At 34.1% G+C, this 66,127-nt stretch overlaps 5 protein-coding genes across 8 annotated transcripts; 2 read left to right on the forward strand and 3 right to left on the reverse strand.

Moving 5' to 3' along the window:
- Positions 1 to 8,115: 8,115 nt before the first annotated feature.
- On the reverse strand, positions 8,116 to 10,050 carry LOC110710731. Its single transcript, XM_021889070.1, has one exon. The coding sequence runs from the start codon at positions 9,233 to 9,235 to the stop codon at positions 8,621 to 8,623; it is 615 nt and encodes a 204-aa protein (XP_021744762.1). The 5' UTR covers positions 9,236 to 10,050; the 3' UTR covers positions 8,116 to 8,620.
- A 4,875-nt stretch (positions 10,051 to 14,925) lies between these two features.
- Positions 14,926 to 26,930, reverse strand: LOC110710873 (protein FAR1-RELATED SEQUENCE 5-like). Of its 3 annotated transcripts, XM_021889217.1 has the most exons (5): positions 26,655 to 26,930; positions 18,920 to 19,058; positions 17,457 to 18,074; positions 16,821 to 17,134; positions 15,644 to 16,379 (listed from the first exon to the last, which is right to left on the reverse strand). In XM_021889217.1, the coding sequence occupies exons 3-5, from the start codon at positions 17,496 to 17,498 to the stop codon at positions 16,223 to 16,225; spliced, it is 513 nt and encodes a 170-aa protein (XP_021744909.1). In that variant the 5' UTR covers positions 17,499 to 18,074; positions 18,920 to 19,058; positions 26,655 to 26,930; the 3' UTR covers positions 15,644 to 16,222. The 3 variants fall into 3 exon arrangements, with proteins under 3 accessions (XP_021744907.1, XP_021744906.1, XP_021744909.1); XM_021889215.1 differs by lacking the exon at positions 17,457 to 18,074 and having other exon boundaries at positions 14,926 to 16,379; XM_021889214.1 differs by lacking the exons at positions 18,920 to 19,058; positions 26,655 to 26,930 and having other exon boundaries at positions 14,926 to 16,379; positions 17,457 to 18,163.
- On the reverse strand, positions 23,381 to 26,655 carry LOC110710872 (pentatricopeptide repeat-containing protein At1g77360, mitochondrial-like). The gene is made up of 2 exons (XM_021889213.1): positions 24,097 to 26,655; positions 23,381 to 23,983 (listed from the first exon to the last, which is right to left on the reverse strand). The coding sequence occupies exon 1, from the start codon at positions 26,422 to 26,424 to the stop codon at positions 24,940 to 24,942; it is 1,485 nt and encodes a 494-aa protein (XP_021744905.1). The 5' UTR covers positions 26,425 to 26,655; the 3' UTR covers positions 23,381 to 23,983; positions 24,097 to 24,939.
- A 12,594-nt stretch (positions 26,931 to 39,524) lies between the features above and the next one.
- On the forward strand, positions 39,525 to 44,770 carry LOC110710770 (probable anion transporter 3, chloroplastic). Of its 2 annotated transcripts, XM_021889110.1 has the most exons (8): positions 39,525 to 40,230; positions 42,027 to 42,253; positions 42,660 to 43,017; positions 43,113 to 43,157; positions 43,249 to 43,395; positions 43,517 to 43,654; positions 44,013 to 44,046; positions 44,213 to 44,768. In XM_021889110.1, the coding sequence occupies exons 1-8, from the start codon at positions 39,808 to 39,810 to the stop codon at positions 44,380 to 44,382; spliced, it is 1,542 nt and encodes a 513-aa protein (XP_021744802.1). In that variant the 5' UTR covers positions 39,525 to 39,807; the 3' UTR covers positions 44,383 to 44,768. The 2 variants fall into 2 exon arrangements, with proteins under 2 accessions (XP_021744802.1, XP_021744803.1); XM_021889111.1 differs by lacking the exon at positions 43,517 to 43,654 and having other exon boundaries at positions 44,213 to 44,770.
- A 3,030-nt stretch (positions 44,771 to 47,800) lies between these two features.
- Positions 47,801 to 53,291, forward strand: LOC110710754. The gene is made up of 5 exons (XM_021889090.1): positions 47,801 to 48,278; positions 50,299 to 50,376; positions 50,936 to 51,017; positions 52,129 to 52,277; positions 52,921 to 53,291. Exons 1-5 carry the CDS (start codon positions 47,997 to 47,999, stop codon positions 53,128 to 53,130), a joined length of 801 nt encoding a protein of 266 aa, XP_021744782.1. The 5' UTR covers positions 47,801 to 47,996; the 3' UTR covers positions 53,131 to 53,291.
- The last annotated feature ends 12,836 nt before the right edge of the window (positions 53,292 to 66,127 follow it).

Here is a 66,127-nt window from a genome sequence, read left to right on the forward strand (position 1 = left end):
TTTCACAAAAAAGTAAACATATAAGTACCTTTTAGACAAATTTTCCTATAAACTCGGTGAAAGTTGAATTTTTGCAGAAACAATTTGTCTGATGCTTGATCTAATTGGTGAAGACAAGGAATCAATTCAAAATATATACTTCATCTATCACTCATGTCAGCACATTGTTAGAATGTATGAAGAAAATTCTTTCTGGATTGACAGCCAACAGTTAAGACTTAAGGCTATATAAAGTGCTAAAAAATGCGGGGAGCAAGTTCTGCTCAATGGCTCTTCAATCAGGAAAAAGATGGTTTTGTCTAATGATCTATCAGCTATGGATGGTTTAGAATCAAGTGATCTAGAGTCTAATGTTAACTACTTCAGGTGAAGAAGTTCAATACGAAATATTACTTTTGTAATAGATTTAATGTTTCTAAGTCTAGTTAGTTGGTAACATCAAGTGTTATAGAAGATTAGGGTCTAAGGTTGCTTAATTAGTAGGGATGTTGATGTTGATCCGATGGGCAGGTTCAACATTGTCCAAGACAATTATAATCATTTTCTATCTGTTCTTTAGGTTGAGATATAACTATTGGTTTTGGGGGCACTTAACTTGTTTTTATTTTATTATTTTATTAGTATATTATATTTTATATTGTAAGCCTGAATTATGAAGGCAGCTAGAATAAGTAGATTAGCTGACAGAGAAAACTGAAAAGCTAGTCGAGCATGGCCACTTCTGAAGTCAGGTTAGGATATATGAACGAGGAGGTTATCTTAAAAATTGGTGAGAAGACTATCTTAAAATCCTAATTGGAAAACTTATGGTTAAAGCATTACTGAAAAGATATGCTCGAAACCTTGCATGAAGATAAAATTTATTAGTTGTGTGGATTATGCCTAAATATGCAATATAAATCAGGGTAAGAGGATGTGAGGAAGCTTCAACAAGATAGAACTTAGCCTTGGCCGGATCCCTCCCCTGATAAATACCCCCTAGAGGATTCATTGTACATCAAATTATAAAGAAATAAAGATCATTCAGCTTTATGCTTTCTAAGCTTACGCATTATTGTGTGTGGTTCTTGTTGTCTTTTATTCTGTGTGAATTGTCTGAGAAGGGGAGGCTAGCTTACCTCAAGGTCAGTCGGTGAGGCTTGAGCAAACCATAGTTAGTCATATTTGGTTATATTACATCCATCCACCACCCTCTTAATCAAATTTCGCACAGAGCCTATTAGACAAACCACAATAACGGTAAGCCCTTCTTCCATTCCAGCCACATCTTAACCCATTACACTTCCATTAATGTCCCAGAGCTTCACAAACCCCAAATCTCCATAGATTTACCACCGTCCCAAAAAGTCCGATATTCCCTAGACCTTCATACTACTGACCCAAAACAAGCTTTGTTAAACTTTTTGAACTTTTTTATTCCTAAACCCCAAAATCGTGGCCTACACCTTAATTCAACAACAGAAGCTCTACCCTTTGTGAGTTAATTGTGGTTATAAACTACTACGCTTATGATGTAAACGCTTACTTCCATCACTACCCCCATACACGAAACCCTGGCATACAATAACAACCCCCACGCCTCCAACACACATAACCCTACAACAAGACCCCCCCCCCCCACACCCCAACACTCACACACACACACACATATAGAACCCTACAACAACAACAACAACAACAACAACAACAAAATGGAAAGTATTACTAAGATCATTTTCAAGTGGCAGATGTTTCGATCAACCAAACTTCATGAAAATAGAAAAAAAGAACTCTAGCTAATACTTCATCTGTCCCACGCAAGATAACTATTTTGACTTTTCACACAATTCACATAGCCTACGTAGACTATATTTGGTAATATATCTTTAACAGTTTAATTATAAAATAATCAAATTGAATCATGCTAGGTAAGTCTCAATTATATTTTGAAACTATATAAAAAAATCTATTTTCTTATTATAATTAAAAATTATAATGGTTTAAGTATTGCATTGGTATTTGGTAAGCATGCATTTATAAATAAGTAAATCATTTAATGTGGAATGGAGGAAGTACAATGATGGTAATAATCATAATAAATAAATTGAAGACATGATTAAAAAATTACAACAGCTCTAGGAAACAAATAACCTTTCCTTATTTAAGAATATGTTTCATGAAAGTCCTTAGCCACACTAGTTCCACTTGCCACTGATCGCTGCCTCTCTCCCGCCACACTGCCACCACTCTCCCCCGGCAAAACTCTTCCCTGCCCAGAAAACTTTCCCAGCCCCTTAAAACCCTATAAACCACTTATCTCTCCACGTAAAACCGTCGTCCGCCCATCCCCCCGTCCTAGAAAACCTAGATGCTAAGGTTAGGTTTTCGAGGGCGAGGGTATAGTGTAATTAGGTATTCTAAGCGGAATTGCATGAATCATATTCATAAGCACCTAAACAGGATCTACAACTATAACACATAATGAACACATAATTGTACCTTTGAAGTGTGATTCCACGAGAGATCAAGAAAGAACAATGAGGAGATCTAGAACCACAAACGTGATTCCTCTACTTGCTCCAAGGGCACAAATTGAACCTCCACTAATGATAGTTAGTCGGGCACGAACACTTAGAGCCACCTACTACAGAGAGGAAAGGAAATGATAAAGCCACGAACCACCACCACCACGGTCGAGCAACCACCTTGCGCCGGCGTCCGTGACGTACGGAGAGGGAGAAAGGAGGAGAGAGGCGTGAGAGAGTGGGGTTGGGAGTTGGTTGCTTACTTCACAATTCACTACTTAGGTTAATTGTGACATCTATGCTTAACCTAGGCAATGCCTATATTTATATATAATATATATAATTAGAGTCCATATGAAGCCCAATCTCCTAACCTTATCCAAACTTCTCTAGCCTTACTACTTATGTTGTTTGTCATTCCCTCATGAGCCCCATTATTAATGGGCCTCACACTTGTTCAATCCAATACCCTTGTGTATGACACTATGACCTCATAGGATCCATGCTATTGGGCTTTGGGACTATTTGACTAGGCCAAATATCATTTATCATATCTAGAAACAGACAATGACAACCCAAAAGAATGAACTTATTATCACCATAATAGTGATCCTTGATATAACTAGTAATTGCACTTGACGAAGACATAAATCCTTCAGGAGGATGGGCGGACAACATTTTTACGGCGAGAAATAAGTGGTTTCTGTGGTTTTATGGGGCTGGGTGAAGTTTTTCGAGGGAGGGGAGAGTTTTACGCTGATGGCGAGGGACGGGGAAAGTTGCCAAACAGCGGCGAGTGGTGGCCTGCGTTTGGTGCGGACAAATGGTAGGGTGGCTTGGTAGTGGCTGAAAAAGGTGTGAAGTGAAGGAGATAGGTTATTATGTGGTGGTGCGACTGTCGGTTTGTTTCTCTTTGTTTATTAAACAAACAACTAACATACTAAATTTGAGGTATTATCATTTCATTTTCTTTCTTTCCCTTTTTAAATTCCATTATGTTTACCCTGTGCGAACCAAACTTAGTAATTAATAATTAGTAACTAGTAATTATTACTTTATAATACTAATAAAAAATAAATAAGAACGCATAATAATGTCTTATAAGGTCATTTTGCATAGTTACAGCCAATATCTAACAGCTGAATTTACCAAACATATTTACATACAACAAATAGTCAAACAGCAACTACAAACAGCAATACTAACAGTCAGTCAAACAAGCTAAATTAAATAGCCAACATCTAACAGCCAATTTCCAGACAAGCTAAGGTTTAAAAGGAATAAGAAGAAGTGACAATTAAAATGCACCCATAAATAGTTTTTGTATTAAGTCGGGGAATAAAGTTGGGCATAGACCAGGTTGGCCCGCGAATGGCACGGGAACGACATACTAGTGACTTAGCACAGCACGAGGAATGAGGGGTGAGCCGTGAACAAAATTCTAAAAAATTGGCACGAGCCCACTAGTGGCACGATACTTTGGTCCACCAGCACGACCCACGACATGGTCAGGCAAGAGCTATAATAATTTCCTAAAGAAAAGGAAAAAAAAAGGAAGGGGGAATGGCAAGATTAGAGCTATAACTACATGGGTATTGTCGTAACTAGGGTCTTCCCCTTTTCTTTCTCTCTCCTCCTTCTGTCACCTTAAACTCCGTTTTTCCATGCTTTCTTAACTCTTCTCTCTTTATCTCTCCTCCCTCCTCAGCTCTTTCATAGCTTTCATGGTTGACGATAAGGTACTCTTCTTCTCTTTAATTTCTCTCCTACTCTTACTCCTCCTTCCTCACAGTTTAGCTAGATTCTCTCTATATGTTGTACATCTATGAATTCAACCTTCAATTTCTCCCTGTTTAATGCTTCATTTTAGATCGAATTTTGAGTTTTTCATAGGGATTTGCTGCCAAAATTAAGGGTTGGCCCACGGCCCACCAAGCATGTGGGTCATTTCGTACCATGGGCTAGAGTGTGCAATTTGACGCCTCGACACGACACGACCTGACATCACCCAAGCCCGACATGACCCACTCGTCCTCTAGCCTGAGATGGCACAACACAAATTCCAGCTTTAGGGGATATGAAGTAAACATTAAATACATATATAGTGAATTAGTAATAAGGTTATTTTTTTAAATAGTAAAAACAATGGAGAAAAAGAAGTAGTCGGATTAATGTCATTTGTGGTTTGTGTTATTATATACTAACTAGTTTGAGGCCCGGATGATGCCCCGGATTATGTTTATATATAAAATGAAAAATTACCTTGAATGTAAATAATATCTTGGAACTATTATCTTAAGATAAAATAATAAAATAAAAACGGCATAATTAGTTGGGGATAGAAAGAGAGATCAGATGGAGTAGTATCTGTTTACAATAAGAATGCTTAAAAACTTTTAGATTTCTTAATGAAAAGTTACAGCTCATGAATGTTAATTAAGTAATAAAGTGACATTAAATATGGAATATAAACAATAAATTTAATAGAGTAACTATGAATTTTATTCAGGAAAATTTGTAAATAATAATCCCAACTTTGCTTTATTTTCTTTTAATAATCCCAACTTTTGATTATTCTACAATAATCCCAACTTTGGGGGTTGTTTACTTTCTTCAATACCAAACCGGTCAACAAAAATCAATGACCTATTATACCTAACTGGTCTGAATTTTTTTTTTTACAAAACAAAACAAAACAAAAAACACAAAACACCATGTAACTTCCCCTAACCTCCAACCACTGCCCAGCCGCCTAGCATGCCACTGCTCTCGTCGGCACGCTGTGCCTCCCCCACCCCTAGCGTCACCGTACCACCCTAAATTTCCCCTACAAACCGTCGAGACCTTTTCCCCTTCAGTTTGGTAATCTCCTTAGAGTAAACCTAGATCTCGATGCCTTCATCTGTGATAAAAGCCGTAGCAGAAGAAGAATGAGCGTCGGGCGGAAAGGATCTGTAACGGAAGGTTCGCTAATTGGGGGCCAAATTGTGGTGGGTGTTGCTTAGCGTCTACGGTGTTAAGCATTCTCCGACGAGTTTTCTAAGGAAGGTGACGAGGTTTTAGGGGAAATTTGAGGGTGGTGGTTCAAGGAGGAAAGGGGGATTGGTAACGGGAAGAAGGGTGGATGGCCGGCGCGCGGGAGGAGGTTTGTGGGTTTTCCAGTGCGAAGGGGTCGGGGTTAGGGTGGATGGAGTTTCGATGGGTGGTGGGGTAGAGGTGCTCAGGGAAGGGGTGAGGCAGGTTTTCTAATTTTTTTTAAAAAAAAATTCAAATATATATTTTTAGCTAATTAACTCTTGACAAGTGGCATTTATTTAAATAAAGGAAATTAACCTTTTCAATAGGTAATTGGTAATTGGGATTGAAGAAAGCAAACAACCCCCAAAGTTTGGATTATTTTAGAATAATCGAAAGTTGGGATTATTAAAAGAAAATGGAACAAAGTTGGGATTATTATTTACAATTTGTCCTTTTATTCATGGTGTATAACATTATTTTTTTACACTAGCAAATGTATTTATAAAATCAAAGTTTACACCAACTTTTGACATTAAAAACAAAATTAAACTTGAATTGATCGGACCTATCGCAGATAAGGGACTCCTTACAGACCAAGGATCAAAAACATACTACACACCATAAAGAGAGCAACGGAGAGAACAGAAATTGTTTGACCACGGCTAGTTTTTCCTTACCTAGCGGGATTAACTCATCACCAAGTAAGGTCTTCAAACGGGTCACTTAAACTAGTGACCTTCCAATCAATAGTTTTCCTTGTTGGCAAGAAAGCTTTGACAACGTCGAGGCTCGAGAAACCCTTTAAATAAAGTTTGGGCGCCTGCGTCAGATCAAATAACAAATTTCAAGAGTAATGATCACAAGAATTACAACCGAAGGAAAAAAAACCAAACCAATACCACTTCAACAAAATACACACTTCACCTTAGCCAAGGCCAACTTCTTGTTCAAACCCCCAACGGCTACACCTGTAACCTCTCTTATCACTATAACCACACCACAATCCTTTACAAAGGATCTTAACTCCCTCTGCACACAACCATCCAAAATACTATAGCCAAAACAAATTAATAGCCCTAAAAACAACCAAAGGAGGCTAAAAAATACCATAAAACAAACTAAGACAAGTAAACTCTAATAATTACCAAGAAAAAACATACTTAGAAAAGAGAACAAACCAGAGGAGAGCACCGCCAAAACCGAAAACCCCGAGACCACGAACACAAGAAACCTCGAAAAGCTAGCCCTAACTTCACTATTTCCGTCATGAACTTCTCTTGATAGCGGCGTTAGGCCTAGCCCTCTAGCGCAAGGACCTACGAAACCCTAACCCTAACTTTACCGATTCCGTCACAGTCAAAATTACCGATGACCGATGATGGCGGCGTTAGGCCTAGTCCTTAGGCCTTGTTTCTCCGGCGGAGAGATCCTTTGAACAAACACTAACCTTCCCTCGCAAAGGTGGGAAACGGCGCCGGAGACGATCTGAAACCTCCCTCGAAACCTTCTATAACTAGGATAGGCTCACACAAACACCTCAAAAGGGATTAAAAATCCTCAATAAAGAAGGTAATGATAACTTTAGGTATTCCGAGTGTGAGAAAGATGAAAAGACTGGAAGGAAAAATAGAAAGGAAAGGAGAAGAGAAGCAGAAAAATAAGAAAGAAGATGAGGAGGCTCGCCAGAGTTCCGGCGCCGCCGAAGTACGGCCGCGACGTCGGAACTCCGGCGAGCTCCTAGGGTTTAAAAGGGAGAACTTGAAACATGAGGAGAGGGAAGAGAGGATTTAAGGGAGGAGAGAGAAACCGTTTTTGAATCCTCTTTCTCTAATCTTTCAACGTGATTCATAGAATAAAAGTGGTAATGAAAAGTTGAAAATTCCTTAAGTTTTGATAATATTATAGATAAAGTACTCGTATATAAGTATAGATATTTTGAATATAATTTAATTTTTTAATAGCCAACAAAAAAAAAGTTAACATCATCTTGTTATTTCAGAGGCCAGTCGAACGAGTCCAATTCCTTCCACTTTATTCTAGCTTTATGTTCCAGTTTTAGCAGTGTGTCGTAGTCTTTTATCAAGTAGTGGGAATAGATTAGCATACAATTTGGCTCACTTTCAATCTTGAGAGGTCGGTCAAACAATGGAGAATAATGTAATCCCTACTTGCATTTTGAATGTTGCTTTAAATAATTTATTAATATAAACCCTTTGATGATTTTCCTTAAAAGAAATGTTGAATCAACTTGTTAGTTGTTATTTTTAGAGGACTTGGTAATAAATAAATAAATAAATAAAAGAACACAAATTTTGAATTTAAAATACCTTACAAAAAATATGGGGCCATTTTGTATGTAATAATGGTGATGTGTCAATAAAAGTTACCCGTTTATTAAAAAAGAAAGGTAGCCGCACTAAGGATAAAAGCATGCAAAAATATTGATTCAAAAAATTAAAAGGAGAAATTAAAAGGATTGAAAGTACTCGCACGCAACTTTGTCATGATTTATTTGAAACCTTTTATTTAACCATTCGAGTTCTCAAACTAAACACATTAAAAAACTTTAACTTAAAAATATATATCAATTTGATATGTGTACCACTATTACTTTGCTACAATTGAATATTCTTATTAACAAAGAAAGCTAATTGTGGAACTAAATGAAGTGTTTAACTAGCGAACACAAACTCCATAAATAGAATTCAAATTGTCAAGCGGTAAATATGGCTTGGTTTTCTTCTTACATATTGAACTTTTTATCACTTTATTAAAAATGAAAAATGTAAAATTTAAAGGCAAAGACAATCTACTTTCAATCTTTCACTGTTCCTCTCCTAATAACTCCTAGAAATGTAAAAATAAGTAATAAATAAATAAAATTGAGGAGCATTTTCAAATATTAAAAGAAAAAAAAAAGTGCTAAGCTATTAAGCAACGTAACATATATTCTAAAATGGAACAAATTAAGAAAAGAAATGTATACACAAAAGTATACCCATTAATTAATTTATATCAACCTACTTTAAAATTTTTGTATTTTTTGTTTACAAATTTTCAAAGAATAAACTAAGAAAAAAAAAAAAAATACACCTGTTTTATTTTGATTTAGAGTTACAATGAGAATCCGCAGTATAACTCCCATCACCCTGAAATTTGAGCTCACAACTCAAACGCAACCAGAATTTGACCGATTTAATCGGTCCAACCCTCCATCTTGTTCTTGTATATCCCATTAAATCAAATGAAATTCTATTTTGCTTCAACGATCGATCTACTATAGCCGAGAGTTGTGGATCCAATGGTATTGAATACGATTTAACATCATAGTTAAAAATCGCGCTATCATTCTTGTCTACGTTGAATGGTAGATTTTTCAACCTAGCAATTTGTATACCATGGAAGTTGAGGTAGTACGTAAAATCCGAAAAGCTAGCGTGTGCTCCAGTATTATCATTTTCGGCCTGAAAAACTATGTTCATCTCGGTGTTAAGGACACCGGCTTGACTATACTCGAATTTATCTAGGTGTGCATACGTAACTTTAACAAAGGGTATACTTGGATGTAGGGCAAGGTACCCTACGAACACAACAATGCCCAAAATAATAACAATGACCGTGCAAAAGGTGCAGATTATGGCTGCACACCATATCAACGGGTGGGTGCGGCGTTGGTTGTGGTGGTGGATGTGGCCGTGGCCGTGATAAGGCATTGATGACAAAGAATGGCGGTTGAGAAATGAATGGTGGGAAATTTGGTAACGTTCGGCATTAAGCCAACGTTTATAAGAAAAGAAGAGATGTTAGGCGACGTCGCGATTTAGTTATGTAGGGATGGTTGTGTGATGATGTTAGTAATGTTTTGGGAAGGAGGAAGAAGGTTGAGGTATGAGAGGTTCCTGCTCTTAATTGGCAGGGAAGGTTTAGGTATCTTCTTTTCCTCAAGGTAAAGTTTGTGTAATTAATTAAGGGTAGGTTGGAATGTTAGACTACTTTAGAATATTATATTTTGGATCTTAGGAATCTTTATTATGGTATGTTTTTATTTGTTAAAATGATTTTAAATAATAATCGTACGTTAAAGAATATGGGTTTAGGAGGGAAAAAATTGTTCTTTATTTGTTGTTGTTGATGAACATATTTTTTTTTTTGAAGTGTTTGAGTACTGAAGACAAGAAAATACCATGCTTGCTCTAGAAAATATCAGTGTGTGGTCCTTTTTTAATTTTTATGTTTATAAAATCTTTTAATGTGAAAAGATCTATTTTTGGTTTTGCAAGTACTTCATTGGATTTTCTAGATAAAGTAAATACATGTACAAAGGTAAGGAAAATGATTCTTTCCAATAAGAAATATGTAATCCCTCCGTTTTTAAATATTTGCTCCACTTTTCATTTACGACCGTTTTTAAATACTTACTCTATTTCCTTTTTTGGAAAGTTCTTATAATATTTAATTAATTTCTCTCACTTAGTGGGTCCAACATGTATTCTCTCTCCTCCAATTCTCTCCACTACTTTTGTCTTTTAAATTTTTTAATTCTTCCACCAACCCCACTACCTCCATATTCTATTATTTTCTATAATTTTTCCTAAAACTCCGCGCATAGAGAAATAGAGCAAGTATTTTAAAAAGGGGGAGTATAAAATAAAAATTATACATAAATAAATTTAAATAGCCAAGGAAAATAATAATTCAAAGTACGTAGTATCATATCAAAACAGCAATATTCCCTCAAAAAAATATCAAAACAGCAATAAATGATCTTGTTATTACAACTTTCGCCATAATATATATCAGCCTTGATCAGTAAAATAATTTAAATTGAAAAAATAATATCAATGAATTCTATTATATTAGCCTAAATAGAACTGTAAGTCATTATATATATATATATATATATATATATATATATATAGAAATGAGATTATATGAGACCACATCCCTTATGTGAGAACCCTATTATATGTGAGGAATAATTATAACCGTTGGATCAATTACATCCAAAGGCCACAATTAAATCCCGGTCAAACAAAACTCCTGCGTTTTTTCTCTCTCCTCCTTCCTCTTTCACGCGCTATTTTCTCTCTCCTCACAATTTCTCTATTTTCTACTCTCTTTCTCTCTGCTATTCTCTCTGATTTTTCATCACTACTCCTTCAATCTTCATCAATCTTTGTCAAGGTGAGTTTATTGTTTATATTTTCGTGTTTTTCAATTAATTTTAGGTCACATTCAGTTACATTTGTTGATTTTCGTTTTGATTTTCGCTGATTTCAGCTCACATTATTTATCAATTTGTGTCGATAATGTTTTACTTTGTTTTTTCATTGATTTTAGCTTTATTTTCGTTTTTTTGAGTAGTTATCAAGTTGATTTTGCTTATTTTCGTTATTGTCCAGTTTTTTTGGAAACCTAAAAATCACTGATAATTTGTGCTATTATGTTGATTTTAGCTTGATTTTAGGTATTTTAATTATTTTGTGTATTTTAATTTGATTTTGGTTTACTTTAGTTCTCAATTATGTTTTATTTTCTGGTTTTATCTTATTTTTTGTTTGATTATAGCTTTATTTGAGTATTTATTAGTTGATTTTAGTTTTAATTTTGCTTCATATGAGTAATTATCTTACATTTTCTTTGTTTTTTTTGGAAACCTAGAAGTAATTGCTATGGATTCTGCAAATGTTTCTCAAGAAAATACAAGTATGTGTTTCTGCTCATTTTATTTTTATTATTTGAGTTATTATTATTTTTGTTGTTGTTGTAGATTAGTTGATGAGTTGTATTACTTGTATGGGAGTTCTTGTAGATTAGTTGATAACTTGTTCATTTTATGTTTTGTTGTTCATTTATGAAATATTAGCTTTTTAATTGACATTACAAGCAATAAAAAGTTGTAGATTATGTTGGGAAGTAATTTTCAATACATCTAAAACTGTCACAGGTTAATACTTGTATGTGAAAGCAAATAGGAAAAAAAAAACAGTTTAAGATGGGAGTATAGGGCTCTCATCTCTTTTGTTTGTCTTAGAAATTCTCACAATCAAAATTCCTTGTGCAATGTTATTACTATCGTCACCACAAAGCTACCAACTTCGTCGTGTACTTAGTTCGGATTTTCACATCAGAAGCCAAGAAGCTGATAGTTTGAAGGCGTTTTACTGTTCGACTTTTCACATCAGAAGCCTAGAAGTTATTTCATTATGTTGCACATCAGGTCGTAAAGTAGATATCAGTGAGAAAGAATTTGAGTTTAAAAACAAGTTCTCTAACTTCTTCACAACTTTGAAAGTAGTTGATAACTTGTTCATTTTATGTTTTGTTGTTCATTTTAGCACTAAGTATTTGCTCATTTGACAAATCAGCATTTAACTATTTGCTCATTTGAGAAATGAGCAATTAACTATTTGCTCATTTAAGAAATGAGCATTTAAGTTTTTGTTGATTTTGTTAAATTAGTAGCTAAGTATTTGCTAATTTGACATCAAGGATACCTATTTTGTTGAGCAGGACATCTGTTGAGACAGATTTTGCTGTTAATGTTGGTGAGCGAGATGCAGCAGGGGCAGGACAGTTAAGAGTTATTGGTGGTGACCAAGATGCAGCAGGGGCAGCACAGTTAAGAGTTGGTGGTGACCAAGATGCAGCAAGGGCATTACAGTTAGGAGTTGTTGGTGGTGACGAAGATGCAGCAGGGCCAGCACAATTAGGAGTTGTTGGTCGTTCTACACAGCCACAATATAAAGGAATGAGTTTCAAGACAGGATCTTCTAATGAAAAAGGAAAAATGGTTTTAAAGGACACATTAAAGAAAGAAAAATAAATGATTAATGTAGTGGAGATGAAATCCAGCAATGAATTGCAAAGTGGGATCCTAGTTTGAAGAAAAATAATGTAAGACTTTCAGATTAGTCTCATTAATAATAAGATGTTTTGGCCTATTTGCTTACTTGTTCATTTCATAAATGAACAAAGAAATGTTTGCTCATTCACAAATGAGCAACTAATTCTTTGCTCATTTAAGAAATGAGCAATTAACTTTTTGATTATTTGCTAAATGAGCAAAAAATTACTTGCTCATTTATCAAATGAGCAAAGAAATGTTTGCTAATTTGACAAATGAGCAAAGAAATGTTTGCTAATTTGACAAATGAGCAAGGATTTACTTGTTCATTTCATAAATGAACAAAGAAATGTTTGCTCATTTCACAAATGAGCAACTAATTCTTTGCTCATTTAAGAAATGAGCAATTAACTTTTTGATTATTTGCTAAATGAGAAGCTAGAAATTACTTGCTCATTTATCAAATGAGCAAAGAAATGTTTGCTCATTTGAAAAATGAGCAAAGAAATGTTTGCTCATTTGAAAAATGAGCAAGGATTTACTTGTTCATTTCATAAATGAGCAAGGATTCCTATCAAATGTTTACTTTAATTTTGAGGTCTATGGTCCATTAATCTAGCAATACCGTAGGCCATTGCCTTACAAGTTACAATTGCAACTTGTGGTGTTACTTTTACATGTTTGCTCATGTTATTGAAATCTCCTAAATTGTATAGGGTTTGATTATGTTATTTGTTTTGCAGCTGATAATCTTGGCTAAACTTCGTGAAAAGTACACCCTGGGAATAATTACAAGTGAAGTGAACACTATTCAATCTGTTAAAGAAATTGCTCAGAAGAAGAAAAAGCAAAGTAAAGTTTTTGTTGCTGACAAAGATGAAAATGCTGAAAAAGAAGAGCCCGAAGAAGAAAAAGTTCAAGGAAGAAAGAGCAAAAGATTGAAGAAAGCTGAATGTTAGGGAATTAAATAGTTAGTAGTGATGATTTGTCTTTTTTGGTTTAGGGAATTGGGTAAATTAAGATTTTATCTACTTTTAAGTAGTCTTTGAATTATGTAAAACTGATTTATAAACAGATTTTACCAACAGAAGCCTACCCTTTTTTACTATAGTGATGATTATATTTGAATTAAAATTCAATCTTTTATTTGTTTTTACTTCACATACATTGTTATATACAGCCAGTGTTCATTTGAAATATTCGTTCATTTGTTAAATGAGCAAACAGATGTTTGCTCATTAAATGATAGATCAATGAATTCTTGCTCATCATATAACTAATATATAAAGCTAAACTTTTAGCCAGGTGACGAGACAGCGACACTTGGCGTTCCAACTTTTTTCCAAGTGTCGTGCCACGTAGGATAGAGTTATATAAAATTCAATTTGTAGGATAAAAAAATAAGTTTAGAATTTTATTTTCAGTCAACTTTGGATATAATTTTAGGATAAAAATGTTAATTTAGAGTTTTATTTTTGATAAAATATCAATATTTCATATGTACAAATTGAATTATAATTTTATTCAAAAAATAATTAAATTATAACTCTCATAAATTATCATATAAATTTATTTTTTGTATCATAATATTTTTTTAGAGCGAAGGAATTAGTTTAAAATGTACCACATCCATAGGTTATAATATATTCTAATCAATTAAAATAATATACTTCACAATCTAATATAATTTTATTATTGTGTGTAGACCTGTTAATCAGGTCGGGTCACGAGTCATTTCAGACAGGGTCAAGAAATGTTTTTCACCATTATTATTATTATTATTATTATTATTATTATTATTATTATTATTATTATTATTATTATTATTATTAGTCATTACATGTCTACAAGTTTAAATCGTTACAAAAATACGTCAATTCCTAACTAATTTTGTATCAATGATATATTTTAAAATTTGACATATAGATTAAAATATATCTTAAAATTTAATAAACAACCCGGGCATCGCACGAGCACAAAACTAGTTTGATAAATGTTCAAAGAATTTCTTGCTCATTTGATAAATGAGTAAAGAAATGTTTGCTCATTTCACAAATGAGCAACTATTTTTGCTCATTTAAGAAATGAGCTTTTACCTTTTTAATTATTTGCTAAATGAGCAAGAAATTACTTGCTCATTTGATGATTGAGAAAAGATATGTTTTCTCATTTGACCCGAAGAGGGCTGATTTTGGACTGGGAGATGAAACAGGAGTGCAATTGTTCCAAGTTCATATAATAGCTAATTTGCTCACTTGCCAAATGAGCAAATAATTATTTGCTCATTTGACAAAATGAGTAGTTAACTATTTTCTCATTTGATAAATGAGCAAGGAATTATTGCTCATTTGAGAAATGAACAAATATTTAGTCACTCATTTGAATATGTTCTATTTTCAATTCAACAATATTGCAAAGCATTAAACTATGATTAGTACAAAATTAATAATATATTATTAAATATAAAAATTCAACAAAATCTTATATGTATATAAAAGTACCATTACACTTTTTTTGGACAATTTCTAATATCATGATGACTCAATTCACCACAACCTCTACATAATCTCTTCTTTTTTTGGTTTTGTTCTACAACCTTTTCTTTTTCTCCCTTAAGCCTTTTTGCACTTCTACCTCTTGTTTCATGACACATCAATCTCAGTCGCTTTCTTTTTTGAAGTCTCTTCATTTGATACATGAACTCCAGTCCCTTTATTCTTTGAAACTTTAGGAGGTTTGACAATTATTTCAGTTGGCACACTAGCTCAAATCAATAGCTCAATGTCTTGCTCTTTGTTTTTTGCACTTCCGGCTATTGTTTCATTATTTCTTACAATCCTCTTTGCTTCCAAATCCTTTCTTATTCCTTGAAGATTTATCACAAGGTCTTGAATATCTTCATCTTTGCCTTCTGCCAAACTTACACAAGTGTGTATCTCTGACCATAAATCATTTAACAATTTTTTCTTGTCTATTATATTAGCACATTGCTCCAACAGGTTTCCTCCCAAGTCAAAAATTGGTTTCTTTAATGCCATAGTAGTCCACCTGTGTAGCATATACTGCTCGAGAATGGTTTCAAACCTTTTTGCTTTCCAAACCCAAATCATATGTCTACATGGAATTCCTTGCCTATAAAATAGCTTACAAGAACATGTGGTGTCATAGTTAGTTGGATTAAACACAACATCAAATGTTCTAGTCCGATTTCCTTCACTTACTGTTGCAACTTCCAATTCATTTTCTTTCTTCAATTCATCAACACCACAAGAAAAACAAGCAATTTCAACTTCGTATTGAAATTCATAAAAGACAGAGTTAGTATATAAATGTGAGGCATGCTTTTCTATCCCTAGTGGTGTTTTGCACTCAGGATATTTGTGCTTTGAATCATTATCATTCTGACCTTGAGTGTGTCTCTGGGCATCAATTACAGCTTCATATCTCAAGTAAAACTCAACAAGTGACACATGAGGATTGATAAAGGAGCTAAAAAAGTTGTTTTCACTTTCGGATCTTGATGTTGTACGCATTATTCCTCCAAGGAACATATCTCTGAAATAGGCCGGAATCCACTTGTCTCTTATCTTGTACATATAACCTAACCACTCATGTTGTTCCAAGTGGTATTCAATCATCACCTTGTTCCACCTTTCTTCAAACTCAGCGGGTTCAATTTCAAGGTGCCAAACGCAAGCACATAATTTTTTTAGGAAACCAGTTTCTTCTTGCATGATTGATTTCTCCACCTTATCTGGTAACTTTTTCATTATGTGCCACATACAGAACCGATGTTCAGTCTTCTTAAACACACTTCTAACAGCAATTTTCATTGTTGGATCCTGATCTGTGATCATACAATTAGGTTCATTCCCACCCATTGCCTGAGGAATGATCTGAACATCCATTCAAATGACACGATATCTTCCTTTGCTATGAAACCAGCAGCAAAATTAATGCAATTCTTATGATGGTCAACCCCTGTAAATGGAGTAAACACCATGTTGTACCTGTTTACACATACAAAATAAAGTTTAAATGAGCAAATAATTTAATACTCATTTGAAAAATTATCAAATAATCGATTGCTCATTTGTCAAATGAGAAAATAACTCAATGCTTATTTGTGAAATAAGCAAACAATTCTTTGCTCTTTTGTCAAATGTGCAAATAATTGAATGCTCATTTGTCATATGAGCAAATAACTCAATGTTCATTTGTGAAATGAGCAAACAATTCAATGCTCATTTGTCAAATGAGCAAATAATTCAATGCTCATTTGTCAAATGAACATGCAATTCAATGCCCATATACATACTCTTATCAAAGAATATTAGACTTATGGGGATATTCAATTTTCACATAGAAGTAATGAGCAATTAAACTAATTTTATTTAAAAACAAAGTCATTAATTTTAGCCATAGCTAGTAATAACACATAAATGAATTACCTATTGGTTTGGTATGTGGTATCAAAGGATACCATATCACCAAATAGAGCATAACTCTTTTTACAAAGGGGGTCTGCCCACAATGCTCTACAAAGGCAATAATCTTCATTCATCTCAAAATCAAAGAAAAAAGCGCTCCACATTAGCTTTTTGTTGGTAAAGTTATCCACGAACATTTGAGCATCGCTTCCTTGAATGTATGCTTTTAAATCTCTATGAAAATTTTTGAAATCTTCCTTAGATGCACCAATGTTTTCATATCCTCCAACAATTTCCTTCATCATTCGAAAAGTTGTAACGGGACCAATATTCACCTATTTAAAGAACAAAACAGTTGGTCACATGAGCAAATAATTCAATGCTCATTTTTAAAATGAGCAAACAATTCAATGCTCATTTGTCAAATGAGAAAAAAATTATTTGCCCATTTGTCAAATGAGCAAACAGCTTTTATTAGAACATACAGAGAATTCATGAAACATAAGAGAATTTGAAACATAAGAGAATTCATGAAACAATTCAATGCTCATTTGGCAAATGAGCAAAAAATTATTTGCTCATTTGTCAAATGAGCAAACAACTTTTATTAGAACATACATAGAATTCATGAAACATAAGAGAATTTGAAAGTGTTACCTTAGAATTATTCACAATTATTTTTTTGTGTAAAATGTTCATTTTCCTTCCTTCTTTTTGGAATAAATTGCAGCTAGGTGTATAAAGTGCATGAGTATGTCCCTCATGAAATTTTGTCACTATGAATGTGTTATCATCTCAATGCTTTAGGACAATATGTGCCTTGCACCCAACACGAGTAACGAGTCTCTTCCTTTTAATTGAAGTTTTTTCTTCATTGTTTTCCCCTTCCTTGTTATTTAAATCTTTTTCTACAGTAGTCTTTCTTTTCTATTTGTATCCTTCCTTATTGCACAAGATATACTAATATTTTAATTCTTTGCTTCTTCTTTGTCTTTTAGTTGTAGACTTCCTTGTATTGAAACCAGAAGCAAATGCATAGCCTTTATAAAATTCAAGGCCCTCTTCAAGATTATTAAACTTCATCCCTATAGCTGGTTTCAACTCATTGGGGCATATTGGATGCCATTCTTTTGTTCCTCCAGGAGTGATCAAAGGTGCTACTTTAGGAGAAACTACTATTGTAGGAATAGTTGGCACATTTGTGATGGTACTTGATTGACTCTCAACTTGTTCGTTGTTGCTCATCATTTGTGAATAAGCACCTCCTTAAACATACTTAAACACACACACACACACACATACACTCTCAATAATTAGAACTGAAATCAGATTCTTAAACAAACTTACACACACACAGACATAGATACACACACACACACACACACACATACACACACACTCAATAATTTCATAATCTATAATTATAACTGAAATCAATTTCTGAAATCAAAATTGCAAGCAGAAAGAGGAGGGGGCAGGGGGGATAGGTTTGCTCATTTGTCAAATGAACATGCAATTCAATGCCCACATATATAAACTCTTACACTCAATCACACTCACACTCACAAACAGACACACTGTTACACACACACACACACTCACACACACACACACACATACATACACAATTCTGAATACTTAGTGTTTTTAAAAGCTAATATTTGCCAAACTTATAGATCCTTGAATTACTTATGAATGTCATTAATATTTGCTCATTTTAATTGTAGTTACCTCATTTTAAATGTTCTATTATACATATTTAGGTTTGCTCATTTTAATTTATTTGCTCATTTTGAATTTGATTGAAAATAAGAACATAATAACAACATTCAATTGAAAATAAAAACCTACTAACAACATAAATAATTGATTCAATCACTATCAAGTTTAATCTGATATTATTAAAATCTCTATCAAATTAATCAAAGCTAAATAATTGATTCAATTCATTCAAATAATTGATGCAATTAAACATTCAATTCTATTAATGTAATTCGAAAATTAACATGTAATTCAATTCGAAAATTAACATGCAATTCTAAATTTTTCAGAGATGTAAAATCAAAATATTTTGAACATTCAGATTAACATGCAATTCAAAATTAAAATTACGAACAAACCTCAATGATGGATGAAATTGCGACCGTTGAAATTTGCAAAAAGAAACCGTTGAAAATTGCAGAAAGAAACCGTTGAAATTTGCCGAAAGAAGAGCATACTCAGTGAATCGCCATTGATAAGTAAATCGCCATTGATGAGCTTTGATTTGCAGACAGAATAGAGGGGAGAGATAAATTAGATGCTAAAAGTTAGTTTGTTAGGCAGGCTTATAATCTCAGCAGTTGGATTTCATCTAATCTAGTGGCTGAGATTTGTTCTCACATAAGGTGTGGGTTCTCACATAAAGGGTGGTTCTCGCCGGATCCCGACCCTATATATATATATATATATATATATATATATATATATATATATATATATATATATATATATATATATATATATATATATATATAACTTAGTGTGATAATCATCTCAGACGTTGTATTATTAGTTTAAATCATCATTAGTTTCATAAATAAGGTGTACTTTACCATTCATATGTACTCAAAAGCAAATATTTTTAAAATAGGTAGAACTGGACATAGAACATCTTTCTAGATATAGAAGCATTCTTTTTCATATTAAGTATAATAATTAGTTGTTGAAATGTCAAATGTTAATTAATACAAGTACTTCAGTCAACACTATACTTTGCCGTTACTATAAGATGCTAGTTCTAAACTTCATTGTTCTTTAGCTTGGAGCAATGTCCAATATATAACAAGGATTCAAGGCAATGGGGGTTACGACGTTTCGCTATCCACCTAATAGGCTGATACTTGGCCATTACACCTCAATGTAACTCTTCAAAGGGGAATTCAATGACTCTTACCTATATTACTTGATTGCTAGAATATCAGATATCACACTTCAAAATCTGAACTGAATTTTACAGTTTTCACAGCAAAATTTCAGGAACAATGGCCAATGCTAATAAAAAGAGAGAAACACGTTATCAGGACAGCGTAAACCTGTTATTCATCACTGTCACACTTGAGTTATCAGGACAGCTAATACCAATAATACAGGCAGAGATGCTCTGAAGGCAACTTAAGGGAAGATTAGATGCAGGCAAGTCGGAACCTTAGTACCTTACTACATTCATATACAAACTTTCTGAATCCCCATATAACAGAAGCTGAAAATTTGACGAGGCATAAAGAAGGTAGCAGAGCAGAATACAAATCTGTTACCAACAGTTAGTCTTGAAGCTACAATAAACACAGACACACACAGCTGCCTGATGCAACTCCAACATAATACATTTATAAGAGAAAACTGCCAGTCTACCAGCCAAGTATATGTACGAAAAATAAAATGTCTTATAGATTATGTCAGCCACCTGAGGAAACAATTCAATCTGGTTATGATCATTAATCACCAACAAAAATTTAATTTGACTTATCAAGTGCAATCATAATCAACACATGCTAATCACAAGGTGATATATTTGTTAATCATATACTTCGTACGAAGTAGTACTTTCTTATTTCCTACTATAATATAGACAGAGATGGCAGTAATGATATTCTCAGAGTCTTCTGTTTTGCATACGTACCTACAACAGCACTAGAATTCTCACCAGGTGGGATCTTCTCTTCTTTTATCCTTTTTCCAGCCAAAGAAGCCCGAAACTTCTCAAACACCACAGTAAGGAAAGGAAGAAGTGAGCTCCAACATGGAGGATAGTAGATAGATGCAACTCCCACAATAATCACATCTCACGCAGTTTCATCCACAACTCACAGGAGCTTTGTTAGCACAAGAATCACAGATAATCAATAGTGATAATCTGCCACAGGAGATGTTTCAGGGTAGCAAATTAAAATCAGGATTAACCCATGCTTCTACGAAGTTCCGGCTCTAAGAAGGGTGGGGGGCCTGGGGGGTGGATGTAAGTAGTCGTATCCCCGCAAGGCTGCAACTATACATCTTTGTCCATGGTTCTACATGCAATGACTGGCCTCCTTCTCCAGAATGAATAAGAAATGGAGGCAGATAATAAGCCATATCGATGTTTAATGGTGAAACGCTAACTATAATTGCCTACTACCACGGTCAATTCATGAAATTTTCACTCTCTGGTACATCTTTGTCCTTCATTTTAGTTGATACCTCAAAATCCAATTTGCTATACAAGCCAAAATGCTTATCTTCTTCTTTGGAGCAACAATTACCAAACCTTCAAAACTTACATCTATAACTTTCTTTACTTAGTATCCTTTGATGTAAGTGCGGGTGTTCGTTCCCATAGCTGAGGAAATCCTGCAGGAGTTAATTCACAGAGGCAATATCAACCAATGACATGCTGTAATCACCTGTGAGAGTTCCCGATTTCCATACCATCTTTGTCTCTGCCAGTGGATATAACTTTTAAATTCCGAAAAAATATTTAAAACAATATACGCACCAAAACAAACCAATATACCTTCTATGTTAAGGGCTGACTATATGAGTGGTATAAGTATTGCATGTCTCTCTTCCAATATATCTGCTTGAGAAAATTTCCTAGAATACGAAAAAGAACCAATCTACGGACTCAGAGGAGTCACTTCTCCACTGTCTCTTTCACACCAGCACCAGCCCTATTCTATGTCAAAATGTCTTTGTAACTTTCTCACAAGAAAAGTTTTTAACATCTACTATTAGAGATTTAGAGTGATGGTGTTGATGTGGTGAATGGGTATAAGAAAAAGGTAGAGAGATCGTTAAAAAAAAAAGTGGATAAGGTAAAAGAGAGTGATTGGAAAGGTGTAAATATTGTAGTAAAAGGAGTTTGCCAAAAATGAAATAAAGTGAAAATGTAAAAGAACATTAAAAAACGGACGAAAATAAAAAGTGTTAAGAGCTTTCAGAAACAGACATAGTATTTGTTAGGACATTAAGCATAAGAGCTTAAAAGGCAAGGACTCAAAAGGGTAAAAATAAAGAAAGAAGCCAGAAATAAGTAACATCAGAAAAGCTTATGTGACAACCAATAAAACAAATCTAAAGAGAAACACACATTAAGAAAAAAAAAAAAAAAAAAAAAAAAAAAAAAAAAAAAAAACTTGAGGTTCTACACCCCACATTTATATCTACCTAGCAGTATATGGTTATTTACAGAGTCATAGTAGAAGCAACTGCAAGGAATAACAGTCCAGTGCAACCATTATTAAAGAACCATTAACACAATGTTAAGAGATGAACACTAGAAATAAATCATTGTCAAGCAACAGTCTTAGTAAAGGCACCCACACTTTCCTCCGAGCACAATTCAAGATCAATCCTCAGGTTTTCAACCCTTACCTACAATTAATGACTTAGAATTATTACCTGTGCTAGACTCATCTACTAAAACAATATCAACGGAAAACACCATACACTATTGTCACCAAATCAACATGACTCCTCATCTAGTGTAGACTATCTCAACTTATAGTTGAAATTTGCATGAGGAAAGCACAACAGATCAAGATATTGTGAAACTAGATGGGAGGCAAATGAACAGTGGTGAGTGTTTTAAGAATTCTTACAGTATCACATAGCTACCTAATTCCCTATTCCCTAATCTTCCAGGAAACTACAAGTCAAAAAGGGCGAATTAATACATGAATGCTGTACACATTGGCCTAATTTAATAAAACCAGCCTACTAGATATCAATGCTATCAAATTATCTACCTGGGCCTGATCTCATAATGGTGAATCAGGTAACAATGGTCTATCACCCAGAATATTGGAGATATAAACCTAGAAGTGCTACAGGCGAAAGAGAACTTTTCTAGGAAGGTTGTTCGTCCGACTAATCCGACTATGCCACACAGACAGGAATATCAAGCTCTCCTTGAAATGAAATTACTTTCCCACACTCTCAAAATAAAAATTGTCCCCAAAAGGGCCAAAACAATTTGCTGGTGGAAATGCATTACCAAGAAGTTCATATGTGACATTTCAAGGATAAATTTACTATTTTCTAAAAGTTGTCAACACAGACTTTACTGTACTACTTTTAATATCTTTCATGAACAAGTCCACAGAACACACATAAGTCATGAAAATCATGACTGGTAGAAAGAAAGATCTCCAAATCACAAGATAGAATTCCTAGAACTCAAGATGGTAAGAGCCTTAAGCTATATAAGAAAAAAGTGAGAAGTTTTAAGCATCAAGTGATTTATGGCTCTCTGTATGATGTGGACTAATTACTAAACAATAAGCCGCCAAACATAATCAGCATTTTGATGAAACAAATTATGGAGGTGCACATCAGTCAACTTCTTTAAAAAAATTATACAGTGCAGTCTCACTTCAATTAGGCACACCAAAGCCCACCCAAGGAGCGCCTAGACGTAATAGGATCCCTATTGCATTTGTGTGTCTTGGGTTTTTTGTACATTGAATCAAACATAGCAAAAGAAAAGAATCATCACAAATAAATGTTGAAAACATTACAGTAATGACATTGACAAGTCCAATAGGCATAGATGCAGAGAGAGGAAATAAAAAAAATAACTTGTAAGGAAAAAATCCAAAACAATCACAGAGAAGCTATGATAGACAAGCAATATGATTCTATACTTCAACCGCCCATCCCCTAAAATTTCTTGTGCCGAACAGGATCAAAATCAAGAATATTTCTGAATAAGAAAAAAAACAAAAGAGGGACTAAGAATTTTAATCAAAAATATTTCTGAAAAAGATTAAAAACAAAAGAGGGACTAAGAATTTTAATCAGCCTTGAGCCCTTGACCCCTTGACAGCATGGTGAAGTGAAAATAAGGATCAAAAGATCACCAACTATAAGCTGCAACGAGGCATTAGCCTAGGGCTTTAAGAGACTTCATGTCTCTTTGATGCAAAATTAAAGAATGTAGAAGCATTACAGAGTTCACAAAAGTTACTATATATGATGAGGGAGGTAGCAGAATTTTTCATCTTCTAGATAAAGGAGGCAACGCCAGATTAAAAGACAGCAGCAGCATGACAAAGGAAGATCAAGATGCTCTCATCTCCTAGCTTGGGCCTGGGCTTCAAAATTGAGGAAAAACCTCCTAGCATTTGAACAGGGCTTTCCATCAAGGACAGCAAAATATCATCCACCTGTAGCATCAAGATGGCCTTCAACCTCACTGTTTGGCACTTTGGCTTTCCTCCCTATCTAGAAGGTAAGAAGATTCAACCAACTTTGAGATATTATGATGAAGGGAGCGTACCTCAATTGATAGGGTTTGAATGAAATCTCCAGTCCAGGAAACGCAGCAACCAGGAAAAAATGCTTCCTAAATAAGTGAGTCCTCGGGAAAAAAAATACTTTCGGCAGCTTAGGCAGTTGGAAGACTTGGAACCATCAATTCAAACAGTGGGAGAACGATGGTGATTAGCAAGCTTCGGCATCTTCAGTAAATTTTGCAAGTGCACTTAGCTCCTACATTACAATAAGCTGTTCTGGACTTGGAATAATGACATCCAGACTCCACAAGTCATAAGGAAAAGTCTTAAGGAGTGTACTACAGAACATTTGTTTTCTTTCACAGAAGATACCTTGGAGGCTAAAAAGCAGGAGGGTTGATGCAGAGAATACAAAGAGTTTAAAAAATCTGCACAGCTGACTGGCAACAGCAAACATATAACACATGCTTTCACCAGGGAACATTACTACAGAGTACACTATCTGTAGCTAAGGAAAGGTATGTTCAAGACAGAATAGTTGAAATGAACAGCATGACTGAGGAGCAGAAGGCAATTGTAAACGTACGTTAACGTATACCTTTCAGCGTTCGCGAGTGGAATTTGAATAGAAAAAGGGCAAAAAAAAATAATAAGGGGGAGCAAAGCAGGAAAGTTTTGCCAAAGTAATAAACAAAAGAAATAACCTTATATCAAAAAAGCTTTTTCAATTACAGCCGCAACTGCATATAAAATGGAGAAGAACCACTTATATGCTGCTTGATAGAATAACAGAAGGGGGATGGCAGAGAGAGAGAAAGAGGATAAAGTGTTAACAAAAGAGGATAAAGTGTCAACACTTGTATGAAGCTTTCCACCTCCTCTCAAGGCTATCTTAAGTATGAAGCTTTCCACCTCCTCTCAAGGCTGTCGTAAGTATCTCTTGTACTCCTGCCCTCTTTGTAGAAGATCTTTTGCAATGTCCTCATCGTGGATTCATATATAATGATCCTCTGATCCAGCATATCATAGGCAGACCTCTTCAACTCTGAGAAACGACCAACCTTACACAGACCCATGAGGAGCACATTAGCACATTCATCAACAGGCATCACTCTATTAGCAAGAACAAAGTTCCAAATCTCAACCCCTGTCTCTGGATCATCACGTTCAAATAGCATCTCGATAGCTGCAGCACAATTAGCCACTGTAGGAAAGACTTCATTCTTTGTCATTTCTTTGAAAAAACTGGCCGCCTCATGAACCTTCTTGTTCTTTACCAGACATTCGAAGATCATATTATAAGTTAGCAAGTCGGGAAAGACTCCATAAAATGGCATCTCATCAAGAAAGCGGAATGCATTGTCCACATCATTGTTGTTGCACAGCAGGCCAATCATGGCATTAAATGTAATCAAATTGGGCATTATGCCACTACCCACCATTGTATCCCACAAAGGTACAGCATGGGTTGAATCATTCTGCTTAACTAGAATATCAAGAGCACTGGTAAAGAATTTCAAACCTGGTAAGCAGCCTTTCCCTTTCATAACTTTGAGAAACTTGACAGCTTCATCAACTTGTGATCCACGAACAAGAGTCATCAAAAATGCATTGTAAGCCGCCATGTTCTTCTCATCCCAACCAACACGAACCACCATCTCCCCAAACGTGGTCTTAGCCTTGGAAACATTGCCCTCTTTTTCCCAACCCTCTAACAAAATAGCAAAGGTATCCCCATCCGGTGGAACCTTCACCTTAATTTTGTCAAAGAAATTGTAAGCCCTTTGAGTTTGATCCTTCTCTCGACAAATAGCACTCAACAAGGAGTTCACTGCAACCACATCGGGCTCAACCCCATACTTCTCCATCACATCGAAGGTCATAACAGCATCATCAAATTTCCCAACCGCACAATAGTTCCCAAAAACAGACACAAAGGTGGGAAGTGAAATTAACCCCTCTTCCTTCATAGACCTAATAGCAGCCCATAATTGATCAAACATCTTATTCTTCCCTAGCAAATCAACCATCAAATTCCAAGCATAAACCGACGGTTTATGAGCAAGCCCCGCCCAACGAAAGAAGCTCACAGCAGCATCAGGGCTACCATAGGAGAGCTTAAGCACCTCCTCGACAAGCTCGGGGCTAGGGGTGATGGCACTGCTAATCAATGCGGCTTCGATATCTGATACCGGGGTTCCATATATAATATCACATAAAATTCTAGTTCTAGGGGTCACATAAGGAACATCAAGGTAAGTTCGGAAACTACTTTTCCCTTGATTTCCACGCTGTATGCTTTCTGGGTATTGTGATTTTGATAAAGGAGGGACTAATCTTGAAGTATAATTGAAATTATAAATATCACCCATGTCACAAAATTTGTTCTTGTTCTTGTTATTGTTCTTCAATTCAAAGGTTCAAACCCTCATAACATTAGGGCAAATAAACTAATATTTGATTCAACAATGATAGAAATCATGAAAATTGTCAAACCTAAACTATACCAATCAATCAAATTGCATCAAATGGGCAATTTATGCACAGAAAAAGCGAAAAAGATGAGTAATTTAGCAGCGATTTGAAGAGTAGAATCGCTTACTGGATTTGCTTCAGGATTAAAATTTGTTCTTTGCTGCGAAAATACCAATGAAAAGTTTGTGATTTTGATGAAATTCAACGCCGGAGTTGTGGATTTGCCGACGACAGTAACTGCAAATAAAGGTCAGGCTCTCAGGGAGTCAGGATCCTTTCTCAACGAACCTCGAAATTTGTGATATTGTCCCAGAAACTTAAAACAAATTCGGAAATTATATTTTGTAGGCTTCTTTACTACGGTGGCGTGAAGACACTACCCTAACGCTTTCAAAACCCGGACTGGAATCAATTGATTATAAATTGACTCTACCTTTAAAATTTGATTTATTTAAAATGATTATGAGGCTGGCTCAATCCAGCACGGTGCTGGACCAACACAGGGGTAAGGTGGTCTTTTCACATTAAATGAAAGTATTGTGGTTGTATTGACACTGTTCATACATATATCTATACAACTATAAGAGAATTATCTACCCGTTTCATTATGTATATTTTGTTGGTCATTTTCCCTAATTTTATTTTATTTCCCGCTTTATTCTCTCTCCTCAATACTTCCTCTTCTAAGCCACCATTGATGGCCTTCCTCTACCACCAAATTCTTGCCCGTTCCCCCTCCCATCAACCTGCTGCCCTTCTTTCTTCCCTTTTTCATTTTTCTTCTTTCCGACCACCCAGCCGTTTTCTGGGTTTTCGATGACGGGTGGGTTTTGAAGATAGGTTTTTGGGTTGTGTGGATGGCCTAAGGTGGTCGAAATCAAGGATGGGTGGGTTTCAAAGGAATATACGTAGAACAACAACACCAAGATACCTGACAATATAAATGTTTACATGACAGATGACAATAACTGATCTCTATTTTCATAAGACAAATAGAAGCAAAATATGACAATAACATATTAAAATATGACAATATAAATGTTTACATGACAATAAAATTTAACTATGTCTACCCTTTCCCTATGTCCTAAACCTTATACCTAATAGTCCATGTCATCAATCTAAACCTCCCAAAATAGACAACGATCCAATAGTCCATGTCATCAATCAAAACATCCCAGAATAACCCAATCACAAACAGCCAATAAATATGATAAATGAACCACTCGTCCATATCATCAATCCAAACCTTCCAAAATGGACCAATCACAATCATTCCACGACATAAAGAACCAATTAACTTTATTATTGATCAGCTACATGGATTCAGCTATTCAGCTGATAGAGCCCAAAATACTAAGTAGTGGGACAACTCAGCAAATTAAGAGACATGGCAGGATTATGATACAACTAATTACTGAGAAAATGCATAATCAAATTTTTTAAAAGGTTTGCTAACAACGGTAATTTACAACTAAATAAATGTAACGACAGTAAACTAATCTGACAATGACAATAATTTACATTCAATTGACAACAATTTATTCACTTATGAAAATAACTATTACAATTATACTAGAATCGCTAACAACTTTTGAAGTGAATTATTGTTACATGGAATTCTCTTTTAATTAATATTCAAATAGGATTGTTAAATGGTTTGTTACTCAATTAGGATTGGTAATTGGATGTGACTTTGTTATCCTAATGGAATGCTTAGAATCAACTACATTTAACAAAGTCTAATAAGTTCAAGTCAACTCAATTCCTAACAAGTTCAGTTCAGTTCAATTGAGTTCAACTCAAATCAAATCCTAATGAATTGTTTATGAGAGAAGGAAATTAGGAAACGAGAACTAAACTAAAAGCTAATTGGACCTGAACTTAACTTAAGCTGAAGAAAAGAGACCCTTAATCCTAATTGAATTCTTTGAAGAAGCCTTTAATCCTAATTGAATCCTTTGAAGGCCCCTTTATCCAAATTGAATCCTTTGATATTCAAATGTCGATTAACATTCTTTAACAATCCTAATTATAGTTAAATACTATTAACAATGTAATTGAAACTCAAATTGAATCCTTTGAAATTCAATTTAAACACTATTAACATTCCTCATTATAGTCAAACATGTAGGAGTTTATAGGTACTAATTGCGAAAAAACATGAATTATATTCATGCAGTACCTAATCCCAAGATCTAATGCATAACACATAAAGAACATATAATTGTACCTTTGAAGCGTGATTCCCTGTGCGATCAAGCAAGAACAATGGGAGATAAAGAACCCCGAGCGTGATTCCTCTACTTGGTCCACGGGCACACAAATTAAACCTCCACTAATACTAGTTAGTCGTGATTGAACGCTTCAATCAGCCTTTGACGGAGAAGAGAGACACGAGCTAACCACGAACCACCACGACGAACACCACGAGCCACCACGAGGGGGCGCCGGACGTACGGACGAGGGGAGAGGGAGGGCCGTGAGGTGAGGAGAGTATTTAGGGTTTTAGGACTTGGTTGTTTGTTTCACAATCTACTGTATGTTGATTGTTCTATTCAACCCTAGGCATGGATCTTATTTATAGATCACATTTCTAAATAAGAGTCCATGTTAAGCCCAAACACCTTATCCCAAACACACTACTCTAGCTCAACACTCTACATGGTATGTCATAATCTCATGAAGTCCATTAATGGGCCTCTTACTTGTTTAACCCAATACCCTTGTTGTGTGACCTCATAGGATCCATTCTATTGGGATTAGGACTATTTAACTAGCCCAAAGATCATTTGTCATATCCAGCACCAAATAATGACGACTTAAAAGAACGAACTTTTTATCTCCATAATAGTAATTAATCCTTGATATATCTAGTAATTAATTGCACTTATCGAAGACACAATTCCTTCAAAACAATGTAATTGAATGCTAAATCTTATATACAATCCTTATTGGAATTGAACTCAATTACCAATCCTAATATAAAATGAAATGCATTTAACAACCTTAAATGAGACTCAACTTATCTTAATTATAGTTAAAAACTATTCTTTTATTAATGAAAATATGATAAATAAATGCCAACAACACTTTATGTTCATGATGTCAATATCAGACATTAAGAAATAAAGGTATGACATTAACACCAAATTCAATGACAATACAGTTCTACCCCGTTGCTAATACCCTAAAACACAATCCCCCAAACCCCAAACCCTCTGTTAACCCTAAACCCCAAATCCCATTGCATTATGACAATGTATATGTCAACATTACAATATATATGTTAATATGACAATATAAATAAATAAGATAACTATGTCTATAAAAAAAAACGTATTGCAATATGACAGTGTATATGTCAACACGACAATACATGATAAATGTCATGTTATCATAAATATCATGTCATCATCAGACAAACCCTCTGTTAACCCTTTGTCATGTTATCATAAATGTCATGTTATTCAACCTCATTTGCATAATAACGGACCAATCGTTGTAACGGTCTTGGAAAGGGCGCACCAACGATGTATAAATATGGGCATACAAATTCATACGTACAAAATTCACACCAATATAAAATAAGGGCCCACCAATAAGATTTAATATGGATAAAATTGGTGTGCTGGTCCAGCACTTTGCTGGGCTAAGCGTCACCCAAATGATTATACTACATACCATTTTACTCCTTGTCAGATTATACGACATTCAATTTATCGCTTATTTACCGGAATCGTCGCTTATTTTTTTATCAAGTTTGAGTATTATGCAACATTCAATTCCTTGCTTATCAGGTTGGAGATGAATTTTCAATTATTGGTTCTATACATAGGCTCAATTCTTATAAGACATCTATAATAATAATAAAATTAAATAAATACAGTAAAAGTTTTACAATTTTGAAACAAAGTTGTCCTACTAATTTGAGAACGAGCATTCTGCTAGACGAACAATCAGGGCCGGACCTTATGGTGTGCGCCATGAGCAATTGCACAGGGCCCAAAAAAGTGAGGGCCTATTTTTACCTTCCTTCCCATCTTTGATCAAGCGGTTTATATGAGATAATTAAGAATCAGTCAATCCCTCTCATTAATTTTGGAAAAAATTGCCATTAATTCTTCCGAAAATCTTTTTCCTTCCCAAAAATCTCTCTTGCTCTACATTAATTTGTTCCATATTTCCATGGATAAACGTTCTATAAATCATAAGTATAGATTTTTTCTGTTTGACTCTTCATATCTCCCTATTAAAATTTCAAAACTTCTCCCTAAATCCAAACAGTCAAAATTGATTATCCTAAAAAAAAAAGTAATCAATTTCAAACGGCTAAATAAATTACTCTCTATATAATTTCGTCCAATTTTGAGATCAATTTCAATTTATATGAATTAATCTACAGCTTTGGGGAATTTTTCTGATTATCTCAATTCTCATTACTTTATTAGTCAATAGTCATTTACAACCAAAAAAATTGGTCGATTTTTGCAATTGCCGAACAATCGAATACTTGGTTGTCTCAAATTGAAGGTATAATTATAATTTATATGCTATTTAAGTAATTGTTTATAATTTGTTTGAAAATAAGTTAATTAATATTGTTGTTCGTCATGTTCGGCAGGTATAAGATAGTCTTAAGAACTTAAAATTGCAAGGAGTTGTTTTTTTTTTTTTGAACGGGTGCAAGGAGTTGTTAGAATATTGCAATTGGCAGGAGCTTTTGAGATGAATTTCGGTTGTTTGTCTCCAATCTCCATCCTTGTTTTTATTTTTATTTCATTTTTTTAGCCTCATTAGTTTATATATTGTTCTTGTTCTTGCTTTCTGTTTAATTAGTGATTGATTGATTTGCGCCGCAATTGTTAATTTAAAGATGAGTTTTTTTTTTTATAATTAAAGGGCCTCTTTTTTAAATTTTGCACAGGGCCTCCAATTTTGTTGGGACGGCCCTGCGAACAATCTACCCAAAGCACGAGGATGAAACATGGTAAACATGACCACAATATCTTGGAGCGGCTTTGTCAAAAAAAAATCTTGGAGCTGCATATAAGTAGTAATATGGTATTATGGCAACCTCTAACTGTGGTTAAATTGTATTATCTTATCCTAGTCTACTCTGTAAGCTTGGTGAATGATGAATACTACTTGGTATAATTTATGAATTTATATAGTTTCGACTTAGGCCCCGTTCTCTCCATCTTATTTTTGCTGAACTAAAATTATTTTTACTGAAAAAAATTTATATTTGCTGAATTTAAATTATTTTTACGAACTAAAATTAATTTTACTAAAATGAAACTATTTTTGCTTAATCGAAATTATTTTTACTGATTTTCTGTTATAATTCTTCTTTAGGAAAACTGAATTTTACTGAACTGAACTTATTTTTATTGAACTAAAATTATTTTTAATGGATTGAAATTAATTTTACTAAACTGATCTTATTTTTAATGAACTGAGAGAACAGGGCCTTACTCCATAATCTTTACTAGTTTAGCCCCCGTATGATATACGATTTTAACAAAAAGAGTAATAAAACAAATATAGTTTCTAGCTATTAGTTGAAATAATTTTGGAAATAAAAGAGCAAATCCAAATTGATATCCTATATCAACGAGCGGCGTTGATATAGGGGTGGCGTCGTCAATTCACTCATTAAATGAAGGACAAAGTTGGAAGATAAATGAAAATCCCGTGTCGCCTCTTTTTATGTCCCTCGTTTTGATGTGGGGTCTGATGTACACGACGTTAACAGTCGTTAATGGTTTTGTTTCTCTTTCTTCGAAACCCTAATAATTGTGGAGCTTTCTCTCTCTTCTGCGACGAAGCTCATTAATGGTTTTTGCGCTATTTCTTCGACAATTACACTGAATTAAGTGGATGTACTTGGGATTTTCGATGATCAATAAGGTCGTGTATATCGTATGATGAAGACTGTGGGTTTCGAGGATAACAAGAGTGAAAATGTGATGGAGCTCAATTGCTTTGACAAAGACAGGATCGAAGTTGAATTCGAATCCAAAATTAAGGTATCATTCAATTCGCGTACAAATTGCCGGAAAATGTGATTATATGCATTGCTAGTTGAATTTAGTACAATGAGTTGCAGACGAATGTTATTAAATTGCTTGTATTTCAATTTTAAGCTGGTAAGCAGCAAAATCACGCCCATGAATTATAGAAGTATTGATTTGATTAATTGACCGGCGGTGGTACCGGATTAGAATACAATCATATATGGAAAAAATATTAATTATTAAAGTAATGGTGGAAGGGGCAACAAAACAACCTAAATTAGGAAGGGTAAATGCAAGAATTTATTATTATTATTATTAATTGTTTTGTTTTTTTTTTTTTGGGGGGGGGGGGGGAACAAGGGTAGTCGTGCATTGATTCAAGATAGGTAGGTACAATTTTTTTCTTTCAAAAAAAAGGGTAGGTACAATTTTCTATGGAAGGATTTAGCACAAAGGTAAAAGAAAAAAAAATGGATGATGTCAAATTGTCAATAGTTCAATACTCATTAAGGGTTTGTTCTCATATGTTGAAATTCAGTTCAGTTCAGTTCATGTGTAATGATATTGCTAATGATATAAAGCCAAATTTCAGATGACGATGATGATGATGATGATGATGATGATGATGATGATGACGATGAAGATGACGATGACGATGACGATGACGATGACGATGATCAAATAATAATAATAATAATAACCAAATAAATAATAATGATAATAATAATAATAATCAATAAATAATAATAATAATAATAAAAATAAATAATTAATGATAATAATAATAATCAATAAATAATAATAATAATAATCAATAAATAATAATAATCAATAAATAATCAAAGATCACTAATCCGTAGTTAAACATCACTAATTAATAAGTTCAATTCAGTTCAGTTCAGCTCAGTTCAATTCAGTTCAGTTCAGTTCAGCTGAGTTCAGTCAATGAGAACAGGCTCTAAGTCATTAGTGTAATTAGACAGGAATTTATTTATGATAGCATGATGCATGTACAATATGGAAAGGGAATGATATCAACAACTTTTGTTAGACCTCGTTCACTTTACTTTATTTTTGTTAAACTAAAATTAATTTTATATTTTTGCTGAACTTAAATTATTTTTACTGAATTGAAATTATTTTTGCTGAACTGAAATTAATTTTGCTGATTCTCTATTATGTTTCTTCTTTAGAGTTACTGATTTTTACTGAATTGAAATTATTTTTAGTGAAATAAAATCAATTTTACTGAACTAAAATCAATTTTATTGAACTAAAATTATTTTTATTGAAATGAACTTATTTTTACTAAACTGAAATTATTTTTTCTGAATATTATTTTTTTAAGGTGAACTGAACAAATGTACATCACTATTAAGTACTCCGTATTAAGTGGTAAGTTTATACAAAAAAAAAGTTAGACTAGAGTTATATTTAGACCTTAAGTAAAACTTTTTCTAGATTAGATCATATAAAAAAGTTCATATCATAAAGAAAATGTATTTAAATTTAAAAACATATGTTATTGTTATATGTCCAATTTTTATTGCTACTGATGTCCATTTTATATAGTAATTTACCCTCGTCCCTTGGTCATAATTAGTAGTGTTTTTGGCTCTTTCAAGCCACTTTTATTACTAATTTGTGTTTTCTAGTGTTTTCGTAGTTTTAATTGTATTTTACAGGAAATTGCACTTTTGGAGCATTTTCCCAGGTTTTATGGATCAATTACGGAAGCTAGAAAGACACGGCCACTTTTGAAGCTCAAGATCGGTGAGAGCCGATGATTAAGGGATCGGTATGAGATACCGAGGCTATTGGACGTTTAATCAAGACCCGATGAGGAAACTTAGATTGGGCCGAGGAATTTAGCCCGATCGAAATCCAAGCCTCGAAGAAGACCGGGCCCGATCGGGCAAGCATACGCCCGATCGGGCGGCTGCGCGCATAAAGACCCTCAAGGAAGAGGCGCGCCCGATCGGGTGAGCATAAGCTCGATCGGGCGCGGCACACCAACAACGAGCAAGGCAAAAAGGCGCGCCCGATCGGGCGCATGTTTCTGGAAGGCTTTGTTAGACAAGCACTTAGCTTCTAATTAGGAGTTTTTTTTAGTTGGTTGTTTAAGTACGATTTATGTACGTAATTTTGGATTACCTTCTTTTTTAGATTTTCTCTCCTTACTTAGAATATTTCTCTCTCTAAATTTCTCTCTCAACTTTGTTCTTAATAATTTTCATTAATCCAGATTTCCATTGGTAACTATTTCTCTTCCCTTAATCTTAGTTGTTATTTTGTTCCTTTAATCATGTCTTGCTTTATCGCTTTGATTTGTTTAGTTTTTATTATGTGTGAGTAGTTTATTTCTAGGGTTTATGGGGATCCATAAATAATATGAAGGGGTAATTTATTGTTGTTAATTATCAATGCTAGATTAATTTCCTATTGATTGATTTAATGCTCTGTGACTAAATTTGCGCAGATCTTTTATGCATGAGTTTAACAATATTGATTCGAGATTCGACAGATGAGAATTAATGTTTAGGTGTAGTTTCAATAGGCAGGTTAATTTATAAATGGTTAAATCGAGATTCGAAAGATGAGATTTAATATCGGTAAATTAATTGTGTGATTGTAATACGTAGCGAAAGCCCTTTATGATCTGATTAATGTATGCATTGATGAATGATTATTATATTCTACCCTGGAATATTATTTATTGGTGAACCTATGCCCTAGATCCTTTTATTCATTGTTTTCTCCCTATTCTTAATCTCCGTAATTTAGTTCCTTTTGATTTTAATATATTGGTTACTTCATAAACTAGATTATATTAACTAATTAGGAATAAAAAGACTCGTTTCTCTGTGGATTCGACCACTACTAGAAAACAGCTAAATTCCGACGGAAAATTTCCGTCGGAAACACCCTGTTTTCCGTCGGAAAACCCGTTTCCGACGGAATTTTCCGGAAACACCCTGTTTTCCGTCGGAAAACCCGTTTCCGACGGAATTCCGTCGGAAGCGGTTGTCGCAATATGGTTTGTCGGAAAAATGACCTATTCCGACGGAATTTCCGTCGGAAAAGGGTGTCGGACGGCATATTCTGACTCGAGCAAGTCCGTCAGAAATTCCCGACGGATATGATTCCGCCGGAAAATTCCGACGAAAATTCCGTCGGAATATTCTATTAAAAAAACCAAAAAAAAAACTGCACCCCCACCAGCCTCCACCCAGAACCACCACCCCCACCCGAGAACCACCGCACACCAACCCCAACCACAAACCCACCCTTATCCCACCACCACCGACACAAACCTGTAAATTAAACACCACCACCACAAAACTCAGTAAATTAAACACCACACACCACCACCACAAACCCAGAAAATTAAACGCCACACACCACCACCACAAACCCATTAAATTAAACACCAAAAAACGAAAATTAAACCCATAAACGCGAAAATCAAACCCCAACAAAACGAAAATCACCCAAAATCGAAAATTAACACAAAAAAACAAAAAATAGCCCATAAATCTAAAAATTAACAACAAAATCAAAAAATTCCACACAAAATAAATCAAAACCTGTAGATCTACATATTTAAACAGAATTTCGTTTAAAAAAAACATTAATTTTATTAATGGAAATATATAAATATACAATTATCTAATAAAATTCATAAATTTACATAACAATTACAAAAAAGTAACTAGATCTACAATCTAACCTAAATTAAAACTAGATCTACAAAACAAAAACCTTGAGAGTGGGTAGCTCGAGACGGTGGTTGTCGACTTTGTAATTGTTGCGTCGTTGTTGTTGTGGGTTGATGTTGTGGCGGTCGTCGTTGTTGAGGGTTGATGTTGTGGCAGTCGTCGTTGTTGAGGGTTGATGTTGTGGCGGTCGTCGGTGGTTGATGTTGCGGATATACACAAGAGGAAGATAAGAGGAAAGGAAAGGGAAGAGGAGAGAAGAGGAAATGGAAGAGGAGAGGCGAAAGAGATTGAAAGAGGGGAGGGGCAGAGCCACAGAGGGAAAAGAGATGAGAAGAGAAGAGGAGAGGAGAGAGAAAGAGAATGAGTAGGAAAAGGGGAAAGTGAAAAGGCGGAGAGATGAAAAGGGGAAAAGCTAGGGGCGTCTCTTTAGGGTTTTATTTTTGAAATGTTAATTTTTTTTTTTAAAATAGGACTTCCGACGGAAATTCCGTCGTAAATTTCCGACGGATACAAATTCCGTCGGAAAATTAAATTTCCGACGAAATAATCCGTCGGAAAGTACATATTTTCCGACGGAATAATTTTCCGTCGGAAATTCGATTTCCGACGGAATTTTTTAATTCGTCGGAAATATACGACGAAATATAATTCCGTCGAAATTTTTGGTTTTTCCGACGGAATTTTAGGTCCGTCGGAATTGGACCTGATTCTTGTAGTGGACCCTACTTTCCTATCTGCATTAGTTAGAGGACTTAGGTAATACTTTTGATTAGGGGATAGTGGGATGCGACTATACCCTGTCAGCTATATATATATAATTTCGTAATGTAAGAAATTATGAAAATTATATATTTGGAAAATATACATTAATATTAATATAAAAAACTCCATTTGATACATTTTTTTTTATTTTTTTTATGGATTAACATATAACGTCAGATATTAGTAACTTTAAACCATAAGTTTTCCCTACAAAAACATAAATTTTGTTGTTATATACGTCCCCCACTATAAATTAGATGACAAATCATGACATACATTTTTTTTAATGTTTGCTAAGGCAAAAGTTCAACCGAAAATATATTTGATAATATTATTGTAAAAAAAAAAATACTAAAAGTTGAATTTTAATTAAGTATACATTAAAATGAACTTATTTTTATTGAAATGAACTTATTTTTACGAAACTGAAATTATTTTTTCTGAATATTTTTTTTAAGGTGAACTGAACAAATGTACATCACTATTAAGTACTCCGTATTAACTGTTAAGTTTTTATATAAAAAAAAAAAAGTTAGACTAGAGTTATATTTAGACCTTAAATAAAACTTATTCTAGATTAGATCATATAAAAAAAGTTCATATAATAAAGAAAATGTATTTAAATTTTAAAACATATGTTATTGTTATGTGTCCAATTTTTATTGCTACATATATATAATTTCGTAATGTAAGAAATTATGATAATTATATATTTGGAAAATATACATTAATATTAATATAAAAAACTCCATTTAATACATTTTTTTTATGGATTAACATACATATAACGTCAGATATTAGTAACTTTAAACCATAAGTTTTCCCTAAAAAAACATAAATTTTGTTGTTATATACCAAAAATATATTTGATAATATTATTGTAAAAAAAAAATACTAAAAATTGAATTTTAATTAAGTATACATTAAAATGAATTTAACAAGATTCTACATGGCTAATAATGTCAAAAATCAAAATGTGTCATTGAAACAAAAGGAGGAGATATTATTGAGTCATAAATATTAGGACTAACGTGAGTCCGGTCATACAAACAAAAAAATGCATGAACCTCCGCTTCGAAGAAGATCTCCCAGACTCTTTCTCTCTCCTCTCGATTACCACCAATTAGCTCTCATGCAAATTGCATCATAATTCTAGATCACACCCTGTTCTTGGATCAGTACTCCACAATGACCAACATTACACTCCTCAACCTCTCAAAGTTCATCACCCCAGAATACTAAGCTCCTGTTGCTTAAACCTCCACCTTCTTCGCCTGTAAGACGGTCACCAAGGTTCAATTGTGTTATTTAATCCGGGAATTGTAATGTTTATGCCTCTACATTGTCGAAATCGAATGGAAAGACGGTGAGAAATTCGGAATCGAGGAAATTAGCTTTGAGTTTGAGCTCTGATTCAGTTGTTAATGGTGGTAAGAGAAAGCAAAATTCTATGATTGATCGAGAGTTTATGAGGCGGTCGTCGAGGTTTTCGACTTTCAAATCAGAGATGAGCGTTGAAATCGATCTTAAATTAGGGGAAAAAAACGCCATATTGAAGCTGATTGAATCTCCGAGATTGTTGCTATATTAGATCTTAATTGTCATATTTTAGATTATAATTGTCATATATTAGATTATAAATATCAGAAATTAAATCATAATTGTCAGAAATTAGGTTATATATACTACAATATAAGATATTAGATATTAGATTATTAATGTCAGCTATTAGTTTATTATAATCAGGTATTAGGTTTATTTTGTTTGGTAATAGAATAGTATGTTTATTTATTTTTTTTTTTTTTTATAGTGTGGTTAGGTGTTAGGAATATTAGTATCATGTATTAGAATACTATTGTCAGATATTAAAATATTAGTGTCATATATAAGAATATTATTTTCAGGTATTAGAATATTACTGTCATGTATTAGAATATGATTGTCAGATATTAAAATATTAGTGTCATGTATAAGAATATTATTGTCAGGTATAAAAATATTAGAATATTATTGTCAGATATTAAAATATTAGTGTCATATATAAGAATATTATTTTCAGGTATTAGAATATTACTGTCATGTATTAGAATATGATTGTCAGATATTAAAATATTAGTGTCATGTATAAGAATATTATTGTCATGTATTAGAATATTACTGTCATGTATTAGAATATTATTGTCAGATATTAAAATATTAGTGTCATGTATAAGAATATTATTGTCATGTATTAGAATATTACTGTCATGTATTTGGTGTTGCGGGCCTCGTGATTGGGTTTAGTTAACCCGTGCCTTTTTGTTGGACTTTTGTTATTGAGTCCGGTCTCACGTGAGTCCGGTCTCACACAAAACCTTTTGTAAATATTACTCTGTAAAGACAAAGGACATCTATTTAAATGAGAGTATTAAACTTTTATAATTTTAATTACTAGATTATCTTACAATTTACATACTTATGGTTGAAATTTTGCACATTGATTGATTTGATTGACAAACATTTTTTTTTCCTAAGGAAATGATTGACATTTGACAAATATATTTGATCGAAATAATGCAAGTAACATGCGACATGAGACACACAAATACACAATGTTTCGTGGGAAATTCCTTTAAAAAAAAAAAAACGATTTTGTCGAGTAGCAATCACCAAGGTAATCAAATTTGGCTCATCCAAAAAAGACAACCATGAACCATCTACTTCTCAAGCTCTCCTACCAAATCAAACTTAATTGCACTTCTCAACATTGGTTTCTAATCAATAACCTCATAAAAAAAAAATGGCAGGAATAATTTCATCATCTTCTTACAACACTCATCACAAACTTCTACTACAACCATGTCATCATCCATCATCACAAACGTTGCGCCGGCAAAACAAGAATCCAATAAAAACTTTAACCAAAACCCGAATGATGAAAATCGCGGAAGAAAGATGTGGAATGAGATATATGGCGGTAATGGGTGATAAAAATAATGGTAGAGTAAGGCGAAGATGGGCGGAAGCGGTGAAGTGTATGGCGGCGGAGGGAGGAGGAGTGAGTGGTGCACCACTAGTGGTGGAGAAGTATAGATATACGGTGGTTTGTTTGGTGGCGTTTGTTATGTGTCTTTGTAATGCAGATAGGACTGTAATGTCGGTTGCTATTGTTCCTTTGGCTCATACTAATGGTTGGTCCACTTCTTTTGTTGGAATTATTCAGGTAACATTATAATTTAAGGTTATTTCTCATCAATTATTGGGTTAATTTGGTTTTTGGCTTCAGGGTTTTGTTAATGGGGGACTCATATTTATGATTGGGAATATTGTTATTTGGTTTCATGTTGTTTGATATTTTATTATGTTAATTAATACAAGTATATAGTATGAATTGCCTTAGTTGTTTTGAGTATAGTTTGATCACATACAAGTTTAATCAAGTTGCGTTTATAATACATATACATAATTGACATGCCTAATTATAGAAATATTGTCAGTTAATCAATGAGGTCTTTGCGTAGTGGTTAAGACTGAGTGTCTGCATACAATAGGTTACAGGTGTAAATCCCTCTAGCCAGATTGACATTTTCAACACAAATAAACTTATTTTCAACCCATGTTATTAGTTTAATACAAAGTACAAAGTATAATTATATTACGGAGTAGTTAGAACAATTGAGGACTTCTAGGTTCCAGGTTGTGGCCATGTGGGTTATTCTTGAAGCCTTTGGGTTCTGAGTTGAGTATAAACTAGTCACCTCCCTTAATTTTTTTACCAATAAGGGACATTTGTTCTTGAAACACACATGGGAAACTATAACGATGATTATAATTATATTAGTAGAAACAAAACAATTTTGTACATATAAATTAATAAATACATTGTGGAAGCATGATCTTCCGAAGTAACACAGTAAGTGTTCCATATTGATAAAAGAATGAAGATGTTAAACACTTGATAAAGTTAAGGGGTTACTCCTCTTATTACCAAATGGTTTTTGGATAAAACTTCCTAAAACCCGTGAAATGGACTCTCTCTTGGTGACGGGTGTGACCTATGCCCGTATATAACAATTAACATGTTATTAGAGCCAGGTGTACGATTAGGATGACCATAATATACTCATGTCACTTGTGAGGAGTGTTCCTATATTGGTATAAGATAAGAGAGTTATTGCCATATGATTTTTGAATGGAACCTCCTTGGAATTATGAAGTGGACTCTTTCTCTCGTCTTGGTGATGGGAGTGGCCCTGTATTGGACTTATGAAGTGGACTCCCTCCCTTGGTAACGGGTGTAGACCCGTATTTGGCATATTGTGTTCCGATCCACATATTATCAAATAGTTGATGCAATATTGCAGTATTTGATTCAAGGAACTCCACACATTCTTAATGTATGGTTCCACAAATTTTCATATTCCCAAAGTGTTGATCTGTTGTATGGTTGATATTTTCTACCAAATTTCTTTACATAATTATTTATGGTAGCCTCCTTGTTACCTCCACAATACCACATGAGTATAAAGGAATAACTTATACTTGCTTGAATAAATGAGCCTTGAACTTGCAGCCTTTGGGTTGTGAGTTAGGGAGTAAATTGCTACCCTTCTTCCCAGGCCATTGTTTATCTTCACTATGACTTAACAGAATTCTTGCCTGCAATGAAGTATAGATTGTGTTCGAGTTTGAATTAACGCCTACAATTTTATAAGATAATGTTACTCGTCTACTTTTATATACCTTAAATTAATTTAGGGAAAACCCCCATCAACTTGCTTAATAATCTGGTTTCTTGGTCTATATAATGAGCTTAGGCTAGATACATATGCATGTCTACATTTATAAACATGTTAGATACGGAGTTTAAGGAGTATTTACTGATTCATGTGACTAGCCATTGACTCTGCTAATCATGCTAGATAACCAGATGATCAAATTATGCATTACTAAGGGAGTAAGGACATGCAAATGCTATATCTGAATGTATCCATTTCATATAATTTGTTTTGCGTGCAGTCATCATTTCTATGGGGCTATATAATATCCTCTGTAATTGGTGGAGCAATAGCAGACAGATTAGGAGGAGCACGAGTAATGGCATGGGGTGCTGGATTGTGGTCCTTGGCCACTCTTCTTACTCCATGGGCAGCCAACCACTCTGCTGCCACCCTCTTGGTTGTTCGTGCTGTTTTCGGCCTGGCAGAAGGAGTAGCTTTCCCTTCCATGAACATCCTCCTATCAAGGTAATTCCTTCTTTATCAACGGCCATTATCTTTATATGTGCACAAGTCTTATTTTAAAATTATGCACATCAGTTAAGAGGAATTTTCAACTTAGAAGTTTGTAGTCGTGTCTGCTCCCCACATTGTTTATTGTTCCAAATCTACTTGTTTTACTTTCATGATAAAAGGAAAATATTTTGGCTACTCAATTAACAAATAAAGTACAGTGATGGCAAATTTCTTCTGATAATGAAGAAAGACTAGAACAACAGAAGATTTTGGTACTAGTTTGTATACATTCCCGACTGATAAGACATGATTATAATAGTTTAAAGTTCTATTTTAGGCTATCACCTTCTATTTTTTTTTCAGAGAAAAAAAAAAAATTAAGAAGACAGGTTGCTTTGATTACCTTTACTTTGATTAGGTGGTTTCCAATCCATGAGCGTGCAAGAGCTGTGGGAATCTCCATGGCAGGATTTCAACTTGGAAATGTAGTAGGCTTGTGCCTTACTCCAATTTTAATGTCAGTAGTTGGAATATCAGGACCTTTTGTGCTGTTTTCTTCTCTTGGACTACTTTGGCTGGTGGCATGGGCTTATGGAGTTGGAAGTGATCCTAGAAAAAGCCGTTTTGTCAGCAAGTTAGAGGTCCAACTTATCGAAGCTGGGAAGGCCGTTGATTCTTCTAACAGCAATGGCAAAAGCCATCGTCTTCCATTAGTCCTTCTCTTATCAAAAAAGCCTTTTTGGGCAATCCTTCTTGCCAATATTATCAATAATTGGGTAGGATTATATTATTATACTTCAAAAGGTCTACAAAATTGAGGAGCTTACAATCTGATCGAATAATTAATGCCATATATTTCTTGGTTTATCAGGGATATTTTGTTCTTCTTTCGTGGATGCCTATTTATTTCAATACTGTAAGTATCATGTACAGTACATGCTGCTCCCTTTGTTATTCAAAGGCATCCATTCAACTTTCATTGACGGGTTTTAGGCTGTGGAATGCAGGTGCTAAATGTGAACCTAAGAGAAGCGGCATGGTTTAGTGCTATTCCATGGGGAGTGATGGCAGTATCGAGCTTTGTTGCTGGCTCAGCATCTGATCATCTAACCAAAGCTGGCTATTCTTTGGTATTTGTTCGCAAAATGATGCAGGTAATTTGTCCCTTTTAGTACTTCCCTATGCATTCTTCTGTTTACAGATCATGAATTTCTGCTTTTCAATTGTTAGGCATATATCTGTTTTTAATTGATCATGTAGTTATGATGTTTGCAGTCTATAGGATTTATCGGACCTGGATTATCATTACTTTGCCTAAATTATGTCAAGACTCCAGGAATTGCATCTGTCATTCTTACAGTTGCTCTGAGCTTGAGTTCTTTCAGTCAAGCTGGGTATTTCCTCAATGTACAAGTAATGACCCCTTGTCTCTTCTTTCACACCTAAGTTTTCTTTCTAAGTCAGTCTATGCTATCTTAATGGCTGTCAGCTAAGTCGATTAAAAATAAGATATTTGAGCCTCAGAGAGTATAAAGTTTGGTCTTGTGTTAAAAGTGATCCCTTCACATATTTACTGAGATGGTGGTATAAACCTGTATTCTAATGTAATTTTGGCTCGAGGCAATATTGTCTGAAAATTGGGTCTTATAGTAAGTTATGGTCATGTTTTAACATGCTCTCTCTAGAGTGAGAGTACACCAACTCAACAATTGGTGTCTGGCATGGAATTGCATTAAACTGTCCTGAAAATCTCACAAAATTTGTTGTGCAGGATATTGCTCCATATTCAACAGGGCTTGTTCATGGTACATTATTGATCTCTTTCTATATATATATATATATATATATATATATATATATATATATATATATATATATATATATATATATATATATATATATATATATATATACGAGTAGCATATAAGAGCATATTATAGGATACTGATTAGCCCAAATTCTTATCAACAGGTATTACAAATGGAGCAGGGACATTGGCTGCAATAATCAGCACCATTGGTGCAGGCTACTTTGTGGAATGGCTTGGATCTTTCAAAGCATTTTTGACCTTGACAGCAATGCTTTATTTTGCTGCGACCATCTTTTATAATCTTTACGCCACTGCAGAACGAGTGGTTTGATATCCGAGCTAACCGAGATCATAAATTGTACAGATATGTTAAACTCAATTTCTCAATGTTGTAATTTTTTTTCCTCCCAGTCTGATGTATTATTCAGCCTAATTATTCGAAAATGTGTATTTGTAACTCAAAAATCATAGAGAGTACAAAAATGGAACATCTTGTTTCTTTTACTACCTCCATTTCTGAAAGTTCTCAACATTTACGGATTTTTTAGCGTTGTTTGCTGAATAATCCTTGGGATTTTTTACGAAACTGAGCCCTATTAGCAAACTATTTACGAATATAGACGCGTGGCCAAACTATTTACGGAATTGAGCTTCTGAGGTAAAACGCTGCCTCGGTCAGCGTTTTACCTCTGTTATTATTTTTTTTTTAAATTTCTTATTTAGTGAAATGCAATTTTTTTTTAAAAAAAATATGGAAATACATAAAAACGCTGCCTCAGTCAGCGTTTTTGTCCTTAAAACGCTGACTGAGTTAGCGGTTTTGCCTGGTATATTTTTCGCGCACTCACTCTTCCTCAAAACAAAAAACTCAAACTCACTCTTCCTCACTTTTTATGTGTTATCGCAGATGACATGGGACCCGTATGAAGCTGATTTAGTTGCTGCCATGCCTCCACATCTGCTAGATCATCAGGCGCAGTGGCGTTCTAGGGTCCCCCTGATTTGTTTTGAGGTCGTCGAGGGTCACCTACCAGATCGAGTCATGCGACAGTTTGGACTACGACAGACTGTCCCCCAGCAGTGTGACACTAGTGCCCGGCTGCACCGCATTGACCGTCGGGGAAAGAGCGACAGGAACTAGCGGACGGAGCATGCCCAATACATTGACTTGTGGCATCGACGGTTGGGGCTCGTCGTCACTGGTGACCCCATCCACGGCGTTATGAATCCATACGATCCATACATGGAGTGGTACATGCGGATTACACGACGTTTCATCAACCCCAGCTACACACCGCCATCCGCACATTACCATCCATCCTTTGACGTGATCAGGGGATATGTAAGTGTATTTGATTAACTTATTTTTATCAATTTTAAATTTGTATATCATTCAACTAACAAATCCTTAATTACTGCAGGCGTTGGATATGACGGCGATGGTTGTCGCACTGTCGGACGTCCTTCCAGGCATACCTGAGCCGCCCAGAGCACAGGTCGAGCGGGTGCGAGATATGGGCATGGCTACCTTGCAGAGATATGATCACGCCTATCTCGTCCACCCCCGGGAAGATCATGGCGGCCACTCTAGTCACTCACAGTTCGAGGCTGACCAGAGTAGCTGTGGGGGTGATCCTTCGTCATTCACGGGCGCAGGGGAGTATGACATTCGCAGTTCCGCGCCCCTACGTCATCCTGATGACCCATCTTCCAGCCAGCTGACTCCGCCAGTACGCCCGAACCCATTTACCACGGTCCGTCACTACAGCCGTCGTCAAAGGCCGAGAGTGGACATACATGATAGAGAGCCGTTACACCAAATTGATGAGTCAGAATAGGATAGAATTATCTGATTTATTTGCTGTAATGACCTTCTCTATTTTGTTGTACATAACACTTACATTACATTATTATTTGAATAATTATTTGAATAAATTTATGTCTTGTTTGAATTTCAAATTCCTTATTTGTCCACGTTTGACTCATTTCGTTCAAAATAAATTGTGGATGTGGAGGTGGTGGATGTGGAGGAGGATGGGTGGTGGAGGTGGTGGATGTGGAGGAGGAGGGTGGTGGAGGTGTTGGAGGATGTGGAGGAGGAGGGTGATGGTGGTGGTGGATGTGGAGGAGGAGGGTGGTGGTGGTGGATGTGGAAGAGGAGGGTGATGGTGGTGGTGGATGTGGAGGAGGAGGGTGGTGGTGGTGGTGGTGGATGTGGAGGAGGAGGGTGGTGGAGGATGTGGAGGAGGAGGGTGGTGGTGTTGGTGGATGTGGATGTGGAGAGGGTGGTGGATGTGGAAGGGGGCTGCACTGGCTGCTGTTGGGGGCCTGTTGTTGCTGGCTTCAGCCAGCAGATAAAACGCTGACTGAGACAGCGTTTTATGCTTAGGTGTAAAACGCTGACTCAATCAGCGTTTTTCTTGTATCCATAACAGAGAAAAACGCTGACTGAGTCAGCGTTTTACTGTATTTCCAATTTTTTTTTTTAAATTTGTATTTCACATAATACGAAATTTTATAAAAAAAAATAATAATCAAAGGTAAAACGCTGACCGAGGCAGCGTTTTATGTCAGAAGCTCAGTTTCGTAAATAGTTTGGCCACGCGTCTAAATTGGTAAATTGTTTGCCAATTAAGCTTACTTTCGTAAAAAATCCTAATCCTTGCATACTGTCTTATCTAGCTTTGTTCATTGAATCTTCTTGATTACAGTATTTTTTTTAGAATATTGTTTTATTGAGACATGAGAGGTTGTGCATCAATGAACCTTTATTCATGATTTGGCATGATTTTGGCCTCAATTTATGCCAACACATTGTTGATTTACTTGGAAATTGACAGCTTGAAAATATCAAGTGTAAAAGATCATCAATTTGTATTGATTGTAATGATATATTTTGTTGATTAGTAATGTGTATAAAGACATCAATTATGTTGTGTAGTATGAATCTTTCAAAATTGTAATTTCATGTATTGACCATGATATAATCATGTCGCCACATACCATCCACATTGTACATCGACCACATGTCAGTAAACTATGGTTTTAACAAATTAATGGATTGGTTTTCCTTTTTCTCGATTTATTTTTGGTGAATTTAAGTAATTTTTGATGAAAGTAAATTTGTTTTCAAAATTTTACTTGTTTTTGTTTGAATTTTTGCTAATTACTTTTAATTTAATATTCTTTACTTAGCTTATTTTTGCTGGAAAATAATTTACTGTACATACTAAGGCTATGTTCACTTCACCTTAAAATTATAATATTATGTAAAATAAGTTCAGTTCAGAAAAAATCAGTTATGTTAAAGTATAATTATAATAAAAAATCAACAAAAATAATTTCAGTTCAGCAAAATTTATTTAAGTTAAGTAAAAATAATTTAACTTCAACAAAAATAATTTTGTTTCATTAAAAATAATTTCATTTCAGCGAAATGAGGTGAAGTGAATGGGGCCTAAGTTTTTAAAATTTGACAAAACATTTAAAAAAAAAATAAATGCAATACATATAACTAGAGTTGACAAATATGCTATGTTTTGTTGCATTTGGATAATTTTCAGAACGGATTGTAAAACCCTCTATTAATTTTCATTTAATTACAATAGAATTTAAATTTGTGGCTTCAAAATCACAATCCATAACAGTTAATAAAATAAACCGAGTCATAAAACAATACCGTGGTAGATTTAGATTCGGAAGGACACGCTAGCGACTCGAGAGTGTCCCACACTTCCGTTACATTCACGACTTTCAACTCTCACTCTCACTCTCACTATCACAATCACACTCACTCCATACAACTATTACAAAATTACACACTACTTTTAACAAACTACTAAAACTCCCAATTCTCTTCATTCACTCTGATTATTCCCCAGAAAATAAAATAAAATTCAAACTCATAAAATCACAAACTTTATAACTCCAATTTTTAGAACAAAGATGAAGACACTAAAGCCCAATTTCACTCTCTCTCCAACTCCAACCCTCTCAAAATCTTCATCTTTTCATTCAAAACCACCCCAAAATTTAAGGAAATGTTCCCATTATTTAAGGGTATATACCCTTAATCCCATTTCATGTTCTTCTTCTAATAAGGTATCACCTCCTTCTGCTCGAACTTCATCTTCTTCTTCGACTTCTTTACTGGTTTCTGGGGTGGGTCCCACAAGGTTTAAGGGTCATTCTTGGAATTCTGAGGTCATGGAGGAAAACCTAGAAAAGGTGTGTTTCTGTTTCCCAGTTTTAGACTTTTTTGTGCTTTTTAATTATACAAACTTAATTTATTTTGTTGTTTTTAATCTACTCTCTCCGCCCCAAAAAGAATGACCGGGTTGATTACGCGGGTATTAAGACCATTCTCAGCAGTGAGGAAAAAAAAAAACCTCTCAATCTCTCTCTCTACCCACTTTCTCACTCCTCCCATACAATTTCTCTCATCAAATGTTTTTTTCACCACAGCAATGAGGAGAAAAAAAACCTCTCATCACTTTCTCCTCCACTATTTTTTAATTTATTTTTTAATTACGTTTAAAAATAATTTAATAAAAATTTATAATTACGTTTAAAATATTAATAATACTAACTGGAAATTTTTTTTATAAGAAATAATTATAATAATAATAATAACAAGAAGAAATTGGGAAAATATGTTAATTTTTCTAATTTATGGGTTTTTTTGAAAGTATATCAAAATGCATGTCTATTTATAGAGAAAAAAATTTTATGGTCGTTGGTGAATTTTTTTTTTTTTTTAAATAATTACAACGGTTATATTTCAAATACAAAATATAACCGTTGTAAAAAAACAACAAAAGCAGTGGGGGCCACATGTTACTGTTCATCACCAAAAGCCCTCAAGTCTTTTCACTCATCGGTGAGTGTTTTTTCACTCACTGATGTAGTGTTCGGATTTTTTTTTTACACCCTTATTTTTACTCGTGAGGGCTTTTCTCCTCACTGCTGGGAGTGCTCTAAGGAAGTTAAGTAAAAAGAAGAAAAATATATTGGAAAAATAAATTTACATAGGATTTGTAAAAAAATAGAAAGAGAAAGTAATAAAATAACATGGATAATAAGATTTTTATATGGGGAAGCTAATTTTGTACAAATATTGTTGCAAATTGATGGTGTTTTAATGCAAATGGGTCATTCTTTTGACGGAGGGAGTATTTAATATGACCATCTACCGATGTACGGAATTAATAGTCGTATTGATAGAGTAATTTGATGATTGAAATAGTAATGTGACAACTAAATCGGAAGTACGGAACTGAGGTATGGAGGTAGAATAAGTCATATGTATCCTTAAAGGATATTTATATATTATTAAACATGTTACAGTACTTATGATCTCCTGAAATCAGGAGAGAATCTCTAACCACTTAAGCTATCTCTCACTCTCATTTATTTTCACTCTCATTTATTTTAATATGTTGTATCATTAGAATTGCAATACTTTTTATTGTTACACCATTTTGATTGTCTGCTTATACTGGTATAACATAAACAAAAACTATATACCAGTACAAAGTATAAAACATTGATCCTTGGATTAGTTTAATTGTACATTTTCGATGTATCAATTGTCAAAGTTGTACGTCGTAAAACTCCTAATTTTGGTCTAATTGTTGCAAAGAATATTACTAAGCACACTCTCAATATGTACTTGCCACAAATTTTAGGCAATTGTGGATGTCGTTTAATTTAGTTGGTTAAAAGTCTTACAAGGTGGTACGCTAGTGCTTAAGACTTGAAATCAAATTCTGTGTATATTATTGCTATTTGTGACTCTCTTTACTCCAATTTTTTTTTTTTTTTTTTTTTTAAGTTCTCCCTTGCTTTCACTATCACTCTCTTTTCTTGCGCTAACACCAACATCCCTAAGTTTGATGTCCTTCCTTAATGTCATGTTGCATCTCTTAAAACTTCCAATGACTTTGCAACTTGTCCTTCATAAATGTTGTCTTGCAACACCTTAAACATGTATATTATTTGTTTTTTTTTGTCTGTTTATTTGTTGTTGCAAAATGTATATTGATATTGTAGAATGAATTAAAGAAATTAGCTAAAATGATACTTGTATTATATTTAGGATCAAAAAGAGTGAAACAAAACTATTTGCACTTTTTCCTCGGCTTGGAGGAGTGGGGGTGGAGGGGTTAAAACTGTTGCATTTTTATGTTACATTTATGTCCAAAATCTAGTTTGTAATATTGATTGGTTATTTTGGGTTGATTGATAGGTTATATATCGATGTCGATTTGTGACATTTCTTGGAGTATTTGGTTCCTTGATTGGGTCAGTTCTTTGCTTCATCAAGGTAAGCTCTAATTTATGCTCTATTGAATTTTGTTCTTGAGAGTGCATCATCATATGATATGTATATGCTACAGGGTTCATAATCTAAAAAATATCTCGTTTTTTCCTCTTAATGAACGATAACATGAGTGGTTCTGCCTGCCATGTTTCAGAAGGCCTTTACTAATTCTGTAGGGTGATTGTATACTTGTATTTGATCATGATTTCTTGCATGGATTAAACCTATTGTCATTTGTTTAAGTTTGAAATTTGTATATATATATATATATATACACGTAGAGTTTAGCATAGTACACAGTAATATATTTTGTCTTTTCATTAGCTTTGGTATCTATCAGATGATGCAGGGTATACTAATTTTATTAACCTGAAGTCTTGTTTAGTATTTAATTTTTGAACTATATGTCTATAAGTTAAGTTAAATTTGAGGTTTTGCCTACATGTCTCTCTAACTTTCAGTTATTGGTCATATGGTAGTGTTAGGCCTGTAAGCTCAGTTTCTCTTTTAACTTCTAGATTTTGCCTACTTCATGCCACTGATACAGTCTTCTTGGATGTAGGGTTGTGGTATTGTGGCATCGTCTTTCTATGAATACTTTGCACAGAGTGGGAAGGTGATTGTCTTGGTGATTGAGGCCATTGGTGTGTTTCATGAACATCTTCATTTGTTGTTTTAACAGGGTTATTGTGACAATGTGATTGCTTTTCTATGCTTTTCCCCTGTAAATTTTATCCTTTCTATTGTTCAGGAGTAAATAGGGAACACCATTATCAATAATATTACATTAATTTAGCATTCTAAAATCAGTTATTCAATAGAGTTTGGGAACTTCAGGAACGTAGATATATATGATTTGTGAGGTTACCTTTCTATTGGACTTAGAAAATAACTCAAATAAGTACTTTCATGCCCCATCTACTGGAGGCCATTTTTGAGGAGTTTTAAGGCCCTTTCTTTGAGGATTATTTCTAAAGTGATGGGATTTATTACTATTAGACCAAAATACCTCATGAACAATAATAACTACCCCGATTACTCTAAAAAAGCTTCTGCCATGTCCAAGGTTATAAATTGTCAGATATAAGCAATTTTACACCTGAGGTTATGGAAAGGGTGTTTTCAATCGACCCTTAGCTTTATTCACTGTACAATAGCTATAAGTTGCTTCAGAATGAATAGCAGGCTTTGCCTTTTTAGCCTTTGTCATTATTCCTTGTAAATTCTAACTTCATTAAAAGGAGGTAGCCTGCACTGAACGACTTCCACTGTCCTTTTCTGATTTTCTTTCTTCTTTTATCCTTTCCTTCTTTTTAACGAAATTTGCTTCGGATATGATGCAAAGTGTGAAGTCGTTGGCAGCCTATCCATTTTTTTTGGTTCGGTTGCATTCGTTTGAGCTTCACCAGGGCTCTTGGTAGTTGCTGTGTAATAAACATGAATCCTTTTTGTCATAATTTCTTATTTTACGAGCTTCCATTTAATAGTCTTTTTCTTAACCTTAAATAGACGGAAGAAAGAATAGAAGTTTATAATATTGATCTCAAGTGAGTAGACACTATGCTACTACCCTTAATTGTCGACGAATGCTTGTGTATGACTTTCTAATTTATGTTTAATGCTGGCTCTGCATGTTACATTGCCTTAATTTATTTCATTGCTTTCCATGAAATAATCAGGCCCTTTTTCTGAATCATAATTACACTTTCATTTGTGAGGCTTGAAATTTACTTTGTCATATTATCATTGCTACAGATATTTATCTACTGGGAACAGTGATGCTTATCTTTGGAATGGGTCTCTATGAGCTCTTTGTGTCCAACCTTGACATTGCAAAGTCACTGTCAGAAGCGAAGCATCAGCATCAGCATCGATCAAGTTTATTTGGCTTATTCCCTTTAATGGTAATTATTCTGTTCTTTGAAAATTTAATATTGTATTTAGCTATGCAGTAAAAATTTGGTTTCACAGTAGAGACTAGAGATCTGATTTATATTGATCAATGAAAACTATAAATGTCCCTCTGTTACAGGGGAAGAAAATCTAGCTTTCTCAAGAGTATTTTGTGGCTGCAAAATACTAAACAGTGTAAAAAATTTAGCAAATCTTCGTCTGGTGCTATGTTTGATTTCGAAGAAGATAAATTTAACTGGATTTTACTTTGTGGAACATAATTTAACAATTCTTCTTCTTTTTCTTTGTCTTGAACACCTTAATCCCAGGAGGTCACCCATCCTAGTACTACACTCAATCATTGTTGAATCTTTATATTCCATTATTTTGTTCTTTGCCCGAAATATTGAGTGGGGTGGAGAGAGAGCTGAGTTAAGGCATGTGTCGGATAATTGCAAAATCTTCACGTTAGCATTGTCTTTTTCACCCTTGGGAAAACTATTTTCAGCCAAACAATTTTTTTGATCTTTTATAACCAGAGAGGAAATCCTGAAAACTACTCTGTAAAAGGACATCTCGCAACCAACCACAGCCTTCAGACTGCTCTCAGTCTTGCTGCCCTGGATTTAATATCTTTCTTCCTTTAATGTGCAGGAACGACCAAAATGGCTGGTAATTAAGTCAGTTAGCGAGCTGAAGACCAAGGTAGGACATGTAATTGTGATGCTGCTCCTGATAGGGTTGTTTGACAATAGTAAGAAAGCAGCTATCCACTCTCCTACTGATTTACTTTGCTTCTCAGCTTCTGTTCTCCTTTGCTCTGGTTGCCTTTTTATGCTCTCTAAGCTTAACGGCTCAAAATAAATTTGGTACATGATGTTGTAACTATAGTAAGAAAAATGGCATATTAGCAGCATGCTTATAGGAAATGTTTTACCCCTAAAAGCTGTACTGTAATCATATGTGTATATATATAGGCTGTTATGGAATGAGATTATAATAATTGATCAGATGACCCAGCATAAGCTAAGCATTCCAAAAATTGGCCCTAGTTTTTTTCCAACCTGGTCATGTTGGTTGGAAAAATTGTTTGGGTTTGGGTTTGGGTTTGGGGGGGGGGATATTTGACCCTGCAACTTTGGAATATTTTATATTTGACCTTGTCATGCTTATATATATATATATATATATATATATATATATATATATATATATATATATATATATATGCATTTTAGAGTTTGTATCCCTCTTTTGATATGATCAAGATAGGAGCCTGATTTGGATTCTCTTAATAATGATTTTTATTTTTTATTTATTTAAAAAAAATTATTTTATATACTACCTCCGATTTTTTTAAGTTGCAACTTTGGAATAATATATATATATATATATATATATATATATATATATATATATATATATATATATATATATATATATATATACTAGTTTTGTACCCGTGCGATGCCCAGGTTTATTGAATTTTAAGATAAATTTTTAATCTATATGTCAAATTTTAAAACATATCATTGATATAAAATTAGTTAGGAATTGATGTGTTTTTGTGATGATTTAAACTATATAGTAGGCATGTAATGACTAATAATAACATTGGTGAAAAACATTTCTTGACCCGTAACCTGAAGTAATGATCTTGTCCGAAATGACTCTAGATTGTAAAGTGTATTATATTGTTTTAATTGATTAGAATATATTATAAATAATGGATGTGGTGCATTTTGAGCTAATTCCTTCGCTCCAAAAAAATACTATGATACAAAAAATAAATTTATGAGTGTAATAATTTTTTTTAATAAAATTATAATTTAATTTGTACATATAAAATATTGATACTTTATCGAAAATAAAACTCTAAATTAACAATTTTATTCTAAAATTCTATCCAAATTTGATTGAAAATAGATTCTAAATTATTTTTATTATCATACTAATTGAATTCTATATAACTCTATCCTATGTGGCGCGACACTTAGCAAAAATTGGAACCCAAGTATCGCTATTTCGTCGCCTGGCTAAAAGTTTAGCTTTATGTATTAGTTATATGATATATATATATATGGAAAAGTTAAAATTATAAAATAAAGGTGGATTATTATCCTATTCAAAAGTCCCTCCATGATTGGTTTACTCAATTTAAAAAGAGAATATGAAATGAAAATTATTTGGGAAAATGTTGAAAATCTTCACTTAATATAAAATGTTTGAGAACTCCTATGAAGGATATACCCCATCTAGATTCTAGTTTACAGATATGATATGGCTCAAGGATTAAGAAAAGGAGAGTGGGGGAAAAGATATCACCATGATATACTTTATTTGGGCCAAAAATGAAATAAAGAGAGGATTTGAAATTTTTTTAAAGTTTTGTGGGGTTAGATAATGTTGGTGGGTAGATTTGTTATATTGTTTGTTAAGAGAATTGTCAAGCTATAACCTTTGTAACTTGACACAATATATTAGATTTTGAAACTACAACCTCTTTTATTAACAAGTAACTTTGTAATTAAAGTAGGCTCCACATGTTCATCATTTTTTGAACATATTTATATATACTACTTGCATTCTTTTTATTTACCTATTTGCTTATGTAGCTTAATTTTTTTAAGCTAACTTGGCCTTTTACACAAACTATGATTTGGCTACAAGAGTTGGTGTACAATTCCAATGGCTTTTCAATATTATTGTTTTTTGTAATCATTGTATTTGTTGCCCTATAAAAATAAAATCACAACCCAAGTTGACTAGATAACAAAGTCAAATTTGGATTGTAACTAGGTTAACTCAACTTTGAGATTAACTAGATCCAATTAAACCCAAACCCTTTTGCACTAGCCAAAATTTACCCTAACTATTTTATTTTTTATTTTATTTTTTTTGACAAACACCCTAAATAATCTAATAATCCCTCCGTTTTTTTTATATGCATCACTTGGGAATGTACATAGTTTTAGGAGATAAATATAATATTGTGAGTGGATGAATAAATTATTATAATAAAAGTATGATGGGAACAATGAAAGAGAAAGTATGTGAGAGAGAATAGATATTTTATTATTTAAGTGGGGACATAGAAGAGAGAGAAATGATAAAATAATTTGAGTGAGGTTTAAAGTAAGAGAGAGAAAATAATAAAATATAGTATAACTTTACCAAATATAGAAGTGATGCATATAAAAAAAAAACACCCATAAAAGGAAAGTGATGCATATAAAAAAACGGAGGGAGTATAAGACAAACCAAACTTGGGAAAGAACAATATGACCTAAGATGACCAAAAATTGAAAATGACTCAATCTATTTATAACACAACTCAAACTCAAAAATGCTCTAACCTAACATGACTTTAATCCACCATCATTGATGACCCAACCTCCCTTGAACCAAACCTAAATATAACCTAACCAAAGATTATGCAAACTTGAAAATGACCAAACCTTGATGGTGTGGACATGAAAATTACCCAACTCATAGAGTTGATCCAAATCTGAAACAGTACAACCCTATCTGAATAAACTCACCTAAATGTGAACAGACTTAACAATGACTCAACAATAATGACCTAGGCCCGAGGACAACTCGATCTGGCAATAACATGTGCTGTCTTAGTCCTTCGATGGTTAACCCAAATTCGATCTCAACACTCATTTTGACAACCTTATCTAGTACCAATTGTTTTTAGGATGGAACCTTGCCATGCATGATTGCATGTGATTAAATTTCGCTCATGCATACGTGGGCTTCATTGATTTAGCTCAATAAAGATTCATCAAGAGAGGTATGTGTATAAGGGAAGACATGAAAATAATTTACTACAAAGGTTAATCTTTTTTTTTTTTTCTATGATTTTTTTGTGCCATGTTATGGTTGTGTCGTTTAACTTTCAATTGCAATAAACCAGTCTTCTAACAGAAAAGTCCTAATGTTTTTCCTTTTTCTTACCTAAAAAGAAAATCGCTTTACAGAAAATGGAAAATGTAATTGTTATTTGGATACTATATATATGTTATAATCTCATTGATTACAACAATTTAAGGCAGTGACTCACACCATATGTATTGGTGTTAGGGCCATGATAACATGGGGTATACCAATTACAAGAGCCACTTCCATATACAATTTCACACCCTAAGTTCAAACTACAAAACTGAAACACACAACTTTACCAATTATAAATATAGATATAGTAATTTTAAGGAAAAAAAAAATGGTGAGTAGTACACTGTTAAACCATTAACATCAACGTGAACCTGGAGGAGATTTATGTCCTGCTCCAGGGCTACGACCAGGAGAAGTTGGCCGAAATCCCTCAGTCTCAGTCTTTTTGTAGTGGTTCACCTTGTAACCTATCATGGCTGCACTTGGAGGCCTTGGCCTCACGATGAACCTCACTGAAGGAGGCCTTTGCATGTTATGGACATGTGTAGGAGTTGGCCTTGCAGCCGCCACCACGTTGAGTTTTGGTGGTAGTAGAATGACTACCAAAGTTACCAATAACCATATTGTGACTACACTCGTATTCTTACGTAAGTTAGCCATGGAACGATACTCCTCGGAGGGGAGGAACGAAGGGGGTTGGCTAGCTAGGTCAGAATGGTGTAGTGTAATGGTGTGATGTACATTAGTGAGATGTAAGGGGTATTTAAGATGATAATCAAAAGGTATTATACATCAAGTTGGCTTAGTAGTTGATTAGTCTGATGCACATGGTGTAGAGATTAATAAGTACATTAATGTACTAATTTATTTGGTTTCAAAAAAAAAAAAAAATGTACTAATTTATTTAACCCAAGAGTGGGGAAGTTTAATGTACTAAGCTAAGAGTAAGGCAAGAAGGCAAAATAACATGCGAATAATTCCATTTTTGGAAAGGATTTTAGTCTTGACTAATATTATTTCCTAAACTATATCTCTTACATGTTTAAGGAAAAAAGATTGGCTTTATTGATTAGACAACACTAAATGTCTTTAAAGTGCAATTTGCATTTTAATTGTATATTAATACATGCTTAATATAATACATATACTCTAACCAACAAGCTAGAATCTATTGAAAAACTCAAGGAAAAAGGAAGTTATTTTTAAACAAATATCTTACATAGAGATATGTACCTGCGTCAAATAAATTTATACATAATCAAAATGATTCTTCCGCTAATCAAGTTTAACATTTGTCTGTCATTGTCCTTTTATTTTCTTTTTACAAACTTTCTATATTTTTTTCAAATTAAAAGGTTTGTTGGTTTAGTAAAGTAATAGGTTTATACTTTGTAAGTTTGTAGTTAATTAGTTGTTTGAGAATCCCTTGTGTTATTCCAAAATAGGACGTTTCCGCTAACTAGATGAAAATAAAGCTTCTACTTTGATACTCTTGTTCTTGAGGTTTAGAACTTTGATGTATAGACCTAGGACCCTTTCTAATTAATATCTTTTCTCTTGTGATTCGGTCTCCAAATTAAAGAATTTTTCAAAGTGATTCTCATATCGATCTATGTTCGATTTGTGCAAATCTTTGGATGAAATTGTTCTGTATTTCCTCCATTCTCTCTTGACTCGTAAGTTGCTTGCAATAGTTTGTCAATTGCACAATTCAAAAACCTTTCATTCAAGCATCATTGGTGGTTTGTACACAAACTATGCACAAACTTTTATTTGAGCATATTTGATGTTTTATGTGCACGACAAAATATAATTGAATGAAATCTTGTTAGATTTGTCTTATTGTACATTGTCGAATTTTAAAAAATTTCATTTGTTGGCAATTAAATCTATCAGTAGTTGAAGTAATTCATTGACAAGTGTGTAAATCAAATTGAAACAACTTGCAAATAAAATATAGCAAAAGAAGCATTAGCTTGTGGCGAGAGATTAAAACGAAGTCACTAGAAAGAAATAAAATAAGCTGTTGCCATCAAAAATTTAAAAGTACAAGAATCATGTATCATACTACTACGCAATAAGTTATTGTAAAACCGCCTCATTATTATAAAACCATCTTATAGGACGGTGAAGACTTTAATTTGCCTTAAGATTGATCAATCTTTTCACCCCCAAAGGCCAGCCACAAATAAATCCTCCACTCATTCTCATGCATGCGCCATTTCTATAATGCAATTTTTTTTGCCAAAGCCACAAATAAATCCTCCTCTTCAACGCCAACAAACACCAACAAACTTACAAATCAAGTTCTAAGCTCACCACTTTCAAAGCAGCTTCCAAAACAACCTTCAAGGCTTCAACAAACCCAAGATCAGGAGCAAAATTCTTCCCAGCAAGTCAGCAACGGTCATATAATTGGAAGTTTGGAAAAGCTAAGGTTTCACATAATCGCTACACTATGGCCATGTTTGATTGTTTGGTACGGATTAAATGGCTTTTTGGTTAGCTTTTGACTTTTTAACATGGTTAAACAGCCAAAAAAAGTTTTGGTAATTGATTTTTTCATTTAGTGAAAAAGCTGGCTTTTAAGCCAAAATGAAAAAACTTTTATTGTTGGCTTATTGGCCTACAAATTATCTAATAAATAGCCAACAAACACCAACTAAATTTATCAAACACTTTTATAAACAGCCAGCTTAAACGACCAATTTCAAAAACCATTATAAATAACCAAACATTCTAGATAGACAAACAAGCCAAGGGAAGCGCAATCGCTAACATTCAACAGCTATTTACCAAACAAGGCCTATATCAATGAAACGACTAACATGTAATACTCCTCTACCTCCCATTTGTTTGTCCTGGCCCATTGGTAATTTGAGTATTTTTAATTTAGTTCAATGGGTTTGATGGGCTCATATGTTATATGTTATGAATAATATACTACATCCGTTACAGGTTATGTGCAACGATTAGACATTTTCTCTCTCTGCTTTATGTCAAATCTATCATACTCCGTATTAAAATAAGACAAAGTTATAAACTATCATACTATTGGGTAACAGCAGTATAATCTATCATACTATTGGGTAACAGCAGTATAATCTATCATACTCCGTATTAAAATAAGACAAAGTTATAAACTAACAAAGTATGGTTGATTGGTTGGACAATTTCCCCCAAAATTTCACAACTCTAACGGAATTTAATAATATAGTCCGACTAACGCTTCCATAAAAAAAAAAAAAAAAGTGTAAACTCATTTGATAAGATTTTATTTCAATTTTTTTTTTCCAGCGAATATTTCAGATCCTAGAAGTAGGGTTCGAAGACGGAGAGGGGTGTGTGAACAAGAGAATTAAGACGGAGCATGAGAGTTGGGATAAAGTTTTTGACAACGTTCAAGTATTTAATTAGCAGACTACATTCAAATAATTAATCCAACTTTACATGGTATTAGTCGAAAAAAATAAGTATAATCTATAGAACAATGTCTTTGGTGCGCCGCCACTTTCTGGCTTTAAGTTTGTTTGTTTATTTATGCCTTAAACGGACAGAAGAAAGTCTGTTGACTGCTGTCAAATTATAAAAATAATACCAATTGTAAAGGAATTTCTTGATGGCCCTGTTTGGTAGTTAGCTTATTGGGGGTATATTAGTTTATTTGACTAACTTTAGCTGATTGACTAGTCAAACAAGCTAATACAAGTGTTTGGTACTAAGCTTATTGAAAGAGCTTATTCCACTAAATAATCTCTTTTTGAAAAAGCTCATTTAAAATGAGCTTTTTCAATTAGCTTATTCATTAATTATTGTGAAATTACACTTGTAACCTCATTTAATTTAAAATCCTATCTAAACTACCTACCCCACAATTAGCTTATTGGTCATTTCACATACTCAATCACCTTTAAGCTATCAGCTATTTACCAAACACTTTTATATAATCAGTTAATACAATAAGTTAGTCAAATCAGTTAATAAAATCAGCTAGTCAAAATCAGCTAACTCAATCAGCTTCACCTTTCAGCTTTCAGCTTTCTCTCAAACAGGACCGATGTCTTTCCAAAGGATTTATTATTTGGTTATGTGACTCACTTATGTCCAATAATGTCACCCCAATTTTGAAAGCACCCTATAGAATGATACTAACATAAAATGTTAAAAATTATAAAAATGAAATAATAATTAGAAGAGGAGCCAGAACTAGGGATGGCAATGGATCTAGACCCGACCCGGATCCGTGGATCCAGATCCGTTTTTCACGGATCTGGGTCTTCAAACTGTGGACCCGACGGATCCGGGTCGGATCCGGGTCCTGCTGACAAAAACGGATTTGGATCTGGGTCTGGGCCCTAGACCCGGATCCAGATCCGTGGACCCATTTTTTTTTTTTTTTTTTTCCTATTAAAAAAAACTAAAATTGTTTGTTTCTTTATTAAAAATGTTGATAATGTTATTAATGATAAAGATTAACCCTTTCAAGAGAAAGAATTTTGGATGCTTATATTATATATATCATCGTTATTTTTTCACTAGCTCATATTTAACATCGTATTTTTTTTTTTATAATTTTAATTTAAAATATGAGTGTATAAGTTGGTTAAATTGGGGTTTAACTTAATAACTAACAACGTAAGTTTAAAATAATTTTTTTGACCCGAGCATTACATTTATTGCAAAAAAATTAGGCAAAATATATTGGACCCGTTTTGGACTCGGATCCGTTGGACCCGACGGATCCGGATCCGTGTATTCATTTTCTAGACCCGACGGATCCGGGTCGGATCTGGATCCTATATACTAAAACGGATCTGGATCCGGGTCCATCCGGACCCGGTCCAGATCCGACCCGTTGCCATCCCTAGCCAGAACCAGTTGATAACCGATATCAACAAAAATTTGTTAATATCACTAAATTTTCTCTCTCTTCCCCTCACATCAACCAAATTTTCTTTCTCTCTCCTCCATTCCCATGACCACTACTTCCTTCTCTCTCCTCCATTCCCATGCCCAAGGTTGGCGACATTCGCGGATCTAAAGCAGCTGGCTGGCCGGCCAAAAAACGACACCCTAGTAGCAATTTATGAAAATTGGGGCCATACAAACCAATTAGGGAAAGGGATTTGCTCGTACTAGTGGTGTTGCGGTGGTCGAATGTTGGTGCTCGGTCGACTGGTGAAGCCATGCGATGGTCGGCTGGGGTTGACTGGTGAAGGTAAAGGCCGTGTGGTGGTCGGCTAGGGTCGATTCGTGAAGGTAAAGGCTAGTGAGCTAAAGGTGGTGTTGTGGGTGGTAGTAAAGGTTGCACGGTGGTGATAGAAGGGAGAAAAAAGGGGTGTGATTGCTATAATTACAAAATTACCCTTGGTGTGGTAGATAAATTTACAAAATTAGCCTTGATATTAACAAGTTTTGTTGATGTCTGGTATCAACTTGTATTTTCTCTTAGAAGTGTTGTTACTAAAGGTTTAATAAAAGAAAGTATAATCTATATAACGCTAATAAATAGGTGTATGCATAGTGCTCAATGTGCATACGTTAAATATGCACGGTGCATACAGTAAAATATCAAGCTTAATTTCAAAGAACGTAAAGACTAATAACATAAACTCCAATGAAGCATTGGGCATAAATTGAACATGCACTGTGCCTAGACTCGTCAATCTCGGTCGGGTCGGGTTTGGGTCAAATCGCTCTAAGTCATGGGTAATTTTGGGTCGGGTCACTTTGGATCACGAGTCGAGAAATGCTCAACCCTAATCCAAAGTTTCGGGTTTGGGTCAACCTACAGGGTTAAAAACAATTTTTTATTTATTTATTTTTGGCTAATTTTGATTTCCATGAATAATGTTAAAAGATAACAAAATTCCCTAAATATGCTACAATTTATTAAAATTCCGAACATACCGTCCACGTCATCAATTGTGAATCGGTTTTATTTTTTTTTAAATAATTAGCAAGAAACCGCTAATTGAATTAGCAGTTCATTAAACTAAACCACTAACTCAATTAGCGGTTTATTTTTCACCCTTAACATAATTTTTACTCGAGCAAAGTCAGAACTCAAAATTACTGAGAAAATAAAAACAAAACTGTTAAAAAGAAAAAAAAACGTTCTGCTTCTCTCACGCCACCCTCACCACGCCACCGCTGGTCGACAGTAGCAACCACCGCCCACCACTACTCAACGCGAGCAGCAGCAACCAGCATTAGTCGACTTTGGCTCCCAACCATGGAATCCACAAGAGCAGCAATTAGTTTATGCAATTAAAAAGGTGAGTTTGCCCTATAATTTGATTTTTTTTAAATAAATGTATAATTGATGTTGAAAATACTAATTGGATTTAAAATTGATAGTACTTTAGGTCTGTTTGACATAGTTAAACTTCATATTTAATATCAATTCACTCTTTTTTGTTTTGTTTTTTTTTGTTTAGGGTTTATTTCAAACCGCTAATTGAAATAACGAAGTTAGTTGTTTATTATTTTTTTAATTGACAAGGGAAAGTTAGTTTTTTAACATAATTTTTTAATTGAAACACCCAAATTAGTTGAATTGAAATAGAAAATAGAAAACATACAATATAGTTCATATGCTTATATCAGTGCTTTTTTTTTTGTTTTTATTTTTTTTAATGAAATTACTATGTATGGTTGCATTGTTGTGATTGTATTACATAAATTAATGGGTTGATTAAACATTTGTTATTTAGAACATGGAGTTCTCAAACTTTCCTCTGTATTGTTATTGGGGAGGAGATATAATACATAATAATGGTGATATTACATACAAAGGAGGAGAGCATAAATTTGCTTTTGTAGATTCTCGGATGAATTTCGATGAGGTGTTGACTAAGATATATGAATTTATGGGATGTCTCTTAATGGATGTGGAATTGAAGGTGTCAATGAAGTATCCAATAATGCCTGGGTTATATGCAAGCATTCCATTGGATTGTGACAATGCTTTAAAAGCGATGTGGGAAGTAGTGTCTCGAACACAATCCACCTTAATGCAATTGTTCATCGATCAATTTCCAAAGAAAACTGAAATGAAAACTCACTTGGAATCATATCATGAATTGGATCTTAGAACGAGTGAATTTCCAAACATGCCATTGACTAATGAAACTGTGGGTATGGGTTCATTCAGTAGAATGCTTACCGATGAACACTATGCTATTGAGCACATGTTGGAGATAACTTCTCCAACTCATTCACCATATGTAGATGCTTCAAATGGTGATCCATCCATGGTTGTCTTTGATTCTTTGAACCAAAATTTTGTTGATTTATTTGGTGATGGTGACATTGCGATGGATACTGATGTTGATGAAGATGAAGATACGCAAGATGCTCGTGACAAGGCTATAAGAGAGAGTGCTCCATCCCAAGATTTTAACATTGTGGAAGAATTAGATCCGATTTTGCAAGATTCTTGCAGGACTTGGTCCAATAACAACTCTTTTAATGGGGAGTTTTCCATTGGCCAACAATTTGATTCTTTAGAGCAATTGAAAGATGAGTTGAAAGCTTATTCCATAGCTAAGAATCATTCATTTAAAGTGTTGGAGAGTGAGCCCACCAAATATGTTGTTGAGTGTAAAAGAAAGATTCAATGTAATTGTGCTTGGAGGATGCATGCAATCAAAGATCCTTGTCTTGCTACTTCCAAAATTGTTAGATATAATGGCCCTCATGCAAGCAACTGTGTTGGTGACATCAATTCGATAGATCATCGTCTCATCACATCTGATTATTTGTGTGTAGGGGATATTTCAAGCGTTATCCCAAACTTGAACTTCACTGTGATCATACACTAAAGTGCGGTGGCTTCCAAAGGGAAAGAAGATAGAGCAAAAGAGTCGCCAACAAGTTTTAGGAACTTGTAAACCGTTCACAGGATGAAGTTACACCCCTTAACGATCCAAGAGATCGTCAACTCCAATAAGGTCTTGAACCAAATAGGGTTCGGGGATGAAGGTACAAATCCAACCTAAAAGAGATTGAACCTGCCCTAATAATAGGCCTCTACTTTATTCTGATCATATTCATGTGCGCTTTCTGACTAACATGCAAGCAATAGGTTTAACCCTAAACCTGTTTAATCTATGTTGGTTGAATTTAATGCACAAACAAAACTATTATTGGCGATCACTTGAATTATAATTAAATTAACCCTAAACAAGATTATTAATTATCTTATTAAGCATGATTACAAATACAAATTCCCTTTAAACATGCATAAAAAGGTGTGATCAAGCAATAACAATAAATATGTAGCAACATTATCATAATCATAAAAATAATAATTATAACAATCATAAAAATAATCATGATCACGTTAAAGCATAATAATAGCAAGATCCTAGGCATGATACTAACAAGATTAATAACAAACCCTAGCATGTCACTAAATAATAAAAATCAAAGCTTTAACCCTAACATGATACTAACAATCATAAATATTAGGAAGAACATAGGAAGCATCATAACAATCATATTTGATATTAAAGTTACCATAGACATGATACTAGGAATATCATAATAACAACCTAAACATGATTTCTACATAATAACATTAACAAAATCATTAAAATACTTACTTTGATGTCTCGTACCTCTTTCTAATAACAAAATACACACGTTAGTAACTTCAAGGAAAATAATAATCAACAATTAAATTAAATAATTGAAAGAGAGATTTGGGACCAAACCCTCAGAAATTAAACCTTTCACGTCTAGGGCGAAGGCAACTTCGAATATGGCTAGGTGTATCTAGATCTAATGAATGCGGAATTTTGTTTGTAAAAAAGCTAGTTTAGAAAAAGAGAGAGAGAAAGTAACCAAGAGAATCTTGATGAGAGTTGGTAGATTGTAGATGATTGTGGATGAAAATTGGTTATCAAAAACGGAGTTTTTACGACGTTATTTATAAAGAAAATCAGCCAAAAAGATAAAATATCAAAACAGAGTTCTGGCGCAAATAAAATTGGATTAGCGCCAACGCTGGCTATTGGCGCCAGACGCCAACATTAGCGCCAGGCGCCAACGCTAGCTATTGGCGCTAGACGCCAACATTAGTGCCAGGCGCCAACGCTAGCGCTAGGCGTCAAGCGTAGCGTCAGGCACTACAGCTGGCGTTTGGCGCTGATATGGAAATTCACGCGTTTTCTTAAAATCAGATAGAAATTGCCGTACAGGATGATAAAATCGTATTTTTCCTAAAAAATGCTCTTTGATTTTAATTAAAACTCTGAAAAGTCAACAAAAGTCAATTTATCAATGCTAATTGAATTAGGAATGAAAAGAACCTTCTAGAAGAATCTAGATGACTAAAATCATTCCTAATTGCATTAGGAATGATAAATCTATATTAGGCCCTCCCCTAGATCATTGGGCCGCATATAAGGCTCAAACTGGGCCCAGTTCAGTAAATTGGCCATAACTTCCTCAATATTCATCGGAATTGGGATTATAATATATCGTTGGAAAGCTCTTGTCAAGCCCCATCCAACTACACTACTATTGGACCCATATCATGGACCAACCAAACTTGATTGTCTGTTTTTCTTAAAATAAGTTTTCAAAAACAGAGAGAAGAGAAAAGAAATTAAAACTATCCGCAACATTAAACTTTCCACACTTTCACTTCATTCGATTATGATTCGACGTGAAAGGTACTCATCACCGAGTTTGGTTTTGGGGAGACACAAATGGGTGTCTACAGAAGCCCCCACTTTGACTGAGTTTGGAGAAACGCAAGTTTCGAAAACAAAAGTCAAAGTATCGATAGGGACGGAGAATGATTCAGAACGTTCTGCGATCCTAAATCACTCTAGCAACGCTGATACTTGCAAACTAGCGTTAGTTAAACAGATAGAAGAGTTAAGAAACGTGTATTTTGCACCGTCGAGCACACGTCTCTGAATGTAACCGATTTGCTGCCGCATTGCCG

Source organism: Chenopodium quinoa, unplaced genomic scaffold, assembly GCF_001683475.1.
Source record: "Chenopodium quinoa cultivar QQ74 unplaced genomic scaffold, ASM168347v1, whole genome shotgun sequence".
NCBI lineage: Eukaryota > Viridiplantae > Streptophyta > Magnoliopsida > Caryophyllales > Amaranthaceae > Chenopodium > Chenopodium quinoa.

Excerpts from the sequence above, each read along its gene's own strand:
- LOC110710754 (XM_021889090.1), top strand. The coding sequence starts at position 47,997 with ATGAAGACACTAAAGCCCAATTTCACTCTCTCTCCAACTCCAACCCTC. Across the intron at positions 48,279-50,298 it reads TGGAGGAAAACCTAGAAAAG|GTTATATATCGATGTCGATT; the intron begins GTGTGTTTCTGT and ends GTTGATTGATAG. Across the intron at positions 52,278-52,920 it reads TTGGCTTATTCCCTTTAATG|GAACGACCAAAATGGCTGGT; the intron begins GTAATTATTCTG and ends TTTAATGTGCAG.
- LOC110710872 (XM_021889213.1), bottom strand. The coding sequence starts at position 26,424 with ATGGGTGATATTTATAATTTCAATTATACTTCAAGATTAGTCCCTCCT.
- LOC110710770 (XM_021889110.1), top strand. The coding sequence starts at position 39,808 with ATGGCAGGAATAATTTCATCATCTTCTTACAACACTCATCACAAACTT. Across the intron at positions 40,231-42,026 it reads CTTTTGTTGGAATTATTCAG|TCATCATTTCTATGGGGCTA; the intron begins GTAACATTATAA and ends TTTTGCGTGCAG. Across the intron at positions 43,655-44,012 it reads GGTATTTCCTCAATGTACAA|GATATTGCTCCATATTCAAC; the intron begins GTAATGACCCCT and ends TTTGTTGTGCAG.
- LOC110710731 (XM_021889070.1), bottom strand. The coding sequence starts at position 9,235 with ATGCCTTATCACGGCCACGGCCACATCCACCACCACAACCAACGCCGC.
- LOC110710873 (XM_021889215.1), bottom strand. The coding sequence starts at position 16,277 with ATGGATGTTCAGATCATTCCTCAGGCAATGGGTGGGAATGAACCTAAT.